The sequence below is a fragment of the Lissotriton helveticus genome, chromosome 1_1 (assembly GCF_964261635.1).
Source record: "Lissotriton helveticus chromosome 1_1, aLisHel1.1, whole genome shotgun sequence".
In the NCBI taxonomy this organism is placed as follows: domain Eukaryota; kingdom Metazoa; phylum Chordata; class Amphibia; order Caudata; family Salamandridae; genus Lissotriton; species Lissotriton helveticus.
In genome coordinates, this window is record NC_136057.1 from 993530093 (window position 1) to 993602181 (window position 72089).

The following is a 72089-nucleotide window of genomic DNA, read 5'->3' on the forward strand; positions in this document are numbered from 1 at the left end:
CAGTTCGCAATTTTGGAAGTAATTGAGAAAACTGAAGGACGGGATAATAACAGATTCCTTTTGCAACGCGAGAACAGCTGGATGTACCTGTTGAACTCGCATAAGCCTTTTGGACTGAACGATCGTGTGGAATTCACATGCTATTTGTGAACTTGGGGTAATAACACTGATATACGCATTCTGCATTCCCTGCAGGATGGGATGCATGAGTCATCCAGGATTCATTACATAGAGAAAGAGCAGGGTCACTGCTCAGTTACATTTTATTTGTATGTTTTCTTATATTTATCATACTTTATCATGTGTTACAATTTGCATAATATGGGTACCGTTTTGTTCATTCTTTTATTTTATTTTCATTGTTTCACACATTTTTTTCTTAAAAGCCAGTCCAAAGACTTTATTATCCGTATTGCCGCATACACGAACACATAGCAATAGCGAGGATTCGGCCGTGCCCATTGGCTGTGGCCCCGACCATGTGATCGGGAGCGCAACCAATGAGAGCGGAGGACACACAAACGCTCACAAGAAAGATTGTTCAATAAGCAGTAAGAGGACGGGTATCGCGCTTATGCCGGCACCATCCACTACAGAAGAGTGAGTAGTCAGAAGAAGACACGAGTAACGAGTACAAAGTGAGTAATTAGGCATATAAAAACAGTTAGTAGGAAGCAGAGCTTTAAAGGTTTTTAAGCTTAAGCGTCTGTTTGACATTGAGGGATGCTCTTCGCTTTTTTGAATAGCGGTATGTTGGCTTTAATGAATAGCATGAGGACAACGTTAAACGTGCAGTTGCACTGGCGTTTTTGATTTTATTTTAGCACACAGCACGCCATGTTACCCGGGGGGATATCAAACGTTTGAGCTTGTTTGTTTTTGCATGTCACCGTGTAAACATTGAAATTGATGTTTGTTTGCATTTGTTATATCAATTACGACATTTATTGACACAGAACATTATTATGCCTTGTTTTCAGCTCATATGGTCCCAGATGAAGGTCTTAACGACCGAAATGCATTGGATTGACCAAATGTAATGATATGTACTACAGAACGTTTCAAATTGAAGGAAAAGGAAATAACATGAAATAAACCATGAATATGAACTTTTAAGCTTACAAGTGAATTTTGTGAGGAACACTGGGCAATCCCCAGTAGGATTATATAGCAGTGCAACAAAGGATGCCTCCACCTCTTCTGAGGAAGGCACTACTTTATGTTCACTTACACATAACACACACAGGTTTTTCTTTTTCTGCACTGTTTATATCCCCGTTATGTTATAGGTTGGCAGATACTGATGATGAGAACGTGAGGATACAGACGAGTACCCGCCTGTAAAATCCTCCCCGGGTGTTGCTCCCGTGAGGCTCTGCCAACTTCCCTCCCCCTTTTTTTGAAGGTTTCACCCTCCTAGAAAGGTATAGTGAGGTGTGGGATTGAGTACACGGGGATCTCGCACACATACTATTTGTTTTATCTTTTTACCTTCATTGTTGTGACTTTATTTAGCACATGCAGACAGAAGGTTGTAGAATACCCTCAGTTGAACAGATACAGGCATAGCAAGTAGAGGTCTACGATTACATACTGTATTAGGGCAGGCCATTGTTTGTTTAATATGTATTGAGTGGGGGGCGGCCTGTATAAACCCTTCTTTCCTTTCCCCCTAAGGCTCCTAGTAGTTGAGTCTAATCAGCTCCTTGCTTTGGTTTAGAATGAAGGAGGTCTGGTATCTCTCTCTCCGTACTCGATTTTCCAACAACCCGCAAGGGTAGCTTGGAAACACTGGAGCTGGATTTCTCGGCAAAAGAAAAGACAGCGTCTCTCTCAGTGCGTCTGCTGGAGGGTCGGCTTCCTTCGGCACTTGCTGTGGCAGGGCACAGGGCAAGTAGATAGTCGAACAGCTCCAAACCACTGTGTGTTTGCTTGGGCAAGTGTGGGCATATTTATACCTTGAAGGTGCCTGGCTTGACGTAAGGTTGGACATAATAATGTCATCAAAGACTTAGTTCTTTGAAAACTCCATGAGTTCTTGGATAAATCAATATTCAAGCAAGGGGAAGTCCCTGACTGCTGAAGGCGGGTTTTTCCGAGAAATCGTTGTGGATTTTCGGAACTAGTGGAAATAGCCATGCCGTATTTGGACTGCATAGGCTAAGTCTAAATATGGTTATGATTTCTATGCCTATATAAGGATAGGGTGATTTATACCTATATATGGGCATGAATTGGGAAAATTACACTAGGGTCCAAAATTCATATACAACAGTGTAGTGCATATAGCGTCTCACTACGATGTCGGTCGGAAAACATTCTGACCGATTCATTGTTGGAAGCGTTTCCGACTGACTCGGGTTCGGGGAGTCCCACCGACCGATTATGTTTCTGAATACCGTTCGGTCAGACTCCCATTGACTTCAATGAGAACCTGTGTTCCGACCGACAAGACAGACGCCCATTGAAAAAAGGAGTGGATGCGGAAAACTATTGCACCCTGTGGCAGTTTAACCCATGGTGCCTGCCACACTGTGCAAGGTTGTAAAGAGGGGTCCAATGGGTACCCCCACTGACCCCAACCGGAGGCCTCCCGGTGAAGGGGGGCCTGCTACGAGCCCCCAAAGTCAGTTTCATTTCAGACAGACCAATTCGGAAAGGCTGTCGGAATGCGGCATCATAATACGCCTGTCGGAAATGCAGTCCATAGACCTGTACGCTTTGGCTCCGACCGACTTGGATCATAATAGGTCGGTCAGAAATATCTCCCAGTCGGTCAGAAACATAGGTTACGACACGGGTTATGAAAATCCGAATCCCCTTTGGAGCCTTTCCAACAGACATAGTAATCAGCCCCATAGTGTGTAGGATGTTGTAGTGTGGTGTATAATTTAAGTGGGTGGCTGTAATGTGTACTGTATTTACAGTATGTGTACTGGACAAAGTGATTACCTTGTGCAGTGGGTAGTTATAATTGTGTAGAGTAAAGTGCAGTGGTGTATAGTGGTGCAGTGTATAGTGAAGCGGTGGATAATGCTGTGTTGTAGATTAGTGTTGTATAGTAGAATGCAGTGGGATAGAGTGGTGCATAATAATACAGTAGTGCAGAGTAGAATATAGTGTCATAGAGTACGGTGACAGAGTGGAATGCTGAAGAGTAGAATGCAGTGGTATAGAATGTTGTATTGCAGAGTAGTGTGGCACAGAATACAGTGGTGCATAGTGCAGTGTTACAGAGCAGAGTGGAGTGGCATAGTGTATATAGTGGAGTGGCGTTGAATACAGTGGTGCATTGGCATAGACTGTTGTAAAGTATAGTGATGCATAGTGCAGAGCTATTGAATTGTGCGGAGTTGAATGTGGCATCGCACAATGTCGTGGTATATATTAGAGTGGTGTGCAGTGGTATAGAGGGTAGTGGAGGAGAGCAGTATAGAGTGCAGTTGTGTATAGTAGGGTGGTGTAGAATGGCAGAGTGCAGTGATGTAGAGTTGTTTTGAGTTCAGTTGCGTAGAGTGGAATGATATAGAGTAGACTGGTAAGGAGTGCATTTGCATAGAGTGCAGTATTGCAGAGTATAGTGGTGTATAGTGCAGTGGCATAAAGTGGAGTGTCATAGAGTATATTGTTTTAGAGTACAGTTAAGTGGCGTGAAGTGGTGCCGGGTAGAGTACAGCGGAATAGAGTAAAGTGGTATAGGCTGCCACAGAAAGGCTGCCACAGAAAGGCTGGTGCTATCAGATAAGATTTCATTAGTGTATACCCTAAGCAAGGTTAGCACCAGTGATCACTTTAGTAAATGAAGCTGGACGTGTCTGTTTATAAGGCATTTACATGAGTAATACCAAACAGAAGATGCAATGCCTTTGTCACTATGGCAATATTATTAGTCATAAGGCTGCCCAATACCTATACACATATTTTCTTCTGAAATACACACATTTTATTTTTGATATAAATATATTAATTCAGAGAAGCAAAGGCTTACGATTTAGGAGAGAGGGGTGCACACTCTCACTGGTAGCTGGAATGCTACCTGTAGCTGACCAACTACTAAATGGAGAAGCATGACCTCTATGGTTCATAATAATTACGGCCACTGGAATTATGCAATAGAGCAGATGCTGCCTGTTTTGCATAATTAGGAATTTGCTGCACTTGCCACATAATCCATTGTCTGTTGTCTATTGTGCAATTTTAACAAAAAGAATAGTTTCTAGCTTAAATGGGTTAACAGTTATTAAAATGGTTGCAACATGTTCGCTGATTGAGATTGATCCTTCACAATAACACTGGTTATCTTTCTGTTGTTTTTTTTATTTGGTTGTTAAACTAGTACAAATGAGGTGAAATGTTTGCTTAGGCAGTATTACTATGTGTTAAAATGATTAAGAAATACTATATTAAAATGCACAGCATTATTTGATTTCTTTTGCCGCATACTTTTGTCAATATTGCTGCTTAAAGTGCTGCTTCCTTTCTGCCTAATTCCAGTGGCTATGAAAATAATCCTTACACAGAAATTGATATTTTACATAGCTTTGCAGAACTGTTGAGGAGGGCTCACTTTCTAAAGTTGACTTTTGAAACACTCCCTCGACTATGATAGGCAGCAATGTTTTGTGAATAGTGTGTACAGAGGTTTAATGAATACAGCGGGCATAGGGTGTTGAGTGTAGTATTTAAAGTTGTCCTAACAAAGTGTGCATAGTGTCTGCAGAGTGAACTGCATTAAAAGTGCAAAAGAGGAGCTTACAAGTATATTGTGAACAGTGTGCAAATGAGTGCAAGATGTCAACAGCTTCCGTGACTGTTAACTGTTTTGAGTGTATGGATTTGTAGAGGGTCTGATAGTAAGGTCAAAAGTACAGTATGTGTAATGGATACAGCATGTGTAGTGGGTGCACTGCATATAGTGCTTAGCATGCTTCTGGTGTGTTGTATATTTAAGTGGGTGGCTGTAGAGTGTACTGTATTTACAGTGTGGGTACTGGACAGAGTGATCATCTTGTGCAGTGGGCAGTTATAAAGTATTAAGTATATAGTGGTTGCATGTGCTCGTGTAGGCAAAAGCTATTGGCAGTATGTTTTAGTTATATTGTACACCAGCATGGCTGCTGTTGAGGATGGTTAAAAGTCAATGGCGTAGCAGAGAGTGGAGTGGAGTTTCATAGTGGAAGGGCAAAGAGTGGAGTATAGTGTTGTGAAGTAGCACACTGTGGAGTTGCATAGAGTGAAGGGGTGTATAGTGAAGTGGTGTAGAGTGCATTGGGGTAGAGTGTTGCAGAGTATAGTGGTGAATAGTGCAGCGGCATATAATGCAGTGCTGTAGATTATATAAATTATATAGTAGAATGTAGTGTTGTAGATGGTAAACATCGTTTACAACGCATGCCATTACCCCGTATTTTTAACTCCGCAAAATCTTTTTACAACGCGGGGCTTTACACCGCAAACCATTACAGCGCCTTCCCCAAAGTAAAACCCCATGTAGTGAGAATAGTAAATTGCGTTGTAATGGATTGCGTTGTAAAATATATTGCGAGTGAAAAAAGCGGGGTAATGGCATGCATTGTAAACGTGTGCGGGGTAAAGTGTCCTATTCCTTGTGGATTATATATGTTGTATAGTAGAATGTAGTGGCATATAATGGTGCACAGTAGAATGGCACAGAGTAGAATATAGTGCCATAGGGTACAGTGCTATAGAGTGGAGTGCCATAGAGTACAATGCAGTTTCATAGAATGCAGAAGTGCAGAGTAAAGTGCCATAGAGTACAGTGGTGTATAGTGCAGTGTTGCAGAGTAAAGTGAAGTGAGGTGGCATAGGGTATAGTAGCATATAATGCATTGGCATTGAGTATAGTGGTATATTGTAGAGTGCATTGGCGTAGAGTGTTGTAAAGTATAGAGACAGAGTGGAGCGCTATAGAATTGTGCAGTGTAGAATGTAACGTCATAGAATGCAGTGGTAAAGATTAGAGTGGTGTATAGCAGTATGCAGTGCTGTAGTGTAGCGGTGTAAAGTACAGCAATATAGAGTGCAGTGGTGTATATTAGAGTAGCGTGGCATAGAGTAGCAGCGTGCAGTGATGTAGATTGGTGCTGCTGAGTGCAGTGCCATAGGGTGGAGTGATGTAGTGTAGTGCAGTATTGCAGTGTTTAGTATAGTGCAGTGGCATGGAGTGCAGTTGTTTAAAGTAGAATGGCGTAGAGTGGAGTGGCCTAGAGTATATTGTTTTAGAGTAGAGTTAAGTTGCATAGTGGTGCAGAGTAGAGTAGAGGGGTGTAGAGTAAAGTGGTATATAGTACAGTGGATGCTGAGTAGATTAGAGTGTCATACAGTGAACTGGTGTAAGGTTTAGCTTTAAAGTAAAGTGCATTGGCATAGAGTGTATTGGAATAAAGTGTAGTACATATAGTGCAGTGTTGTAGAGTGGCATTGAGTGGAGTTGAACAGAGGTCGGAGTGCCTTCAGGGTCGTTGGTCCCTCCTGGAGGGACGTCAGTCTTCGAACTGGCGGGAGTTGTCTGCTGTGTGTCGGGCTGTCCGGGGGTTTCGGCTCCTTCTGATGGGCCAGCATGGATTGGTTCGGTCGGACAACTCGGTGACGGTGGCCTACTTAAATCACCAGGGCGGTATCCATTCTCAGTCCCTGAACGCGGTGGTGTCCCCCTTGTTTTGCTGGGCGGAGTGCCATCTTTTGTCCCTGGTGGCTGTACAAGTCCAGGGGTGGACAATGGGGTGGCGGATGCCCTCAGTCGTTTTTTTCCTGCCTCCCTGTTGGCCTTGACCCCGGTGGCCTTTCGTCAGGTGTGCGTGAGGTTTGGTCTTCCCTTTCTGGACCTCTTTGCTTCCCGGCTCAATGCGCAACTTCCCCGGTTCTTCTCCCGGATTCCTCAGGAGGGGTCTTGGGGGGTGGATGCCCTGTCCCTTCCTTGGCCTTCCCACCTGCTTTACGCCTTTCCTCCTCTGGTTCTGATATCTCGCTTTCTGTCTCGGCTGCTGATGGAGGATCGGGAGGTGGTGGTGGTGGTGCCTTTCTGGCCCCGCAGGTCTTGCTTTCCCACTCTGATGCTGTTGGCTGTTCAGGGTCCGTGGTTCTTCCCCTTCCCTCCGTCTCCGTTGCGGTCCTCTCCGATGTTGCCCCTGCGGCGGCTTCGGCTGTCAGTTTGGCGGTTGAGAGGTAGGGGTGGCAGAATAGTGGTCTCCCGGAGCATTTAGCCATGGCTATTCAACGGTCTCGAAAGCCTTCTACCCTTCAGTCCTATGGTAGGCATTGGGGTAACTTTGAACATTGGTGTCTTGGCCTGGCGTTGTCACCCTTGGTTTGTCCTTTACCGGATGTTATTCAATTCCTTTGGGATGGGTTCGAGAAGCGTTTGTCTGTCTCTACTCTCCGGGCTCAGTGGGCTGCTATCAGGGCTTTTCGGGCCCCTTGGGGGAATCTGCCTGATGTGGATGGTTTGGTTTCTCGTTTGTTGTGCAGTTTTGCGCATTCCCGCCCTATTGTGCGTCCTTCTTTTCCTCTCTGGGATCTTCCCTTAGTTTTGAGGGTTTTGTTTGCTGCTCCCTTTGAGCCTTTGGAGGAGGTTGACATGAAGTTTGTCACCTTCAAGGTTGTTTTTTTGGTGGCTATCACTTCTGCTCGTCACCTGGGGGAGCTGGGTGCTTTGATGGCTCGGGAGGCTTTTCTGTCCTTTTCTGCTGAGGGTGTGGTCCTTCATTTGGATTCCTCCTTCGTTCCTAAGGTTTCCTCCCAATTCCATCGCTCTCAGGAGCTGGTCCTGCCGGCTTTGAATTCGGCTCAGGTGGACGAGGACGACCTTCCTTGGTCCTTGCTGGATGTTTGCCGGGCTTTGCGGGTCTATGTTGATCGGACCGTGCCTTTCGGCTTTCTGATTCCCTGTTTGTTTCTTTTGGTGCTGTCTCCAGGGGTTGCCGTGCTTCTTCTTCTTCCATTGGGTGTTGGTTGAAGCAGGTTATTGTTCTGGCCTATTCTCTTTCTGGTTCTCCTCCCCCGGCTGGGGTTCAGGGGCGTTCTACTCGGGGGGTGGCTGCTTCCTGGGCGGAGGTTCGTGGGGTGTCCCTTTCTGAGATTTGTAGGGCCGCCACTTGGGCTTCTGCTAATACCTTTGTTAGACATTACCGTATCCAGAATGTTCTGGGGGATGACACTAACTTTGGTTTGGGGGTTCTTCGGGTTGAGTGTTCCAGATTCCCCTTGTTTTCCTTCTACTGTGCTGTTGTTTTCAATAAATTGCTGGGTTTTGCTGTACTGCTGTGTCCTGGTGGTTTGTTGTTTGATGATGGCCGGTTGCTGCTTGGGTATTCTCATTAGTAAGTATGAAGGGGACGAGGACAGGAGGGACCTGGGGGTAATGTCCTATTACTTACCGGTAATCTTCATTACTCCGGGTCCCGTTGTCCTCGTCCTCTTCATACCATCCCTCCCTCCCTCCCTGGCTTTCCGGCCCTCATCTTGGGCTTGGTGGTTCAGGAGGCATGCTGGGTACTGTACCCTTATATACTCCCAGTAGGGAGGGGGCGGGGTGTACCAGCATTCCTGCTTTTCTTTTTTCTGTCTGGGAGATAGGTTATCTCAATAGTAAGTATGAAGGGGACGAGGAAAACGGGATCCGGAGTAATGAAGATTACCAGTAAGTAATAGGAATAGGACATTGACCAGATATGCAGATTAATAGGAAATCCAAATCGCTAGCTCAGCCGTCAGTTTCCCTGGAATGTACACAAAGTGATGGATGTATTGTTACTGCTGATATGATGTTGAAATGGAATATTTGCTCATGTATGCTGTGAATATGTACGACATCGTGTGAGTGCCATGCATGTTGTAAATATGTGCAATATTGTGTGCGCACAACACACTAAACTAAAGTTTACAAAATGCGAATAGGGGGAGAGCATTTGCTTAATAAAAGCTCCCATAAAAAATCCAAGAAATGTGTGTTTTATTCCAATATGCTTTCCAAAATTATGTGTGAGCACAACATACTAAATTAAAGTGTATAAACAAATCGAGCATAGGGGCAGCGGCACTGTCCACGTTTGTATATGTTTTTGGGTTAAATGTAATACTTGCCTGTGTTCAGACATTCATCAGCCTGAACGTGTAATCATTTTAGCACATGACCAATTCAATCTTGCTTAAGGCCCAGTTTCAGAGCAAAACACAGCACGTCTAGTATTAAAACGCAATCACAAGTTTATTGTATGTTTTCGTATGATTATGCAACAAATTCATAAGCAATTATTAGAATAATAGTCTATAATATCTGCAGCTTATACGCCACATCATTTTAATGTTGCTCATCTCCGACCTATTTAAATAGGTGCTTGCTATAATTTAAAAAATAATAATCCAAGTTCTTTCCCAAATGTGGAAATATTTGCCTTTTTACAATTAAAGTTTATGCCTTACCTTTGTTTAGAAGGGGTAATAAATGTGACACTGAGGAAATTGCACCATAGAGAGGATTTGAGCAACTGTGTGGTAAATATCTAAAGGATAAAGGGAGTAAAAAAGTTGTAAAGGTGAGTCAAAAGGTAATAAAAGATGAAACATTTAGCCAACTTTTAATATATTAATTAGATTGTATTCTTTTCCTGGGCGAATTTAAGCAACCTCACCAAAGCAAAAGTAATATTTCAAATGCTATAAACAAAGCTGTTTAAGTGAATGCAACAAACAGTTCTGTTCATGTTTCTTATGAGGAGATGTCTACTATGTTACAAAAAAGGTTATTTTTATTTATAAGTTTTTATATAGCGCAAACGTGACCCACGAGGGTATCAGAGCGCTTTACAGTATACAGTTATTAAACAAAAGAGATGAGGTAGTATGCAAGCATATGATAAATTATATAAGTAGCATAATTTTTTTTGTAATTCGAAAGAGCAAGTATATTTGAAATAACTATATATGCACGTTTTCTAAATCAGCTGTTTAATTGTGTTTCCAACACACCCCTACTTATAATATGAGTGTGTTTATAACTGAACTGTAAACACGCAGCCTTGCTGCTGCTATGAAAGCATTTAAAGTAAGCCGTTCTTATTTTTACAAGTTTTGTATAACGCAAACTCTACATGAAGGCATTGGAGGGCTTAACACCAGCATTAGTTATGCTACACAAGGATGTATTCTTTTTTCGGTAGGCACAGAGAAATTAAGCAATTTGCCCAGAATTACAGAACGTTGAGTGGATGCCAAGATGTGAACATGGTTCCCCACCTCTAAAGTCGGCATATGTGGCTATTACAGTACCTCCTCTCCACTTATTATGAATGGTCGAAAAGAAAACAAATATAGGTACTCACTCAAGTTTCGAAGTAAATAGGAATATTCTATGCCAGCGATTCAGTTTCACACTAGTTTTCAAGGAGACAGTGTTTTTGGGTCTGTATGGGTTAGGATTAAATAAGGACAAAATAAGTAATAAAACTTAACTGCAGTAAGGTAGCGAATAAGCAGCAACTTTTTTTTGAAAGCTGTATTGTAATTGGCTTAAAGGGTAATGTGTCTTTTGGCTAATTTATCAGTTCAATGTGTTTGAAATGCATTCGCACCTTGTGTTCCGAAGAAGAGAGAAGGATGCTAGAAGAAGTCTAGACAGGTGAGAAATGTTTGAATCATTTGTAAATGTGTTTCAACTGGAGACTGTGACAGCATAATAAAGAGACCTGTAGCCTCGTAGTTAATCCTCATTATTAGGTGCCTTTTAACAAAAAGAAGAGACTGGTATATGTTCCGTAAACAACAGGAAGGGAGGTTTTTAACAAAGACTAGAATGTTAATTTTGGAGCTCCCATTCCGTTTGTTGCCACTGTAATAGCTGCAGTTGCTGCGTTGAATTTTTTAAAAAGCAAGTTAAATATAACGGCGTATACAATAGTTAATTATAAAGAAAGGTTTATTTGCTCAAATGCAACTACAAAAAATGTAAAATCTGATGAGGTCAATTAATTTGTAAACAGTGGTAATGAGAAAAATAAATTTGGGGTGCATTATAATTTAAAAGCGCTTAATGTGTGTGTTAATTTGGCTTTATTGCTATAAATTAGTATTACACACAAAATAGCTGTGATCAATAATAGTATGTTATGTAATTTTTATTATTTTAAGATGTGTATCAGTCATTTTGTTAATAGAATGTGGGTGTAAACTCATCCAGCCTTATGAAGTGTTTTAGAAAAAAAATGGCAACAGCTTGCTCAATGTTGCTGCTCCCGAATATGGGATTAATCTGCAATTTGCTTGGAAGACTTAAATTTCAGAAATTTGTATTGCTGACCCCTTTTTACAATTATGTGAATAATGTGAAATATTGAGACAAGCAAAGCCAATCCCAAAGCAGTGTTGCACTGCCTGGCGAGACACAGGGTAGTACTAGGAGGGGTGGTTGTACCGCCCCATAATTGATAGTTGTGGCAATGAATAGTGTGCAAAATATTACATATATCCATTGCATTGTGCTTTTTGCCTTCGCTGTATTCTTTATGTTTATTATTGGTAACATAGTGAAGCGCATGGCGCCTAGGAAGTTTGACACAGAAATCACACATACTGTGTTTAACACATATCTTATAAATAGTACATATGTTTAGGACATCAAAGGTAAAACATAGCTTTCTTTTTCTAAAGTACTGTTACAATCTGTCTCTTCCATGTGAAAAGATCTTAACTTGTGCTTTAAAGATTGATAAATTGGCGACACGCAGTTAACAGTGTAAATTGACCAAGATCACCATATGTTAGGGTGACCTCAAGGCTGAAAAGCATTTTTTTTAAATGTAATTGCCAGACTACTCTTCACTGAAAAAGCAGTGAGGACGCCTTTCCTGTTCCTCACTCGACGCCACCAACCATCGATGGCATCTTTGTTAGCATTGATCTTTTGCTTAAAAACACAAGGAGACACCAAAAAGTTTCTCATCCTTCCATTGTCAATAGAATGAGCTCAATGATTCAGCACTAATCAATGTAGTGATGTGACTCTCTCTCCCTCTCTCCTGTTCTCTCTCCTTCCCTGCGCTCTCTCCTTCCCTGCGCTCTCTCCTTCCTTCCCTATCTCCTTCCTTCCCTCTCTCCTTCCTTCCCTCTCTCCTTCCTTCCCTCTCTCCTTCCTTCCCTCTCCACTTCCTTCCCTCTCTCCCTTCCCTCTCTCCTTCCCTTCCCTCTCTCCTTCCCTTCCCTCTCACCTTCCCTTCCCACTCCTCTCTCTCTCTCCCCTTTGCTCTCTCTCTCTCTCTCCCCTTCGCTCTCTTTCTCTCCCCTTCGCTCTCTTTCTCTCCCCTACGCTCTCTCTCTCTCTCTCTCCCCTACGCTCTCGCTCTCTCTCCCCTTCGCTCTCTCGCTCTCACTCTCCCCTTCACACTCTCTCTCTCTCCCCTTCGTGCTCTCTCTCTCTCTCTCTCCCTCCCCTTTGCGCTCTCTCTCTCTCTCCCCTTCGCTCTCTCTCTCCTTTGCTCCTTCTCTCTCTCTCTCTCCTTCGCGCGCGCGCTCTCTCTCTCTCCTTTGTGCTCTCTCTCTCTCTGTCTCTTTCGTGCGCTCTCTCTCTCTCTTTCGCGCTCTCTCTCGCTACTTCGTGCTCTCTCTCTCTCTCTTTCACTCTCTCTCCCTCTCTCGTTCGCGCTCTCTCTCTCTCCTTTGCTCTCTCTCCCTCTCCCTCTCTCCTTTACTCTCTCTCTCTCCTTTGCTCTCTCTCTTCTTCGCTCTCTCTCTCTCTTTCTTTCCTTCGCGCGCTCTCTCTCTCTCTCTCTCTCCTACTCTCTCTCTCTCTCTCTCTCTCTCTCTCTCCTTCGCTCGCTCTCTCTCTTTCTCCCCTACTCTTTCTCTCTCTCTCTCTCTCTCTCTCTCCCCTTCGCTCTCTCTCTCTCCTTCACGCTCTCTCTCTCTCTCTTCTTCGCTCTCTTTCTCTTCTTCGCTCTCTCGCTCTCCTTCGCTCTCTCTCTCTCCTTCGCTCCGTCTCTCTCCCTCTCTCCTTCCCTTCCCTCTCTCTCTTTTGCGCTCTCTCTCTCTCTCCTTGGCACTCTCTCTCCTTCGCGCTCTCTCTCTCTCTCCTCTTTGCTCTCTCTCTCCTTTGCGCTCTCTCTCTCTCTCTCTCTCTCTCTCTCCTTCGAGCTCTCTCTCTCTCTCTCTCCTTCGCGCTCTCTCTCTCTCTCTCCTTCGCTCTCATTCCCTCTCCTTCGCTCTCCTTCGCTCTCCTTCCCTCTCCTTCCCTCTACTTCGCTCTCTCTCTCGCTCTCCTTCGCTCTCTCTCTTGCTCTCCTTCGCTCTCTCTCGCTCTCCTTCGCTCTCTCTCGCTCTCCTTCGCTCTCTCTCGCTCTCTCCCTTGCTCTCCTTCCCTCTCTCCTTCCCTTCCCCCCTCTCTCTCTCCTTCACACTCTCTCTCTCATTCTCTCTCCTTCCCTCTCTCTCTCTCTCCTTGCCTCTCTCTCTCTCTCCTTCTCTCTCTCTCTCTCTCCTTCTCTCTCTCTCTCTCTCCCTCCTTCACCCTCTCTCCTTCTCTCTCTCTCTCTCTCCCCTTCTCTCTCTCTCTCTCTCTCTCTCTTCTCTCTCTCTCTCTCTCTCTTCTCTCTCTCTCTCTCTCTCTCTTCTCTCTCCTTCCCTCTCTCTCTCCTTCCCTCTCTCTCTCTCTCTCTCTTCCCTCTCCCTCTCCCTCTCTCTCTCTCTCTCTCTCTCTCGCTCTCTCTCTCTCTCTCCCCCCCCCCATCTCTTACCAAACTTCCAAACACCTATGGCAAAACACTTATAAGGTCCCAGAGGGGAGACCTATTGGCTATGCCAATGCTTTTGCTTTATGTATTTGCCATTGTAATGCATTTTGTTTTATTTAGAAAAGCCATTACATATTGCACAATTAACATACAATACTACTAGCAAAGCTAATATCTTTAGCTTAATAAAAGGTGAAACCTATTGCATTTTTAATGCTTGCCCTTTCATGTTGGGGTGCCGGTGGGCAGAGGGTAGCAGGCATCTGGGGGGATAGGTAACTTGATTTCCGTCACAAACCCCAGTGTGAAAGTTCACTTATTGATAGTTCTTCTATTTCTCTCATAATGCCTCTACTTTGCTATTACTATTTGTCCTGAGCAGCAAGACCTAAGCATACACTCTGGCTCTCCAAAAATAAAGTTGATTATTAGGTAATTTCCTCAATGGCCTTCAGTGCATGCCCAAACACTTCTTTGTAGTCCAAAATCTAGGCATATTAGATAGAAATTGCACCAGGTCAGTGTACTTTTTGGGGTGCTTTTCTCCAATTAAATCTGTTAATCAGTTTGATATGCTTTGTATTTTACCTCTGAAACTTAAACCACACACAAACTAATTCCTGATTTTTATATCTAGCAGGACATAATCATGGTTTCATTCAACATCCTGTTTTTCACTTGCGATCATTCTGTGCGTGTTCGAAAAGATGGTGACTTCCTGCTTTTGGACATTCCCGGGGAAGTTCTTTGTAAATGGCTGGTCGAAAATCTAGATGAAGCTGGACGGCCAATCACCGAAGAGAGAGATCTTAAAGCTATGATTCTGTTCCAATCAGCTGGTAAGCACAATAAGTAAACCTTTATAATAAGTTTGTAACTGCAGGATAATGGTACGAATTGCCAACCTGTTTCAGTAAAAACCTAGATTTGTGATTAATTAATCCAATAATGGACAGTAAAAATGAACATGCATGTCCTCACATATGCCTTGGATTGCTCTCCACAGACAAATGTAACACTTATGAAAAAGGCTGAAACGTTTAGCTTGTGGCACTACTATAAGGCAGCCATTTTTGGATAAACTATTTTATTTAGGCAACTTTTTTCAGGAGGTTCAAGTTCAGGCTTACAATGTGTACTGTCTATTAAGGAAAACTTACTTACTTGGTTATGGATAGATTGTGCATTTGTCCTTTATTATCAATACCTCTTTATTTATATATTATGGCTAGAGCGTGAAGGTATATTGCAAGTGGTCAATGTGTTCTTATCTGTTTTGAAGTATATATGTAAATTTATGTTTTTTATCTTGCTTTTTTTAGTGAAGAAACAGTGTCTAATGATTCAGGATATTTTTCAAGAGATAATTGCAAGCTATTCTGGCACAACAGAGGGTCTAAAACAGGTGTTACTTCAAAGGGCACTGGAGGAAAAGCAGATGTTAATGGACTGTGGCAATCGGGGAAGCACTGGTAGACTTAAGAGGGTGTTACGCAAACTACAAGAGGAAGAAATTGCAGAGAAAAGATGCAAGGACAAAAAAGCCAAGCAGAGTGGACTAGGTTATATAAGAGTTGGTAAAGCTCATGCTGAAAGCACAAGTTCTCAGCCTGGTGATGCAAGTTCACGGATGAATTTGCAGAAACTTGAAAACCTGGCCCTTTTAGCAGGGATGGCTAGTGTCCTTCATCAAAAATCCACAACTAAAAATTACGCATCAGACCGTGAAAATGAAATTAACTTGGAGTCCCTGCTTAAATCCAAATATCAAGGACAAAAACATGCCTCCCTTTCACCACGGCACCAGTTGATACCCAAAAACCTATTCCCTACACGAGAGCAGGCTGTTGTGAGCATAGAAGTAACACCTACTAGACCCTGCAAACAAGATCCCAAAATGATGGTACACTTGGCACCACATATTTTGACGTCACAAGATTTTGGGGCTTACGGCTCACAGTCAACAGCCTGGCCTACTGTGACTTTCCATCTGCAGCAACAGCTGTGGATGTGAACCATACCCCTTGCCATGATGACCCGTTTCCAAGCAACAAAAACTTTGACCTGAATGTAAGCAGAGATAAAGGAGTGCTGCCATTATACACATTTGCATATTGCTAAGTCTGTATGCCAGCCTTTTTTCCTTGGTTAACAGAATATGCCTTTTGGTGCCAAAACCACAACTTCTACCTGTTATCTCTGCGAAAAGCCTAGATACTTATTAATACATAGAATTAATATGGTGCATTCATTTCCTCAACAATAAGGCACATATACCTACCTGTTGAAATATTAATAAACAAATGGAAAACTGTTTGAGATGGTCAGTGTAAATGAGGGTCTAGTGATTTCTTTTCTTCCCCCCCTCAGGACAGTGAAGAATCCTTTCATTTGATGATGGAGGAAAGTCCATCACTCAACACTGGGGTAATGTTTTTTTTTTGTTTTTTTGTTGTTTTTTTAGGTACATAGGAAATTGCATTTTAACCTGTATGGTCTAATTATGATTTGCTTTCTCTCTAAGGAAATGGTATATAACTCCTTAGCCATAATTAATCGCAATGAAAGCTATTCTGTTGGCCCCGGTTCCTGTCTGAATGAGGAGTGTGTACAGTTACGAGCTGAAATCGAACACTTAAAAGGTGCATGCTTGATATTCTACCTTCCCATGTAAACTGCAACAAATTCACATTAATCATTTTTGCCACCGAAACACATGCATTGCCAAACAGTATGCTTGTTATATGAATATTGTATTATCTGCTGCCTTTAACAACTGTTTTTGATTATACCACAGTTGCAAGGCACTTGCAATAGGGAGTTGGCTTTAGAGTATTTGCAAGCTGCGATGTCTGCTTTGACCAATTCAAGCAACTTAACAGATAAAGCAGCATCAAAGATATGCAGTCGATCATTCACTGTACAAAAGGTACTTATTTGCTTTGCCACTCTTTTAGCACAGTTAAAGTGTATATAGGGCAAACGTTGTAGATTTCCTGAATGAGGACTTTGAAATCTCTCTGCATGCAATGTTTTTAAATATGGCTGCTTTATACTGTTGGAGGGAACCTAGCAAATATTACATTGTTAGCCATGCATAGATGCCAAATCAAAAAACCACTCTTCCTATATATATTTTTTAATATGTAACCTAACATGATGGCAAATAGTTAATAGTTGTGTTATTTTGCAGACTGATATGCAGCAGTTGGTGAAGGACTCAAATGATCCTTCACGGTTCAAAGATGTTCTCGTTCCATAGCGGAAATTGCACAAGCTCTTGGAGGAAGCCAAGGCAGCTCGGGACAGTGCAGGATTTCTTCTCAATGGTATCAGAACTTGCATCTGCAAAAGGTGTAACGAAGGCTCGTGCTGGAACAGCTGTCCTTGATGAGGAGAAGGTCGATGCATTATTTGGTAACATATTTTAAATGTTCAAAGTAACATTCATACGATCTTGGATTGCGAAAATTCATTATTATACATGGTGTTAAAGGTTTGCATGTGTGGTCTGGTAACATATAATGGTAAGATGACTCAATCATTACTCAACAGATGTCTGCAAAAGAGCAAGAAGAGCAATGGGGGTCTTGTAATTTATTAACAATTTGTGCTGAGTTTGTGCTTCAAATCTGGCACAAAGCCGCGAGTTGTGATTTTATTTCTAAATCTGTGGTCCAGGTGAGGGGCTCAAACTGGATGAATGGGTGATAGCAAACTGAACTTATAAAATACTGTGCTTGCAGCTTTTATTTAGCCACATGTGCCTCTTTGACCAACTGCCCTTAATGTTACACTTATGAACCCTTGTAACCCTAACAATATCTCATCTAGCACTCTATATGAAATAATGGTATAAACTTTTTAAAGGCTGTCAGCCCTATTAAAATCTAAAAAATGGTCGTGGTGACATGATACTGATGTATGTTATTTTATTATTCCAGAGTTTATGAAGTCTGTGTGCAGCACCAACGGCTGGCCATCACTGGACTACAGTAGTATGAGAAGGAAGCTGGCGATAAAGATTTGCAATCCTAGGAGAGGTTTAAAGAAAACTCCGAATCTAGAATCAAACGACTAAGTTGCTGGTTTTCGTTAAGCAATTTGTTCTGGTTGCAGTAGCCTGGCCTTTTTTCCCTCCTTTTTTTCCTGGACTTTTTTCTGGATTTTTCCTCTTGTTCAGTATCCTGGCCCCCATGGGGCGAAATATGTGCTTTCGATAAATAAAATTACATGTTGACACATACTTTTTGAACATTTTTCATTTAACCACTGTTTGGTTTAGTCTTTTGCCACTGGTCACCATGTCAAACAGCTTCAGATAATGCTCTGTACCTCAAAATAAGGCAAGTCCCAGTGAGTCAGGAGTATGGGAGTAGCAGCACACGTAAACAGTAGCGGCTCGTATAGGGCGTGCTGTGGGGAGGGGAAGGGTAGCAAACATGGACATACACGGAACGGAGGAATGTAATCACTTTCCTTCGTTCTGTCGTATGTCCGTGTTTGCTACCCTGCCCCTCCCCGCCCGTGCCACCGCCCTGTTGCACGCCCTATGCAAGCCGCTACTGGATGTTACGCTTATCTGAATGCAAAGTATAACATTCTTGCAGACCACTACTTTTGTATGAAGTTGCTTGTGGTATTTATGCAGCACAAACCTAGCTAAAATAGCATTTCTCAGATGTATTTTAAACAGGTATCTACCTCTCACTGTAAAATTAAAAAGTAATCTTTCCAAAGCAGGAGAAAATTAATCTGATTATTAGGACCAGGTTTAGAGAAGTTTTGTGCTTGGTTTGCTTGTTTTATAATGCAGACCTGAATCAAAATCATTTTCAGGATTTACAAATCGAAGCAAATTGGTATTTGGTACAACACTCATCCAAAATGGGAAAGGTTCCACGTTTGTCTAGACATAGTATTTTTGGGGTACCAGAACGGTAAACTTCCAGTACAAAACCCAGTCTAGACTCTCAGACAACATTGCATTCTAGTGCAGTGGTGTTAGAGAGAGGGATAGACATGCCTCTTCCCTGCTCTCTCCCTGTTATGCAACACAGCCAATTGGGGTGTTGTACTGCGTTCAGTGAAAGTTTTATAAATCTGTGCCTTACTTTATAACTCGTGGCATTTCAAACTATTCTTGGTATTGTGTAAAAAAGGCATATTACATCAAAGTGGCCTGTTTTTGACCGGAAAGTACAGGTGGTCTGCCAAATGTTTTCCTACCAGCAAATCCATAGTCCTAAACTAGTAGGGAATACTGGCAGTCGGCTAACATGCTCATAACATGGAATTGTCAAGGTGTAATCCAACTGTAATGACTTATTAATGATTCCAAATTATTAATTGGATCATCTGGGAGTAATCCACTCTTAGCCTTTAGTTGGTTTAAAATCATCCAAGAGTATTTAAAGTAATCCATGCTCATTTTTGAGATGGCATTAAAACATCCTAGAGTAATCAACACTCATACTGAAAATATAATGGGGCCATTCTGATGCAATCAATAGCCATCCTGAAGCTGTCATAGGATCATCCAGGAATAATCCACACTCATCCAGAAAATGTCATGGGATCATTCCAGAGTAATCCACTTCCATCCTGGAGCGGTTATAGGATCATCCTGGAATAATTGACAGTCATCCTTAAATTAGCTAGAACCCATCCTGGAGTAATTCTCACTCATCCTGAAGTTGTCAATTAGTATTCGTGGAGTTGTAAAAGGTAATCACTCCCTGCCACTAGAAGTCATCAGAACACCATCCTACTGTAGTTTTTGTGATGAGTCTAGATTCGTCATCACATTTAAATATTTTGTCCTACAGGCATACTTCAGGATGGTTTGGGATGACTTCCCCAGATAATTGCAGGAATAGCCTGACTGTAAACATCAGATGACTCCAGAATGACTCCAGGATGATCTTCCTTTTTGACCAGGGAGAGATCACAAGAGGTAGCATATTTGTGATGCCATACACAATAGACAGTTTTTTATAGCATATAGTGTTAGACAAGATGTAACAGTAATAAGTGGGTGGCTGGAACCTCAGAGGCACTCAACTCCCACTTATGCTGGGGGAATGCATCACTGAACATATTAAAGATTGTGAACGAAGAAAAGGTACACTTCCCTGGTCACATAGTGTCTTACCCATGTTCAAGTCCTACACAATCTAATGTAAATGCTGGTTTTGAGTACTAGGTTTAAAACATTTGTTTCACAGCTGCCCAACACTGCAATATTGCATCAATGGCTCAAATAAATTGAGTCGATGGAACATGCTGGAACAAAGGCAACTGTAAGACTGAAAATATAAGAAGAAATTGTAGACTTATACAATACATTGCTTTGACATCAATGAAAAAGTCATCTATGCTTCGCTTAACACAATTATGCAGGATCTGGTCTGACAGCTTCCTTGGAAGAATATCTTCATTGACTTCTTTCAGTGACTGAAAAATAGAAGGGGATTGTCACTAATACACATTTGCAAGGTTGCCACAATAGGGAGATTTAGTCTTGAATTTCAAGACACATTCTATTTATTTTGTAGTGAACTACTCTTCAAATGCAGAAGTGGGCGTTGGGGCATCCTACAAGTTCATAGAAGTGCAGGTCACACCAGAAGTAAAATTGAAGTAGTGCAACACTTGCAGTTATATTTCCCCTGCTGGATGCATCACTAAAAAGAACGGGACAGAGGTGTAACTCGGTGCATCCACGGAGCCTGAAGAAGCTGTAATCTGGTGGATTGCGGGCAAAAACGAGGACCGAGAGGAGTGTCCTGTGGCCTGGGCTCGGCGCCCCTGTGCTGTCTGATGGCTCCTGCGGGCGGTAACCGTGTTCGGAGCTGGGGCAGGACGCCTTCCCTGATCGAGGTGAGAGGGGGTGCTGGGGGGTAGCTGGTGGTCGCACATCCTCGCCCCTCCGGGCCTTTACCAGCGGCGGTACTGGTCGCTGGGTGGGGTCTGGGCCGCAGGGAGGCCTCGTGGGCCCAGTCAGCTTGCCGCTATGGTCGGGAGCTTGTCCCGGCCCGGGCACCGGCCGGAATGGGAAACGACTGCTGTTGGTCTTGGGGTGGGATGTGCTGGCACTGGGAGACTCGTCTGTTGGGCTCCGCCGGCACCGCTGGTTGCAATCTCCCTGGGGGGGGACTGCCGGGGCACGGTTTTGATCTGCAGTGTGGTTGCACATGGGGCATCTGTGCATCGGAGCACGATGAGGTGTCCGCCCTCTATCCTTGATGCAGCGGGTGCTCTGGGGTGCGGACCTGGGCCTGGGACTGCATCTATGCAATAGTCGCCATTTTGGTTCCTTCGGAGGCCTTGAGAACCGGCCGTGTGCCTTTGGCCCAGGCATTTACCCGGCATCGCCGATTTGAGCCATGTGATGGTGCTTAGATGGGGGGGCCCTTGCGTGGTGATACTTGGACCTGGTGATACTCCATTGTTGTTGGGGCATTGTGATGCTTCGCATGCTGGTGGTCTGACGAGCCCGGTTCCTCTAGAGGGGCCCGCTTGGCTGTTAGCCATTGGCTGCAGAAGCGGCTGGATTAGTTCCAGTGCGGCTTACGGCCTAGGGGTTGACAGAATCCGTGAGGACCAGCCGCAGTGCTCCCTCCAGAGAGTCCCTGAAGCAGTGGATTGGTGTTCCTACATATCTTGTTCGAGTGGGAGCGACCAGAAATAGCTGGCACAGTCCACTGAAGGCCCACCGATGGGAAAGGATAAACCTGGCGCTACGGGCCTGAAACAGAGCACCCTTGACCAGTTTGCAACTCTGCAAGTGGGGGGGGTCTCCTCCTGTCCCGGATAAAGCGGCCTCGATAGCGGCCATCACAGATGCAAGGGACATGTTGGAGGCCAAGATTGGCGCAGTGGGCACCAAGGTCTCATTTGTGAGACAGGACCTGCGCAGGGCTGTTGATCGTATTACTGAGGACGAGACGCGGGTTTCCTTAGTGGAGGATACCGTGCTGACCCTTCAAAAGGAGGTCAACAAATTGACAGTGATGTCCCAGGAACTTGTTACCTGAGCCAAAGATGCAGAGGGCTTGCTCCAGGCGCAACAATCTATGCTTTGTCGGTTTTCCGGAGGGCTGCGAAGGTGGTTCCATGAATTGTTTTCTCATGACATGGCTTAAAGATCTGCTCCCGACGGACAAGATCTCTGCATGCATTGTGGATGAGAGGGCTCATCGGGCCCTTACACGAAAACCACCTTCAAGAGAAAATCCACAGCCGCTCGTTGCCAAGCTATTAAACTATGCCGATTAAGAAGCTGTACTGCAATATGCCCGACTGAATAAGGATAAACTCGTCTTCTATTCAAGGCCCATTATGATCTTTCCAGATTATACCCGCCTGGTGCAGCAATAACGACAGTCTTTCATCGCAACAAAATGAAGGTTATGCATACTCAACATCTCTTACATGCTTCTGTATCCCGCCAGGCTCCGAGTGATTTATATAACTCTAAAACATTATGTTTCGATTGTCCTGAAGCGATCTTCGCCTGGTCTGATGAAAGGGCCCACCTGAAGCCACATTCTCCGCTGCCGCTGGAATCAGATTCCTCGGTGGGCTCGCAGCGGAATCGATCACGAAGGACGAAGTCCAAGCGGCGGCATTACTCTGGCTCTGACCGGCGAACCTCCAGTCCAGTGAAAGCTTCTTGACCGACCCACGGCTTGTGATATCCCTAGTCATATATAATTGACTGTCCGTGGGTTGGGCTTGCCCTGATCAGTATGCACCGAGCAGAGTCGGCTGTTACACATGGTGGTTGACCTGCACGGCCAGTAGCTCCCCATGGTTCATGTTCTGTGGGTGGGGGGGGGGGGGGGCGGGGGGGTGTGATCCATTGGGGGAGGTTCCTTGGGGTCCGTGTTTTGGGTCTTGAGTTTCACCTTGCCAAGACAGATGCTCCTTGTTCTTGGCAGTATCGGATGGGGGAGGGGGGGTTGCTGACGCGTGGGGGTTTCACGATTGTAAGGTTGTTTTTGTTGTTGTTTGTACACATGGACGCACATCCCACTCCTCAATAGGCAAACTACTGCTACTGGACACAGACTAGATATATGACTCATTCAGCAGCGACAACTTCCAATATGGTGTCATAATAAATTTAGTCGGCACCAATTCACTTACACTACGTACAGTTTTTTACCACGTCTTTGCTGATAGCATCATTGCCTCTCACTTTTGCTATTGCCGTACCATTATGTTCCCTCTCTCCTTCCCTTCCCCCCTGTCTCTCTCTCTCCTTCGCTCTCTCTCTCTCCTTCACGCTCTCTCTCTCTCTCTCTCTCTCTCTCTCTCTCTCTCTCTCCTTCGCGCTCTCTCTCTCTCTCTCTCTCCTTCGCGCTCTCTCTCTCTCTCTCTCTCTCTCTCCTTTGCGCTCTCCCTCTCTCTCTCTCCTTCGCGCGCTCTCTCTCTCCTTCCCTCTCCTTCCCTCTCCCTCTCCTTCCCTCTCCCTCTCCCTCTCCCTCTCCTTCCCTCTCCCTCTCCCTCTCCTTCCCTCTCACTCTCCTTCCCTCTCCCTCTCCCTCTCCTTCCCTCTCCCTCTCCTTCCCTCTCCCTCTCCCTCTCCTTCCCTCTCCCTCTCCCTCTCCCTCCTCCCCTCTCCCCCTCTCCTTCACGCTCTCTCTCTCTCTCCCCATCTCTTACCAAACTTCCAAACACCTCTGGCAAAACACTTATAAGGTCCCAAAGGGGAGACCTATTGGCTATGCCAATGCGTTTGCTTTATGTATTTGCCATTGTAATGCCTTTTGTTATATTTATAAAGACATTACATATTGCACAATAAACATACAATACTACTAGTAAAGCTAATATCTTTAGCTTAATAAAAGGTGAAACCTATTGCATTTTTAATGCTTGCCCTTTCATGTTGGGGGTGCCGGTGGGCAGAGGGTAGCAGGCATCTGAGTCTCTATGCATCTGGGGGGATAGGTAACTTGATTTCCCGTCACAAACCCCAGTGTGAAAGTTCACTTATTGATAGTTCTTCTATTTCTCTCATAATGCCTCTACTTTGCTATTACTATTTGTCCTGAGCAGCAAGACCTAAGCATACACTCTGGCTCTCCAAAAATAAAGTTGATTATTAGGTAATTTCCTCAATGGCCTTCAGTGCATGCCCAAACACTTCTTTGTAGTCCAAAATCTAGGCATATTAGATAGAAATTACACCAGGTCAGTGTACTTTTTGGGGTGCTTTTCTCCAATTAAATCTGTTAATCAGTTTGATATGCTTTGTATTTTACCTCTGAAACTTAAACAACACACAAACTAATTCCTAATTTTTATATCTAGCAGGACATAATCATGGTTTCATTCAACGTCCTGTTTTTCACTTGCAATCATTCTGTGCATGTTCGAAAAGATGGTGACTTCCTGCTTTTGTTTTAATCCAAAGAGAGGGGCTCGGTATTACCCAAGGGGAAATAGAGCACCAGTATACTGTCAAGTAAAGCAACGTTTTTTCCCGATGGGAGATCAAATGATCCAAGATTAAATTTTTTTTTATCTTACTCAGTCTGCATCACTCACTCAAGTATCCACACATTGCTCGGGGAACACTTACCAAAGAAAAAACATTATTTATGTAAAAAATATACATTTTCTTTCAATAAAAAACACATGAATCCATGTACAGTTATAATTAAAAACACACAATATACAGTAAACCCACCTAATGTGGAAATGGAGAAATATGGGAAAAGACAGTAGTATTTGTCTTAATCTTGTTCATTCGGACCCTTTGTTTGACAACACTGGGAAGGATTTCCCTTCCTTATACCCAATTGTTTGCTGACAACTCCGAATTTAACCCTTTGTAAGTGCGTCGACGCGTTTCGGAAGCCTTGAGTGATTATAGCCTCCTTCTTCAGGACAGTGTCTATGGTTTTCTCCACAATCAATGTATCACCTAATACACAAATAAAACACTTCTTTTAGCCCACAATCCATTGATTAAACCCTTACATGCTATTAAAACAACAGACCATTTTTTTCTGTATATCATATTATTCATAGTGTTCACATAAACATTGTTTTTCCCTAATACACATAATTGCACTTTACTGACCGTTAATCTTTATGGGTATTTATCTATATAAATCCCGTTATTTTTTACATACAGATGTTCTTCCATTGTGTTGCAAGTATTGCCCCGGCTTAAAATTCAACTCGCATTATGTCTAGCACTCAGTCTTTTTCACACCATTCAAACTATATCGAATCAAACTCACCTATGCGAATGCATCTTGGTGAATTAAGTTATATCATTAATTTATCATTATCGGGGTCGTTGTAGGAATTTCTCGATCTCCCAAACTGCTGCTAAATATAAAGAGGTACAACTTATTAATCTGCCCCAATCCATGTTTAGATTGGACTCTCACTTTTATATTTTAACATTGGCTGTTACCTTTAAAAAAATTATGGAAAGCCTCAAACGCGGTGTCTTTCAATTTATTTGCACCCGTTTTCCGATTTTCATATTATACTCCTAGTCAAAAGAAATATTTTTCTTTTTTCAGTGCCAGTTATTTACGATCGTGCCAAGCTACATCACACACACAGCCAAACAGCCAAATATTAAAATATAAAAGTGAGAGTCCAATCTAAACATAGGTGAGTTTGATTCGATATAGTTTGAATGGTGTGAAAAAGACTGAGTGCTAGACATAATGCGAGTTGAATTTTAAGACGGGGCAATACTTGCAACACAATGGAAGAACATCTATATGTAAAAAATAACGGGATTTATATAGATAAATACCCATAAAGATTAATGGTCAGTAAAGTGCAATTATGTGTATTAGGGAAAAACGATGTTTATGTGAACACTATGAATAATATTGTATAGAGAAAAATATGGTCTGTTGTTTTAATAGCATGTAAGGGTTTAATCAATGGATTGTGGGCTAAAAGAAGTGTTTTATTTGTGTATTAGGTGATACATTGATTGTGGAGAAAACCATAGACACTGTCCTGAAGAAGGAGGCTATAATCACTCAAGGCTTCCGAAACGCGTCGACGCACTTACAAAGGGTTAAATTCGGAGTTGTCAGCAAACAATTGGGTATAAGGAAGGGAAATCCTTCCCAGTGTTGTCAAACAAAGGGTCCGAATTAACAAGATTAAGACAAATACTACTGTCTTTTCCCATATTTCTCCATTTCCACATAAGGTGGTTTTACTGTATATCGTGTGTTTTTAATTATAACTGTACATGGATTCATGTGTTTTTTATTGAAATAAAATGTATATTTTTTACATAAATAATGTTTTTTCTTTGGTAAGTGTTCCTCGGGCAATGTGTGGATACTTGAGTGAGTGATGCAGACTGAGTAAGATAAAAAATAAAATTTGAATCTTGGATCATTTGATCTCCCATCGGGAAAAAACTTTGCTTTACTTGACTTCCTGCTTTTGGACAATCCCGGGGAAGTTCTTTGTAAATGGCTGGTAGAAAATCTAGATGAAGCTGGACGGCCAATCACCGAAGAGAGAGATTTTAAAGCTATGATTCTGTTCCAATCACCTGGTAAGCACAATAAGTAAACCTTTATTATAAGTTTGCAACTGCAGGATAATGGTACAAATTACCAACCTGTTTCAGTAAAAACCTAGATATGTGATTAATTAATCCAATAATGGACAGTAAAAATGAACATGCATGTCCTCACATATGCCTTGGATTGCTCTCCACAGACAAATGTAACACTTATGAAAAGGGCTGAAACGTTTAGCTTGTGGCACTACTATAAGGCAGCCATTTTTGGATAAACTATTTTATTTAGGCAACTTTTTTCAGGAGGTTCAAGTTCAGGCTTACAATGTGTACTGTCTATTAAGGAAAACTTGGTTATGGATAGATTGTACATTTGTCCTTTATTATCAATACCTCTTTATTTATATATTATGGCTAGAGCGTGAAGATATAATGCAAGTGGTCAATTTGTTCTTATCTATTTTGAAGTTTATATGTAAATATAGTTTTTTCTCTCTTGCTTTTTTTTTAGTGAAGAAACAGTGTCTAATGATTCAGGATATTTTTCAAGAGATAATTGCAAGCTATTCTGGCACAACAGAGGGTCTAAAACAGGTGTTACTTCAAAGGGCACTGGAGGAAAAGCAGATGTTAATGGACTGTGGCAATCGGGGAAGCGCTGGTAGACTTAAGAGGGTGTTACGCGAACTACAAGATGAAGAAATTGCAGAGAAAAGATACAAGGACAAAAAAGCCAAGCAGAGTGGACTGGGTTATATAAGAGTTGGTAACAAAGCTCATTCTGAAAGCACAACTTCTCAGCCTGGTGATGCAAGTTCGCGGATGAATTTGCAGAAACTTGAAAACCTGGCCCTTTTAGCAGGGATGGCTAGTGTCCTTCATCAAAAATCCACAACTAAAAATTACGCATCAGACCGTGAAAATGAAATTAACTTGGAGTCCCTGCTTAAATCCAAATATCAAGGACAAAAACATGCCTCCCTTTCACCACGGCACCAGTTGATACCCAAAAAACTATTCCCTACACGAGAGCAGGCTGTTGTGAGCATAGAAGTAACACCTACTAGACCCTGCAAACAAGATCCCAAAATGATGGTACACTTGGCACCACATATTTTGACGTCACAAGATTTTGTGGCTCACGGCTCACAGTCACACAGCCTGGCCTATTGTGACTCCATTTGCAGCAACAGCTATGGATGTGAACCATACCCCTTGCCATGATGACCCGTTTCCAAGCAACAAAAACTTTGACCAGAATGTAAGCAGAGATAAAAGAGTGCTGCCATTATACACATTTGCATATTACTAAGTCTGTATGCCAGCCTTTTTTCCTTGGTTAACAGAATATGCCTTTTGGTGCCAAAACCACACCTTCTACCTGTTATCTCTGTGAAAAGCCTAGATACTTATTAATACATAGAATGAATATGGTGCATTCATTTCCTCAACAATAAGGCACATATACCTACCTGTTCAAATATTAATAAACAAATGGAAAACTGTTTGACATGGTCAGAGTAAATGGGGGTCTAATGATTTTTTTTCTTCCCCCTGAGGTTCCGTGAATTCTGAACCCGTTCCATAAAGGTCATGGTTTCATTACGAATTTGATATTAGCAAACCGTAACTAGTTAGTGTGGCAAGTATGAGTGTTTTCATCATGTTAGACCGATGGATTCACTACGTATTTAGGGATTTCGTTCTGAACCCTTGGATTCCATTTTGTGTATGGCAGCCATTTTGTGGTTGCCCTCACATAGGCCGATGACTGTGGCTGAACTAGTCTTTTTAAGGACATGTACACCTTAGCTCGAGTTTGTGCTGACTCCTGATTGACCTGAGTGAACTGACCCTGTTGCCTGAAGCTGACCTTGTTAAACCAGTTCCTGCCCTTTAGCTGATCAAGATTAAGGATCAGAGCACAGGACATCATAAAGTTTTACTGCACACAAATATGCCTTATCCTACTCTCACCTGTTTCTGCTCCTTTCTTTATGGTCTATTTACGATTGGGTTGTGCCCTTTTTTATTATGGGTTCGTTCGACCTGTCTAAAGAAGAATGTTGGGTTTGACCAATGATTGATCATGGGCTGGGCAACTGAAAAGTGGGTTTTACTGTCATGCGATACCTCTGGTGTGGATACATGTGATTGGACAGCTTGTAAATGTTAGGTATTTGTCTGGAATGTGATTTTTGGCATAAAAAGGGATGACTTGCTTTGTAAAATTGAGCAGTCTCCTGAGAACTTATACCGTGATGATTTCTAGGAATTCTGTTACTGGCTGCAGCCAATAAATTTGATCTTTGACGCCACTCAGAAGTATCCCGTGTCTCTGTATTCTAAGACAGGTGAACCCGAAGACTTTGGGCGTGCCCCTGGCGCCGCTGGGTCTGAAATAACCTGGTTCTTCAGTTGGCGCTTCCAACGTGGGGCGACTTCAGCGGTACCGGTCCAAGCCTGAAGATCGTGAGGAGCTTCGTGAGGCAATTGTGGAGGACGGCCACCACTTCATCGACCCCGGCATGTCGAATGTGGACTGAAGGTCTTTTCTGCGAGGCTTCTTGCTTTCTTGACGGCTACTAAGGACTGCTGCCCTGACTGTCGCCCTGTCTTGGACCCATTTGTGATGCTTTGTAAGGCGAGACGATAGACGGGTCTTCTGGTGGCGTGACTGATACCTCAGTTAAGTATAAGTGGGTCGTTCCCAGTCCCTAGTTTTTGGTTCTTTGATTCTTAGTTTGTTTGGTCCTTAGTTTTGATTTGAAAATTGCAATTTCCAAAGCCGAGGGACTCGTATATTTGCGAGACTATCGTTGCAGATAATCCCTTGAAGTTTGAAGCTAGATTAGTGAGCGAAGATGCCTGGTTTTAGCAAAATTGGGAGAATATTCTGTTGTGGTTGTAACAGGGATTCCCAATTGGAGGATTCATGTCCGATACCTCCAGTTGGAACTCCGACTTATGAGCTCTATTCTAAACACGGCGTGGGCCCCATTTCGTTTAATGAAGTATGGGTCCATTACACTAGGAAAGATGGGGTTTTACGATGGCCCCAACATGATAGTTTTGATACCGGGATTTTAGATAATTTAGAAACGAAAATATTTAGGAAGAAAGCCCGGCCTGCAAAGTTTGACTCCTTTCGCCTTTGGCGTAAAGAAGCCAAACAGAGAGAAATCAAACAAGCTAAACGAGATAGGAAAGATAGGAATATGTCGGTACTACAAGCTGCTAGGCAGTATATGGATGATGGAGAGGAGCGAGCGAGTGAAGTTTCAGATAGGCAGCGTTGTATGGCCATAGATAAATGTTATCCGGCCTTGCCGTCTCCTCCTCCAAAAGCGACTGAAGATCTTGAAAAAGATCCCTTGATGTCTCATTTACTGAGATTACCACCTCCTTATGTGCAGGGTGCTACTGCACCTCTATTACCTCCGGTTGTTCCATCCTTTGTGGTTCAACCTCCTGCTGTTGTTCAGCCACCTGGTACTCCACAGATGGCTTTACCTCCTCCTGCGCAACCCGCTCTAGGGTCGCAAGCTTCGCTACCAGCTTTGCCTCAAACTCCTTTGCCTTCCGCTTCTGCATCTGAGACTCCTACTGTTCTTATTCCTACACCTTCTTTGCCTCAAAATACTTATTCTTCTGTTCTTATGTCTGCTTCTTCTCCTTCTGTTCGAAAACTAATGACAGAGACTGTTACTAGTTTATTGTCTCCATTGTTTGGGTCATTGAATATGACCCCTGTTTCGGAACATAGGCAGAGTCGTAGTCAGCTTCCTGGTTCCGAGGAACGGGCTGTGTTGGATTTGTTAGCTCGTAAATGGATTATGAATGCCTCAAGGTATAGTTTGCCAGCGGTTATGGATGTTTTCTTTCAGTGGGAACCGCCCAAGCAAAGGTATGTTTTTAATGTAATGTGTATGTTTCTGCGTAATGAATGGGAAGATAATGATTTGGGTTTGATCCCGCAGGAACTACTTGATGTTCAGTTGGATTTTGCTAAAGGGGTGATAGTGGAATCTGATATTACAGATGCCGTAGAGACGATACTGGCTTTTAGATCTAGCCTTCCGCCTCAGACATTGTACGAACCTGATTCCTCTGTTAGAAGCAAAGCGAGACAGTGTCCCATGAGAGAAGTTCCTCCTGTATGGAAGGAAGCAGTTCAGGCTAATGTAAATCAGGGTATTGTTGCCGCACCTGCTCATTTTCATCGAGTATGGGTACATGTCACTTGGAAGAGAGCAGAGATCTTGGCTCTTAAGCAGACCTTACCTGATCCTCGTAAGAATCCTGCTGGTTATTACAAAGAATTGTCTCAGACAGTAGATGCGTGTATTATGAATTTAGCCGACATCGACATGTTGATGGGTAATGTAGTTCTGCAACCTTTGTGGGAGAAGATTCGTCATGAGAATCATGCGGCAGAATTAGGAGATACTTGGGCGAAAATTATTGCTGCAGATGGTAGACAACAGGGAGGTGCTAAACCTGAACCTTTGGTTACGGAATTGCCAGGTAGAATTATTAATTTAATGAAGACGATGATGCCTGCTTTACGAGTGAATTGGGATAAGTTAACAGCATGTAAGCAGAAGAAAGATGAAAGTGTATCTGATTTCTTCACTAGGTTTGAAGAAATATTTAAAGATCATAGTGGTCAGGACATGAGTACGGAAGGTGGGCAAAGATTATTTGTGGACAAATTTGTCTTTAATTTGCTCCCTGAACTTTCTAATAAGTTGAAAGATTCTGAAAGTTCTTGTGCTGTTTCATCGTCGGCCCAGATATTGGCGACTGCACAGTACTATGAGAATAGGGATAAGGACGAGAAAGAAAAAGACAAAAGACTTAAAGACAAAGGTTCTTTTACAGCAGGCGTAGCCGCCTCGCTCGAATCAGCAAGAGTCACAGCAACGCCCACAGTTTCAGGACCTCCACAGTTTCAGAGACCGCAACAGAACGCTGGGTATTTTCCTCCAAGACCCCCCTTGGGTTTGAATCAGTGTGCGTACTGTAGGGAGGAAGGTCATTATAAAAATGAGTGCCCTGTTTTACGACAACGCGCGAGTGGTATGCCAGTCCCAAGAGGCCGTGGTGGTTTTCAGCAAGTGTCAAGAGGTAGAGGACGTGGTGCGTTTCCTCAGAACAAACGTTCCTTTCCCCCACAAAATTCTATGAATTACTTTGATCAACAGAAAATTGCATCTGGTCAGTCGACTCAGTACTATGCTGATGACTATTATGTTGAGAGTGAGAATGCTGACTATAATGATTGCTAGGACAGCCATGGACAAAGAGAGGGAGTAGTGTCGGTTCCAGTAGATCAGAGTGGGCCTTATGTTGCAGTAGCCACATCGGGTGTGGTAGAGCCTTTTCTTTTGGATACTGGTGCAGCGAAGAGTTCTATCATGCACTCTAAACTCCCTGGTGCATCTTTGTCTGGCTTAACGAATGTCTCAGTAGGATTCTCTGGCGCCACAGTTTGTAACCCAGTTTCTAGCCCCTTGTCTCTTTCTATAGGGCCTTGTGAGTTGGAAGCACCTCTCATCTTAACAACAGGTTGTGGTGAGAATTTGTTGGGTTTGGATTTGTTGAAAAGGTTGCATGCAACATTACGTTGTTCTCCTGCGGGAGTACAGCTTACATTGGGTAAGAAAGTGATCTCTCCGATGTATTTGTCTAAAGATCGGCTTCCACCGGAATTGCGTTCTCTCCCTGATAATCTTTGGGCTACTGGTCCTAATGATGTGGGTCTTTTGGAGATTCCATCCTGTGTTGTTACACTCAAATCGAATGTTAAATTACCACGTATTTCCCAATATCGGATTTCGAGTGATGGTGAAAGAGCGCTTTTAGCAATTATCTATGATTTGATTGTGAAAGATGTGATTGAAGAAACGAGAGGTAATGTGTGTAACAGTCCCGTTTTGCCTGTCCTGAAGCGCACTGACTCTACTCAGCCACCTGTTTATAGGTTTGTGATCGATCTTAGAGAGGTTGCCAAGATTGTCGTGCCACAGTTTCCAGTTGTTCCGGATATTATTGCTTTGTTGACTTTGATTCCTGCTTCAGCTGCCTGGTTTTCGGTTATAGATCTGAAGAATGCTTTCTTCAGCATTCCAATTGCCGAGGAAAGTAGAGATATTTTTGTCTTCTCTTTAGAAGGCCGAAGCTTCCGGTTTATGAGAGCTCCCCAAGGCTATTGCGAAAGTCCTTCTATTTATAGCCAGGCTTTGAAGACTCAGCTTGATACTCTTGTGTTGCCTGCTGGTGCTGCTCTTATTCAGTATGTGGATGATCTGTTAGTGGCCGCTGATGATGAGAAAACTTGTAAAGAAGCTACTCTTTCTTTGTTGCGACATTTGTCGGACTTGCATCATAAAGTGTCACCTTCTAAGTTGCAGTATTGTTGCCAAGAAGTGACCTACTTAGGTCATCTCTTGTCAAAGGAGGGAAGAAGGTTGACCCCAGAACGAATTCAAGCGGTTGCTCGAATGACTGTGCCAAGTACACAGAGAGAAGTGCGTGCTTTCTTGGGTATCACGTCGTATTGTAGACAGTGGATTCCAAACTTTTCTTTATTGGCAAAACCTCTATTGGCATTGACTTGTAAGGATACACCGAATCCTCTTCCTTGGTCTGACGATTGTCAGAAAAGTTTTTCTGAGTTGCGTGATGCATTGTGTTCTGCTCCTGTGTTGGGTACTCCCGACTACAGTAAGCCTTTTACACTGTACGTCCATGAGAGAGAGGGTTGTGCATTGTCAGTTTTGACTCAACAATTCGGTTATAAGCAACGTCCATGTGCGTATTTCTCGTCGACTTTAGATCCGGTAGCTAGAGCGTTGCCAAGTTGCTTAAGAGCTACAGCGGCAACGGCTGCTTCTATCTGACAGTCTGCTGGGCTGGTGATGGATAATACGTTGGTCGTGATGGTTCCACATGCAGTGGATACTCTGTTAAATAGAACAAAGACTCAGCACCTTACTAGTGCGAGGTTGTCGGGTTATGAGTTGACGCTTTTGGCTAGTCATGTGCACATCAAGCGGTGTAATGTATTGAATACAGCAACATTGTTGCCTATTTCTGTGGATACAGATGGTCAGGAACAGCATGATTGTTTTTTGAGGACGGAGGAGGAAACGAAGGGGAGAATCGATTTAAAAGATACTCCTCTTTCGGATCCTGCTGGTACGCTATGGGTTGATGGTTCATGCTACGAGCTCCCGAATGGTGATATGACTGCAGCATATGCCGTGACGACATTGTGTACGATTGTTGAAGCTGCACGTGTCCCACAAAATTCAGCCCAAGCAGCAGAGTTGATTGCACTGACGAGAGCGTGGGTGTTGTCGAAAGGAAAGAGAGTGACTGTGTATACCGATTGCCAGTATGCGTTTGGTGTTGCTCATAGTTTTGGCCGTTTGTGGAAAGAACGTGGATTTCTTACTTCGCACGGTACGAAGATTCAGCATGGTCAGTTGGTGAATGAGCTTCTCGAGTCACTTACGTTGCCGGTGCAAGTTGCGATCGTGAAATGCAGTGCACATAAGAAGGTTACCGATGATGTTTCTCGTGGTAATGCGTTTGCGGATGAAGTTGCGAAAGAAGCAGCGAAAGATGTGACGAGTCGAATGTATGTTGCGGGCCCAGCAAGACGGGTTCTGGATAGAGGAATGTGTGAAGATACGATAGAGAGTGTGAAGTCAATTCAGGCTGAAGCTACAGAGAAAGAATTGAGTGTGTGGAAAAAGAATTGAGTGTGTGGAGAGAGAGTAAGGGAAAATTGGATTCAACTGGTTGTTGGACTGAGTTGTCAGAACATCAGCGATGGTTGTTACCTGATGCGTATGTGCTTGCAGCGGTTACGATGGCGCATGGAATGGCTCACATTAGTGCGAAAGGGATTTGTAAGTTGTTGGCTCCAGTATGGCAGAATGCTGGAATTCCTAAGTGTGCGGAGAATCTGGTCAAGAACTGTATGGTTTGTCTGATGTATAATCCTGGCAAGGGAACTCCAACTCCAGCTGGTCACTTTGCGCCTCCGACGTATCCGTTCGAGGTGCTACAATTGGATTTCATACACATGGAAAGGTGTAATAATCTAAAGTACGTCCTTGTAGTTGTTTGTGCCTTTTCGAGATGGATAGAGGCATACCCCCTAAAAGATAACACTGCCTTGTCCACAGCTAAAGTCTTGCTCAAAGAATATTTCCCTAGGTTTGGATTGCCAAGGATGGTGTGGAGTGATAATGGAAGTGAGTTTGTGGGCCAGATCATGAAGAAAGTGTGTGAGGGTTTGGGCATCCGTCAGAAATTTCATGCTGCAAATCACCCCCAATCAGCTGGCCTAGTCGAGTGCTATAATGGCACTCTGAAGCTGAAACTAGCCAAGATTCAGGCGAGCTCTGGTCTTCAATGGCCCGATGTGATGCCATTGGCACTTTTGTCAACAAGGACTACAGTGCATTCCCGAATTGGTCTTAGTCCCTATGAGATCGTGTTTGGCCGCCCGGCAAATGTATGGGGAGTGCCGAGGCCAACAAAGTTTAGCGAGATTGAACATCCCGTGCTGGTTGACTACTTGTATGATTTGACGGCTAAATTGCGTGTCTTACACCAACAGGTTTACGATACACTTCCTCAAGCATCTGAAGATTCAGGACACGCCATTGACCCTGGTTCCTGGGTGTTGGTGCTCAACTTTCAGCGGACAAAGAATGATCACCCCGGCTGGATTGGACCATTTCAAGTCCTTTTATCGACGCGTATCGCAGTGAGAGTTCAGGGCAAGAAGAACTGGATCCATGGCGTACATTGTAAGAGGGTATCATTGCCTCTGCCGTACGACCAGTGGGTCCAGGAGGGTGTTGGTGATTCAGAGACTGATACAGTGCCACGTTACGTTCCATTCAGTGCCGCACGTTTGGTTGGGACAAGTTCTGAGCGCGAGGATAACGATATTTTGCAAGAGCTGTGTCTCCACCTGCACGATTGGACACTTCTGAGCCTGAGTTGTTGTTCCGAGATCAGACAGTGCCTGGTAAAGGCCACTATAATCTACGACCGAGAGCCGATGGACTAATAAACAATTAATTCCTTTTTGCTTTTTAAAAAAAAAAACGCTCTCATCCGAAAAGCTGTTTTGATCTATTTTTCTTTTTTTCGAACCGCCATCCGGGTTCAGCTGTAGGGTCGCGGTATGAAGCCTTGGAGTGTACAGCCGTGTAGACATAAGGTCGACGGTTCTGGTTTGTTCTAGGGCGTTCCCTGGACTTACAGACGTACCTCTGAGCCAAAGAGAACCACCTGCCTCGAACTGCACGGTTAGAGGATGGAGTTTTTTGAGATCGAATGTTTTTTGATAACATGTCTTTTAATACTACTTAGAATAACGATGTTTTTAGTGGGATATCTTGTTTTTTCTTTCCAAGTGACTTTTGCACCCACCATACAACCTATGTCTTTTCCTACTACTACTTCTTCGCATTCTTTTCATCCCTTGCCTGAACATGAATCTATCAGAAGATTGGAATTCGTTAATAATTCCTTTGTGCAGCTTCTGCATCAGCATCAGTTAGTTGTGAACACCACTAATTGCTGGGTGTGTGGTCTTATGCCTCATACCACGGATAAGGGTATTCCTTACCTGGTTCTGCCATTCAGCTATAATGGATCTGTATGGGCATATAGGACGATGTTTATTTATGCCCATGAAGTTTACCCCCTGCGTTCTATGAAAGATAATCCAAGTAATAGTGCTCTAGTGAAAGGAATAGTAGATATGATTAGAGGAATCGATTCCTATGAGACTATCCCTAAAGATGAGACACTAGCTTATATTGGTTGGAACGTGACTGGATATGGTGTTAGTCTGAGTGAAAAGCAGCGAAGGGAAAAACCATCCCCGATTTGGATTGTGCCCCATTGTGGTCATTTTTGTCTGCAAGGTAATGGCAAGAATCCGAGAGCTCAATTAGGGAAGAGTGTTTATACTGAGACGTATGTTTTTGCGTCCCAGACTTCCCCACCGTTTTTAGCAGCTAAGGGTACGTATTTTGTGTGCTATGATAGAGCATATACATGGTTGCCCCCTGATTTTTCGGGAACATGTTATGTTTCGTATCTGTTGCCCCCTACGTATACTGCAGCGGCAGATTACCACAGAACTAGAGTAGTTAGAGGTGTCTTCAGTAAGGAAGATACTTCAGCACAAGAATTGGGAGATTTTCTTAAGGGTTTCCTGCCATTTTGGGGACCTATGGTTAATAGTAGGAACATACGGCAATTGACGAGAGTGGTTGAGTCCACCATAGTTGAGACTGCCGGTGCCCTTAGTAATTTGACTGCTGAGCTCCAATCGGATCGTCTTATGACGTTGCAGAATCGAGTTGCGTTAGACGTCATACTTGCAGACAGAGGAGGGGTATGTAAATTGATTCAATCGAGCTGCTGCATTTTCATTCCAGACAATGCTCCTACAGTGTACCAGGCCATTTCCAAGCTACATAAGATCCCCGAGTCTGTACACATGGACGAAGGAGATTGGTTGTTGATGGGATGGTTCTGGGGATTGTTATCCACTTGGGGATGGAAGATTCTGATGATCATTGGGATGGCTTTAGCGATTCTTTTTCTGTTCTGTCTTTGTGTGCAGTGTGCTCCTGCTATATGTGGCCTCTGTGCTACTACGTGTGCAAGGAGGCCTGCCCCAAGAGAGGTACTAATTAATAGGATTATGCTCCAGCAACATCTTGATGATCTGATGAATATAGACCTGGACTCAGATTGACGTGAGTTTAGGTTATTGCCTATGTAAGGGCAAAAGGAGGGTCTGAGGTTCCGTGAATTCTGATTCTTAACCAGTTCCATAAAGGTCATGGTTTCGTTACGAATTTGATATTAGCGAACCGTAACTAGTTAGTGCGGCAAGTATGAGTGTTTTCATCATGTTAGACCGATGGATTCACTACGTATTTAGGGATTTCGTTCTGAACCCTTGGGTTCCATTTTGTGTATGGCAGCCATTTTGTGGTTGCCCTCACATAGGCCGATGACTGTGGCTGAACTAGTCTTTTTAAGGACATGTACACCTTAGCTCGAGTTTGTGCTGACTCCTGATTGACCTGAGTGAACTGACCCTGTTGCCTGAAGCTGACCTTGTTAAACCAGTTCCTGCCCTTTAGCTGATCAAGATTAAGGATCAGAGCACAGGACATCATAAAGTTTTACAGCACACAAATATGCCTTATCCTACTCTCACCTGTTTCTGCTCCTTTCTTTATGGTCTATTTACGATTGGGTTGTGCCCTTTTTTATTATGGGTTCGTTCGACCTGTCTAAAGAAGAATGTTGGGTTTGACCAATGATTGATCATGGGCTGAGCAACTGAAAAGTGGGTTTTACTGTCATGCGATACCTCTGGTGTGGATACATGTGATTGGACAGTTTATAAATGTTAGGTATTTGTCTGGAATGTGAGTTTTGGCATAAAAAGGGATGACTTGCTTTGTAAAATTGAGCAGTCTCCTGAGAACTCATACTGTGATGATTTCTAGGACTTCTGTTACTGGCTGCAGCCAATAAATTTGATCTTTGACGCCACTCTGAAGTATCCTGTGTCTCTGTATTCTAAGACAGGTGAACCCGAAGACTTTGGGCGTGCCCCTGGCGCCGCTGGGTCTTAAATAACCCGGTTCTTCACCCCCCCTCAGGACAGTGAAGAATCCTTTCATTTGATGATGGAGGAAAGTCCATCACTCAACACTGGGGTAATGTTTTTTTGTTTTTTTAGGTACATAGGAAATTGCATTTTAACCTGTATGGTCTAATTATTATTTGCTTTCTCTCTAAGGAAATGGTATACAACTCCTTAGCCATAATTAATCACAATGAAAGCTATTCTGTTGGCGTGTGTGGAGTGTGTACAGTTACGAGCTGAAATCGAACACTTAAAAGGTGCGTGCTTGATATTCTACCTTCCCATGTAAACTGCAACAAATTCAGATTAATCATTTTTTCCACCGAAACACATGCATTGCCAAAAAGTATGCTCGTTATGTGAATATTGTATTATCTGCTGCCTTTAACAACTGTTTTTGATTATAGCACAGTTGCAAGGCACTTGCAATAGGGAGTTGGCTTTAGAGTATTTGCAAGCTGCGATGTCTGCTTTGACCAATTCAAGCAACTTAACAGATACAGCAGCATCATTCACTGTACAAAAGGTACTTATTTTCTTTGCCACTCTTTTAGCACAGTTAAAGTGTATATAGGGCAAACCTTGTAGATTTCCCGAATGAGGACTTTGAAATCTTTCTGCATGCAATGTTTTTAAATATGGCTGCTTTATACTGTTGGAGGGAACCTAGCAAATATTACATTGTTAGCCATGCATAGATGCCAAATCAAAAAACCACTCTTCCTATATATATTTTTTAATATGTAACCTAACATGATGGCAAATAGTTAATAATTGTGTTATTTTGCAGACTAATATGCAGCAGTTGGTGGAGGACTCAAATGATCCTTTACGGTTCAAAGATGTTCTCGTTCCATAGCGGAAATTGCACAAGCTCTTGGAGGAAGCCAAGGCAGCTCGGGACAGTGCAGGTTTTCTTCTCAATCGTATCAGCGAAATACTTATTTCTCCAAAAGAACTTGCATCTGCAAAAGGTGTAACGAAGGCTCGTGCTGGAACAGCTGTCCTTGATGAGGAGAAGGTCGATGCATTATTTGGTAAGATATTACAAATGTTCAAAGTAACATTCATTCGATCTTGGATTGCGAAAATTCATTATTATACATGGTGTTAAAGGTTTGCATGTGTGGTCTGGTAACATATAATGGTAAGATGACTCAATCATTACTCAACAGATGTCTGCAAAGAGCAAGAAGAGCAATGGGGGTCTTGTAATTTATTAACAATTTGTGCTGAGTTTGTGCTTCAAATCTGGCACAAAGTCGCGAGTTGTGATTTTATTTCTAAATCTGTGGTACAGATGAGGGGCTCAAACTGGATAAATGGGTGATAGCAAACTGAACTTATAAAATACTGTGCTTGCAGCTTGTATTTAGCCACATGTGCCTCTTTGACCAACTGCCCTTAATGTTACACTTATGAACCCTTGTAACCCTAACAATATCTCATCTGGCACTCTATATGAAATAATGGAATAAACTTTTTAAAGGCTGCTCATCCCTATTAAAATCTAAAAAATAGTCGTGGTGACATGATACTGATGTATGTTATTTTATTTTTCCAGCCAGAGTTTATGAAGTCTGTGTGCAGTACCAACGGCTGGCCATCACTGGACTACAGAAGTATGAGAAGGAAGCTGGCGATAAAGATTTGCAATGCTAGGAGAAGATTAAAGAAAACTCTGAATCTAGAATCAAACGACTAAGTTGCTGGTTTTCGTTAAGCAATTTGTTCTGGTTGCAGTAGCCTGGCCTTTTTTCCCCTCCTTTTTGTCCTGGACTTTTTTTCTGGATTTTTCCTCTTGTTCGGTATCCTGGCCCCCATGGGGCGAAATATGTGCTTTCGATAAATAAAATTACATGTTGACACATACTTTTTGAACATTTTTCATTTAACCACTGTTTGGTTTAGTCCTTTGCCACTGGTCACCATGTCAAACAGCTTCAGATAATACTCTGTACCTCAAAACAAGGCAAGTCCCAGCGAGTCAGGAGTATGGGAGTAGCAGCACACGTAAACAGTAGCGGCTCGTATAGGGCGGCTGTGGGGAGGGGAAGGGTAGCAAACATAGACATACGCGGAACGGAGGAATGTAATTACTTTCCTTCATTCTGTCGTATGTCCGTGTTTGCTACCCTGCCCCTCCCCGCCCGTGCCACCACCCTGTTGCACGCCCTATGCAAGCCGCTACTGGATGTTACGCTTATCTGAATGCAAAGTATAACATTCTTGCAGACCACTACTTTTGTATGAAGGTGCTTGTGGTATTTCTGCAGCACAAACATAGGTAAAATAGCATTTCTCAGATTTAATTTAAACAGGTATCTACCTCTCACTGTAGAATCGAAAAGTAATCTTTCCAAAGCAGGAGAAAATTAATCTGATTATTAGGACCAGGTTAAGAGAAGTTTTGTGCTTGGTTTGCTTGTTTTATAATGCAGACCTGAATCAAAATCATTTTCAGGATTTACAAATCGAAGCAAATTGGTATTTGGTACAACACTCATCAAAAATGGGAAAGGTTCCACGTTTGTCTAGACATAGTATTTTTGGGGTACCAGAACGGTACCCTTTCAGTACAAAAACCAGGCTAGACTCTCAGACAACATTGCATTCTAGTACAGTGTTGTTAAAGAGAGGGATAGACATGCCACTTCCCTGCTCTCTCCCTGTTATGCAACACAGCCAATTGGGGTGCTTCACTGCGTTCAGTGACAGTTTTATACATCTGTGCCTTACTTTATAACTCGTGGCATTTCAAACTATTCCTGGTATTGTGTAAAAAAGGCATATTACATCAAAGTGGCCTGTTTTTGACAGGAAAGTACAGGTGGTCTGCCAAATGTTTGTCTACCAGCAAATCCATAGTCCTAAACTAATAGGGAATACTGGCAGTCGGCTAACATGCTCATAACATGGAATTGTCAAGGTGTAATCCAACTGTAATGACTTATTAATGATTCCAAATTATTAATTGGATCATCTGGGAGTAATCCACTCTTAGCCTTCAGTTGGTGTAAAATCATCCAAGAGTATTTAAAGTAATCCATGCTCATTTTTGAGATGGCATTAAATCATCCTAGAGTAATCAACACTCATACTGAAAATATAATGGGGCCATTCTGATGTAATCAATAGCCATACTGAAGCGGTCATAGGATCATCCAGGAATAATCCACACTCATCCAGAAATTGTCATGGGATCATTCCAGAGTAATCCACTTCCATCCTGGAGCGGTTATAGGATCATCCTGGAATAATTGACAGTCATCCTTAAATTAGCTAGAACCCATCCTGGAGTAATTCTCACTCATCCTGAAATTGTCAATTAGTATTCGTGGAGTTGTAAAAGGTAATCACTCCCTGCCAGTAGAAGTCATCAGAACACCATCCTACAGTAGTTTTTGTGATGAGTCTAGATTCGTCATCACATTTAAATATTTCGTCCTACAGGCATACTTCAGGATGGTTTGGGATGACTTCCCCACATAATTGCAGGAATAGCCTGACTGTAAACATCAGATGAGTCCATAATGACTCCAGGATGATCTTACTTTTTGACCTGGGAGAGATCACAAGAGGTAGCATATTTGTGATGCCATACACAATAGACAGTTTTTTATAGCATATAATGTTAGCCAAGATGTAACAGTAATAAGTGGGTGGCTGGAACTCAGAGGCACTCAACTCCCACTTATGCTGGGGGAATGCATCACTGAACATATTAAAGATTGTGAACGAAGAAAAGGTACACTTCCCTGGTCACATAGTGTCTTACCCATGTTCAAGTCCTACACAATCTAATGTAAATGCTGCTTTTGAATACTAGGTTTAAAACATTTGTTTCACAGCTGCCCAACACTGCAATATTGCATCAATGGCTCAAATAAATTGAGTCGATGGAACATGCTGGAACAAAGGCAACTGTAAGACTGAAAATATAAGAAGAGATTGTAGACTTATACAATACATTGCTTTGAAATAAATGCAAAAGTCATCTATGCTTTGCTTAACACAATTATGCAGGATCTGGTCAGACAGCTTCCTTGGAAGAATATCTTCATTGACTTCTTTCAGTGACTGAAAAATAAAAGGGGATTGTCAATAATACACATTTGCAAGGTTGCCACAATAGGGAGATTTAGTCTTGAATTTCAAGACACATTCTATTTATTTTGTAGTGAACTACTCTTCGAATGCAGAAGTGGGCTTTGGGGCATCCTACAAGTTCATAGAAGTGCAGGTCACACCAGAAGTAAAATTGAAGTAGTGCAACACTTGCAGTTATATTTCCCCTGCTGGATGCATCACTAAAAAGAACGGTACAGAGGTGTAACTCGGTGCATCCACGGAGCCTGAAGAAGCTGTAAGCCGGTGGATTGCAGGCAAAAACGAGGACCGAGAGGAGCGTGCTGTGGCCTGGGCTCGGCGCCCCCGTGCTGGCTGATGGCTCCTGCGGGCGGTGACCGTGTTCGGGGCTGGGGCAGGACGCCTTCCCTGATCGAGGTGAGAAGGGGTGCTGGGGGGGTTCAGCGGGGGTAGCTGGTGGTCGCACATCCTCGCCCCTGCGGGCCTTTACCAGCGGCGGTACTGGTCGCTGGGCGGGGCCTGGGCCGCAGGGAGGCCTCATGGGCCCAGTCAGCTTGCCGCTGTGGTCGGGGGCTTGTCCCGGCCCGGGCACCGGCCGGAATGGGAAACGACTGCTGTTGGGCTTGGGGTGGGGGGTGCTGGCACTGGGAGACGCGTCTGTTGGGCTCCGCTGGCACCGCTTGTTGCAATCTCCCTGGGAGGGACTGCTCGGGCATGGTTTTGGTCTGCAGTGTGGTTGCACATGGGGCATCTGTGCATCGGAGCACGATGAGGTGTCCGCCCGCTATCCTTGATGCAGCAGGTGCCCTGGGGTCCGGACCTGGGCCCGGGACTGCATCTACGCAATAGTCACCATTTTGGTTCCTTCGGAGGCCTTGAGAACCGGCCGTGTGCCTTCGGCCCAGGCATTTACCCGGCATCGCCGATTTGTGCCTTGTGATGGTGCTTGGATGGGGGGGGGGGGAGGCCCTTGCGTGGTGATACTTGGACCTGGTGATACTCCATTGTTGTTGGGGCATTGTGGTGCTTCGCATGCTGGTGGTCCGACGAGCCCGGTTCATCTAGAGGGGCCCGCTTGGCTGTTAGCCATTGGCTGCAGAAGCGGCTGGATTAGTTCCAGTGCGGCTTGTGGCCTAGGGGTTGACAGAATCCGTGAGGACCAGCCGCAGGGCTCCCTCCAGAGAGTCCCTGAAGCAGTGGATTGGTGTTCCTACATATCTCGTTCGAGTGGGAGCGACCAGAAATAGCTGGCACAGTCCACTGAAGGCCCACCGATGGGAAAGGATAAACCTGGCACTACGGGCCTGAAACAGAGCACCCTTGACCAGTTTGCAATTCTGCAAGTGAGGGGTCTCCTCCTGTCCCGCGGCCTTGATAGCGGCCATCACAGATGAAAGGGACATGTTGGAGGCCAATATTGGCGCAGTGGGCACCGAGGTCTCATTTGTGAGACCGGACCTGCGCAAGGCTGTTGATCTTATTACTGAGGACGAGACGCGGGTTTCCTTAGTGGAGGATACCGTGCTAACCCTTCAAAAGGAGGTCAATAAATTGACAGTGATGTCCCAGGAACTTGTTACCTGAGCGAAAGATGCAGAGGGCTTGATCCAGGCGCAACAATCTCTGCTTTGTCGGTTTTCCGGGGGGCTGCGAAGGTGGTTCCATGAATTGTTTTCTCATGACCTGGCTTCAAGATCTGCTCCCGACGGACAAGATCTCAGCGTGCATTGTGGATGAGAGGGCTCATCGGGCCCTTACACGAAAGCCACCTCCAAGAGAAAATCCACAGCCGCTCGTTGCCAAGCTATTAAATTATGCCGATTAAGAAGCTGTACTGCAATATGCCCGACTGAATAAGGATAAACTCGTCTTCTATTCAAGGCCCATTATGATCTTTCCAGATTACACCCGCCTGGTGCAGCAATAACGACAGTCTTTCATCGCAACAAAATGAAGGTTATGCATACTCAACATCTCTTACATGCTTCTGTATCCCGCCAGGCTCCGAGTGATTTATATAACTCTAAAACATTATGTTTCGATTGTCCTGAAGCGATCTTCGCCTGGTCTGATGAAAGGGCCCACCTGAAGCTACATTCTCCGCTGCCGCTGGAATCAGAATCCTCGGTGGGCTCGCAGCGGAATCGATCACGAAGGACGAAGTCCTAGCGGCGGCATTACTCTGGCTCTGACCGTCGAACCTCCAGTCCAGTGAAAGCTTCTTGACCGACCCACGGCTTGTGATATCCCTAGTCATATATAATTGACTGTCCGTGGGTTCGGCTTGCCCTGGTTCATGTTCTGTGGGTGGGGGGCTTATAAATTGGGGGAAGTTCCTTGGGGTCCGTGTTTTGGTTCTTGAAGTTCACCTTGCCAAGACAGATGCTCCTTGTTCTTGTCAGTATCGGATGGGGGAGGGGGGTTGTTGACGTGTGGGGGTTTCGCAATTGTAAGGTTGTTTTTTTTGTTGTTTGTACACGTGGACGCACATCCCACTCCTCAATAGGCAAACTACTGATCCTGGACACAGACTAGATATACGAGTCATTCAGCAGCGACAACTTCCAATATGGTGTCATAATAAATGTAGTCGGCACCAATTCACTTACAGTTGTACAGTTTTTTACCACGTCTTTGCTGATAGCATCATTGCCTCTCACTTTTGAAATTGCCGTACGATTACGTTTTTTAACTTTCTAGTGCTGTAACCATCCAACATGGCCATTCAAACACCCACACCATGATTAATTTTCCAACCATCTTATGCTGTAATTTTCTTACATGGTTGGTTCAACATTCACACCATGAATTCCTAAGCAACAATATCACCTATTAGATGGAAGAAGTCTGCTTGTACTTCTTCATTTTATATTTTTCAACTTTAAATATTAACACATTGAGTTTTTTGTGGCCATTCTTCCTTGATATATTGGTCTCAAGGTTTCTTTGTACCCTGTTTAAAAAGATAGTGGTAACCCTTCTTGAACTATGCATTCTATGTGGGACTACGAGTTGTTAGTCTCTTCTTTGAAAAGAGTTTTCCAGTGTTGGATACCAGTAGTGCCCATTGTCCTTTGATTATTAATATGAGCACCTTTCTGAGTGCTCTGCTTATAAATTAGGGACGGTTCGCCCGCATTTTGGGATACCACATATGACAGAATTTTTATTTTTTTATTAAGGAGTTTTAAATAGCGCTAGCCTGACTTGAGGTTATTTGGCACTTCACAGCAGTTTTTGAGCAAGATTCATACAACCAAGCAGTATTCTACATATAGGTACGGAAAGTCCAAGTGTGCTGAGCAGTATTGAGGTAGTGTGTGAGTCCTGGGATAAACTCTTAGAGTGCAAGTTTTCTAGAGGCTGATCCAATAAAGCAGTATTCTACATAGGTTCGGGAGGCCAAGTGTGCTGAGCAGCATTGAGGTAGTCCTTGAGTCCTGAGATAACCACATAGAGAGCACTTTGTCTTGTGGTAGAACCACTAGGGTTGTGGAGGAGCAGATAGAAGTCAAAATAGCAGGGAGGAGGAAAGTGTTGAAGCTACAATGACTGGGAGAGACGACGAGCAGGTAGTTGCGTTTAGATGGCGGCTATCCCTTCGGGAGGGAGCGGTTGAGGAAAAGAACTTTTAGCTTTTTTTAAATTTTGTGAAGGACGAGATAGTCCTGATGTTGACTGGGATGGCTTTCCAGATTTTGGGCGTGTTTCCGGCGAAGGACCGTGCAGAAGTTTTTTGTTTGCGTGTTTTCGTAGGGATTAGAAGTAGGGTGCTAGAGCTCCTGAGGTTCGTTGTCTGACCAGCCCTCTTGAGTATAGCAGCCAAATACTCAGGCTTTCCAGTGTGCAGGGCTTTGTATGTGAGGCAGGCAATATTGAAATTGGCACGCAGTTCAATTGGGAGCCATTTTAGTTCTCTGACTGGCACATGCATCAAGCATAATTGCTGTTGCAAATTTTGCGAATCGGCAAAATATCCAGTTAGCGACCTCAAAACAACAATTTCCAATGCATCAACCGAAATACCAAAAATACAAGAGAATCGCAAAAAAACTCTCGCAAATTTAGCGATTAGCAAAATAGTGAAACCATTTTAGCAAAACATACAACAGCATCCGCAAATAGCGATTAGCAATTAAAGATTCGCAATCCAATGCATCAATAATCGCAAATAGCAAATTCCATAATAATCACTATTTAGCAAGAGCAGAATAAGGGGAATCTCAACCAGGAGGTAAAGTTATAAAAAATAATAATAAATAAAAACAGGTGCAAACAATCGGAAACCCTTTAAAAATGTCTCAGGAGATCCTGTAGGCCTTTCCAAGTTGATGGCACTCAAAGTCCCGGACTGGATGTGTTCCACAGCAGTGGTCACATGTCCGAAGGATCTGGCAACATCCCCATAGAAATGGTCAAGATCAATCTGCATTGACACGTAGTACCGTGCCAATAGCGCGGTGGTGTTGCAGAGTTTGTTGATGGCTCTTGTATTTGCTGACATGCGGATCAGGCTCTGGCGACTGGCACCGCCTTCTCCGCACCGGTGAGCTCCTGTAGGCTCAAGTTTGTCTGCTGATTCCCCTCAGCAACCACTGTTGTTCGCTCGCGCACACTGTCCGACATTGTGCTTATGTTCTTAGCCAGCTTTGTGATCTGCATATAGATTGTGCCCATGTGTCTCCCCTGAAGGTGCTGCAGCGTAGCCTCTGAGACTCCACACCACCATACACATTGGGAGCCTGCTCATCACGTGCCGCAATACGGGCCCTGGACCTGCGCCGTTGTCCTGGTTGGACCGGTGCCTGTGTTTGAGTTGGTGAAGGGACAAGTGGCTGCTGGAGGCTGTAGTGGGTGCTTGGGTCTGCTCAGATTCCATTTCTTGCAGTGTGGGTACATGTGCCCTACGTTTTGGCGGTGGGGTGGTGTGCTTTCTGGGACCACAGGAGTCTCTACATCCGTCTCTGCAGGTGTCTCTGAGATGACGAGCTAGTCACTATCCTCGGAGTCTGCCTCAGTTGCATCTGTGATGTGAAACAGTGCACTGTTAGTCTTGTATGATCCTTATTCTGTTTATCATTTGTCATACTTAGTTCAAAATAAATCACTGATTTAAACACACTGGCTGGCATGCGGTGTTGGTATGTTTAATTAACCATTGTTGCATTTAAATGCCCACTTGTCTGACATGACTACAACTCCCATGATGCATTTTGTGTATGAGGGGAAACGTGGCATGGGGTTTTACCTGTACACTGAGATTTTCCTGGGGGAATGTGCACGGATATACAGTACGCAGAGGATTAGCGCTTGCATGCATCTTACCTTGTGGTGTTCTTGCTGCGCTGGATGTGTCCAATTGTGTCACGACTGGCTCAGGCTCGATTGTCCCCTCAACAAGGTCCTCCAGGGCTGTGTTTGTGGGTGCATTTGATGGACCCCCTCCTGTGCCAGCTGCTTCCTTCACCCTTTCGGCTATGCCCTCCTTGGCACGTTTCCTCAGGTCGTACCACCTTTTCTTCAATTCCTCAATGTTGCAGCGTGTGACTCCCACAGCATTTACTTTTTCCTTTATGCGCAGCCATATTTTTTGCTTTACCGCCTCTGGCACCTTCAGGGACAATTTGCCAAATGGTTTATCATGGCTACTGCTCACCCCTCAATCAGGTGTTCAAGTTCCCTCTCAGAGAACTTCAGCTTCCTCTTCCTGGGCGTGGCACTCTTCCCTGCATCGGTTTTGTCGATCCTGGGTCTGGGAACAGTAACTGGATACCGAGTGTGAGGTTTCTCAGACCAGCTTCAGTACTCTGCCTCCTCCTCTGAGCTCCGCAAGGCACTGAATAAAGCATGGACTGGATGACTTCCTGGTTGTGATGTCATCAGCCTGCTTCGAGTGCGACCCGCTAATAGCGATTTCGCTAATACCGAAATCGCTATTAGCGAGGTTGCATTTATCAGTTTCCTGGGTTAGCGAGTCGCAATTGTGTCCTCAGTCCCATTTTAGCGAATTTTCACGAATCGCGTTTTTTTAGCGATTTTTTCATGCATTCCGGTTAGTTATTTTTTATTTGCGATTCCTTATTTTTCGCAAATAAGGAATCGCTTTTTCTAATTTTGATGCACGTGCCCATGATTGTTGGTGAGATATGGTCGTATTTCCTGATTCCAGTGACCATTCTAGCTGCTGCGTTGAGAGTAGTTTTGAGGGGAGCAAGGTGAGATTTTGTTGTACCAGTGAGGGTGGCATTCCCATAGTCAAGTCTGGATAGCACCAGTGATTGGGTGACTTGTTTGAGGTCATTGATTGGGATGAATGGTTTTATATTGTTAAGTAGCTTCAGGTTGAGAAAAGCACTCTTTGCGAAGTTCTTGATGTGTTTGGCCATGTCAAGTTTTGAGTCTAGGGTGATTCCTAATGATTTAACAGAGTGGAACAGAGTGTCATTGTCATTAAGAGAGTCCAAAGCTTTTAGCCATTCTGCAATATGAGGGTCCTCGTCTTTGTCTTGGTTGAGTTTTAAGTGGTTAAGCGACAGCCAATGTTGGATTTCTTTAAGAGTGACATTCAGTCTGTGAATGTCATCAATGGAGGAGGTTTCTAGATAGATCTGGGTGTCATATGCATAGAAGTGGAAAGGTATGTTGGCATTTTTAAGTAGGGTGGTGAGGGGCTCCATGTATATGTTGAAGAGTTGAGGTGAGAGCACTGAACCTTGGGGGACACCCCTGTTGATGGGGTGTAGGTCGGAGGTAAAGTTTTTTATTTTTATCCTTTATGAACAGCTGTGTAAGAAGGAGGAAAACCATTGAAGGACCACCTCATCATCTCCTACCCTCTCTTGTAAAGCTTTGATGAGAAGTTGGTGATCAACCGTGTCAAAGGCTGCAGATAGGTCTAGGAGAATGAGGAGGCAACATTGGTCAGTATCGAGGGACTTGCGGATGTCGTCTGTGATGTTAAGGATCGCGGTCTCAGTGCTACATCCTTTTCTGAAACCCGATTGGTGGGGGTCAAGAAGGTTGATGCTATCCATGTGTTGAGTCAGTTGTTGGGGGAAGCATTTTTCAAGGATTTTGGATAGGAGGGGGTGATTGGAAATGGGTCTGAACTTATTCAGTTCCTTGGAGTCAAGGCCTGGCTTTTTTAGTAGTGGCGTGACTTGGCCAAACTTTGAGGCATTCAGGTACAATGTCGGATCTCAGGGAGCTGTTTACGATCTTGCACCAGAATGGGGCCAAGGAGTTTCAGTTATTTGGTTAGTTCGGTGGGTATTGGGTCAAGAACGTGAGAGGCTGGTTTGGAGGTGGAGATCAGTTTGAGGATCTTAGTTTCCGGGATGCGGTTGAAGGACTTCCAGGTTTTTGTGGGGAGCGTGGGCGTGCTATCTACTGTCACTTGGGGCAAGCTTTTGCAGACAGGGGTGATGCTGATGTCCAGTGAGAGCTCAATCTTGGTGATTTTTCTTCGAAGAAGTTGGCGAGGTTTTCACCCAAGTCCTTGGAGACCTGTAGGGATGATTCCGGGGGTTTGGAGGTTTGTTGCCTGATGATTTTGAACAGTTTGTTGGGCCTGTTATTTGCGTTGTCCAGGGCGGTGCAGAAGGAGGAGGATTTTTCGCTGCTGATGTGTTTTTTGTAATTCCTTCGGACTGCTTTGAGTTGTTCGAGTAGGCTTGATGAGGGGTTGCTCCTCCATAGTCTGTCTGTAGCTCTTAGTTGTCTTCTTTCGTTGTTTATGTTCGTGTTGGAACCAAGATCTCGAGGGATGTTCCTGTTTATTTTTTGTTTCAAGGGGGCTACTTGATCTAGAATGGATGACTTGTTTGAGTTGTAGTGGGAGGTGAGTTCTGTTGTGGAAAGATCATTCATGGAGGCCGTGAGGAGAGATTTAATCCTTCCCTCTAGGTCAGTCATGTTAATTTGAGTGAAGTTTCTAGTCCATTTCGGGGGGGCTTGGGTGGGGGCTTTAAGTGTGATTGGTAGAGTGAGGTGGAAAAGGATTAAGTGGTGGTCAGACCAGTCTACGGGCAGGGTGCAGTCTATCGTGACAGTGTCATGCTGGTCGATGATGGCGTCTAGGATCGCACCTTTGTTGTGGGTTTCCTCTAAGCAGTGTTGGGTAAGGTTCTTGCTGTGAAGCAGCTCCTTCAGGTTCTGGAGTAGCAGGTCGTTTGCTTCATTCCAGTGTAGATTGAGGTCGCCCAGAATAAGGTTGTTCGTGTCCCAGAGAGAGCAGTGGGCAATTAGGTCGGACAGGTATTCAGTGAAGGTGGTAGGGTTGCCTGCGGGTGGTAAATAAGGTGGCAGATAAGTGTTTTTTTGTTGCTGGTGTTGATGTTGGCAGTTAGGCAATCAAATGTGTTGTAGTTGAAGGAGTCTATTTCTGTCACAGAGATATTGTTTTTGTGGATGATAGCGATGCCTCCCCCTCTTTTATTTTTTCTATCTTTGTTGGTGATTACAAAGCCCAGGGGGACAAGAGTATCCATGAGTGAGAATGAGGAGTCATTAAGCCATGTCTCAGTAATGAATGCTATGTCTATGTTGTGGGTGAGGATGGATTTCACTAGCTCTGTGGCATGTTTGGTGTCTGATCTGCAGTTCATGAGCACACAGTTTGTGGGTGACGTCTCTGTTGTGGGATTTTTGTTCGGGGGACCGTGGGGATGATGGTGCTTGTCGCTGGGGGTCTAGGGGATTTTGGAGGGGCCTGTTCTTGTCCCAGTCTGGTGATCACCTGTGTTTTGGATTAGAGGGTGGCAGTAATAGGATTGTCATATGAGGAAGCGAGGACTGTCGCTTCGCTCGCAGACGTTTCATTTCTAGCTCTTTTAGGTCTCTGCGTCTGATTTACGAAGGGGGGTGGTATACCCATTCTGGAGAGGAACATTCGAAGGCCTTTGGTGAGTGAAAGAGGGTAAGGAAGGGGAACAGTGTGGCTTTAGGGGTGCAGCGAGGTTGGTGAGGACTTCACTAAGGTTTTGGATTATGCTTGTTATCTGGCTTTCAAGCAGGGTGAGTCGCTGTTCAGTCTCTATGTCGGTGTGGGTGTTCTGGGTGGGAAAGTTGAACCTGTGGGGGTGAGCCTCACATTGTTGAGATGCCCTTTTGTGGGTGAGCTGTCAGTGTGGGACCTTGGGGGTGCGGGGAGGCGCGGTCCAAGTTGGGGCGTCAATGTTAAATTACATGAGCGACTGGGGCGGGTCTTGGGAGTCGCATACTGTGTGTTGAGGTCGTTCGAAATGGGTTGGGAGGGATGGAGGGTGGGGGTCGGTTGCGGAGGTTACCGGAGGGGGGTAAAGGGGTCTTGTTCTCTCTGGTGGAGTTGGGGGAGGTGTCTCGTGGCGGGGCAGTTGTTATTACTAGGGTGCACCGGAAAGATGGGTGAGTTCTGGTGGTGGGTCAGGTTCTTCAGGGAGAGGAGGATGGGTGGGCAGGGAAGGAGTGCATGGGCGGGCGAAGCCTGGAAGCATGGGAAGAGAGCATCAAAGGTTTCTAGATTGTTGTTGTTGGCTTGTACCAGGACTGTGCCATTGGAGTAGATCGTTGCAGTGGTGTTCCCATTACGCCTTGTGTGGTTGGGGGCTGAGAAAGTCAGTTTGCAGCTATGGGAAGTGTTGGTCATTTTGGAGATACTGAGTTGTGATCTGAGGATGGAGTTTCACATTTCGGGTCTTTCAGTGTGGAAGATGAGATCCATTTTTACTTGTCCTTTGGAGGCGCAGTGATAGATGCCAGCGAATAGGGATTCAGGATGTTGTCTGATCAGTTTTTGTCTAAAGTTTTTTTTTTGCTTTGTGTGAGAAGTTAGGTGGGAAACTGATTGAGAAGGAGTTTGGGCTGTGCGGTTTTAAGTGGTATGCAGAGGCAGGGTTGGAGTGGGCTGACATGGCTGATGGCATAGTGACTAGGTGAGGCGGGTCAGGCACCCTGTAATGAGCAGGGGCAGGTACCCTATAAATAAGGGAGGGCTAGAGTTTCTAGAGCTGTCCTAAGAGGGGAAAGTGCAAGTAGTAGAGAGATTTCGTGCTGTCGCTCTGGGGCTGGTGGTTGACTCTCCAGAGCGTAGGGCTGAGTGTGACTCCTAGGAGGCCGTTGAAAAGCGAGGTATCAGGGGTCAAGCACTGGGCAGATACAGACTTTGCGAGGCAGTCATGGCGGTGAAGGTCTGTGCGTTGCTATTGGGGTAATGCGCAAAGCCCCAAGATCTCTGATTTCCGATTGTAGAGGCAGCTAGGGTATGAATCCGTTTCGCTTACAGGGGGCTGTTGCATTGTCCTGAGGGATCGGGGAACTAATGGTTGGTTCAATTTACCAGGGGGCTGTAGGGCTATATTAGGGACGCATGCAGCAAACCCCACCCCATGTCAGTATGATTATTAATTAGTAGCTATGACATATAATTGCACAGTGGTCAGAATTTGTAGCCTACTCACTGTTGGCCCTAGCATACATGAGATCCTGATGACGTAGCAGGCTTCACCAGATGATACTATACCAACATAGGCCTGCTTGGTTAACCATTGTTTAATAGCTGAGGCAGATCAGAGGGCTCCCGACCCAAATCTCCATATGGCCATGACTTGGCGCTGTGAAATGGGCACGTCCAGATCCTGATAAGAGGGATCTGAGGTCTGCCGTTTTAAGGTCAGGCAGGCCTTGCAGGAGGAATTACTACATGCATGCAACGGGCGTAGATGCTTCAACATGTGTTCTTGGCAGTTGGACATCACCACAGTAGTCAAGCAAATTAGAAAGAGGTGCCTGGTGTATAACTGCTATATGTTGCAATTTAAGGGTTGAAAACTGGAAAAATATGTTAAAAAAAAAATTTTGTAAGATGTGCTAGTGAATTTCGTCGAGATTTTTGATTTAAAAACGAGTTAAAGGCGAGGTGTTGCACAGTGGGCAAAACCTCCACTATTTTAGAATCAGGCAGGATGTGGCTATGAATTAGTTCTGGTAGAAACGTACCGAGTTGGATAAATAATTGAATATTTTTTTTTAATTAGGGAAATAGTGATATCTAAATGTTCCAAGTGCTGTCCTTGTTGCAAAGATGTGTAGCAAAGAGGCGGATGGCAGGGGAAAAACAGGGATTTTTCAGATACAGGATCCCAATGCCCGGGAGCTTCTTTACCCGCGTTCTTTCATGGCGGCCATCTTCTGATCAATTCTGATGGTTATTTAATGAAATCTTGAACTACATTTCTTTAATTTCCTTTCAGCTTGGATTCATACCAAGCACAGCGAACAAGAGTCAGCGTGGGTATTTGTTAAACCTGTATTACTTTTTAAATTACGAATATTCTAGTTCACGACTATCACATGACCATATCCATGTAAGTTTCTCTTTTTTTAGATTTTTTTCTCCATTATCACCTTGGTTTTTGGGTGAGATAATCTCTCTTCTTCCACGAAAGTTAGTTTCACAACGATATTTCTTCTCTTTTTTGCCTTTTATGTTCTACATCCATTGTCAGACGCATAACAACTCATTATTCCAACATAGGGGTCAAATGTAAATCCTTCTCTAACCTTCCTGAAGATGGTCTAATGGACTCATGCCATCAAGACTGAAACGTCGACAAGCTCATCTATTTCCTATATGATTTAATCTGACTGGACTTGTGTTCTATTTTTTGTTCCAATTTCCATCTGCTTTTTGTGAAATAGCTGATATCACAGATGATTTGAAGGTTATATTTTGTACAAGGCTATTCCACCTCTATCATTGTGTTTCAGTTATTACTTTTTTGTACCCCCCATTTGTTGTTTACCTTTATTAAATTTGCAATATAAGTTTGAAATCTACACCGTCCTTCTTTTCTTTAATTTACTTTTTCTGCAATTAGTTTTCTCCCCAATTGGTTTATGACGCATTAAGTTGTATTTCAATGAGCTAATTGATAGTTTGGATTTGGTCAAGGGTAGTTACCTTTTGGGACATAACCATATAAGTCATTTGTCTTAATAGATTAACTGATTTTTTTCTAATGAATCCCTTATAGGCACACTTACTTTTCAATCAATATTCCCAAGTATCAAAGGGTCTATTGGGTTTCCCACTATTTTTTTTCATTTACTGCGCAGACAAGTGTCTGTTGTGGGTCACTTCTTTGAAGTGGGTTTTCATTTTCTGTTTTTGCATTGTCAACTGTTGCAATACCTCATTACATTCATGTCTGAGGCTGAAACTTTGCCCTATACGGTTGAATATATTCTTCCGATTTCAGCAGGCCCATCCCTATTAGGGAATAGAGGCCCAACAACTCAACTCCCCTATGAATCCGATCTAAATCAGTTACAGAGGCTTAAAATGAAACTAGTCAGAACAGAGCTTCATGCGAAGTTTCTGACTAACTGCCTCAATGCAAATATAATCCTGACGGGATTAATGATCAGAAATATTCCAATCATTTTTACTGACGATTATGACTTTAAAATAGGATTTAGCTATTCGGCCAACAAGTGTTCACGCACTTGGATGGTGCTCAGCATTGAAACAGCTCTTAAACACATCAAGCTACTCACCAAAGATATCAAAAATTTAGAGTGGAAAATCAATACTGACACAAGCATTACTAATGCTAAACTGCTTCTTGATAAGATTGCATTAACATTAAAAATTTTGAGGAGTTCAACTCACACAAAAAAACCTATAAATTGCAAATAGACATTAGAGTATAGAACAAGAGAAAACCTATCCATACTTGAACAAAGATCTTTATCTTGCTCAAAGACCCAACCAAACCCAACGCAAGAGAACGACTTTTAGGGACACAAATTCTGATATGGGTAGCGACAACACTTCTGACAATTCTTACAGATCATATGAACAGCAACCTTCTACATCTAGGCAAACATTTTTAGGACAGGAACGGAGAGGGTCAGGACCCCCCGCATGCAATGAGTAGCGAAACGAGGATGGTTCCGGAACCAATATACACCAGGGTTCAGACAAACGAGGAATCAGTGCTACAAATGGTAAACCATCAACAGACCATTCCAAATTTTAATCTTTCCCAAAACACATTATCAGAATCTGAATTTGCAGTTCTCTCAGCAGGTCTGTCCTTTGTTCCCACTAATAGAAATGATCTCTTCCAAACCAAACTTGAACTTTTCAAGTTCTTTTGCTCAGTAAGATTAAAACACTTTTTTGCCAACAACATCATGGACCTTGCTTCTGACACAACAGGTGTTCGTAATCCATCATCTTTCTTTCCAACTAATGGAATGGTTGCAAAAGAAATTGTCACTTTTGAAGATGCCATCATAACTGAGATTGACAACTTATTTAAGTACAAAAGTACTTTTGTTAAATATAATCTTACGAAAGAACAACACAAATCTCTTCAGCATCTTCAGTCTCTACTAAAAACAATCATCAAGCCCGCCAACAAAGGCAGGGGCATAGTTTTATGGGATGCTGATGCCTACAGAGCTGAACTTCTCATCCAACTGTCTGTAGAGGAACACTATAAGAAATTGAAAGGCAATCCTACCAAGAGACTTACCAACATTATATCAACACTTAGTCAACAGGGACAGGAGGGGGGCTGGCTCAGTGAAAAGGAGGCTCCCTTTCTGATCAACAAATCGCCCACGGTTCCGGTCATCTATGTATCGCCAAAGTTCCATAAGAATGCAACCATGCCAACCGGAGAACCGACCGGTTCGGGATGCAATTCCATCCTTAAAACCCTGGCTGAATATGCAGACCTTTTTATCCGCCCATAGCGATCGAAAATCCCACATTTGTTAGGGATACCACAGCAGTTATCAATATCGTGGAGAACCATCCATTGGACCCCACACATGAATTGATGGTATCAATGGACGCAGAGAGCCTATATACCAACATACCTCAGGCGAAAGCTCTCAACATAATAGAGACTCTTTTAGATAGCAGACCTCGACCACATAATGTCCCCACTTCTTGTATTACTGAATGTGTGCGTATCTCAATGTGTGAGCATTTTTTCTCTTTGAAACAACTTTCTACCAACAACTTAAGGGTGTAGCTATGGGGGCGGTTTACACCCCCGATATAGCTAATATCTGTGTCTCCTCTTTCGAAGACAAGTTCATCTATGACACTCAAGGATGGCCTGCCCTTTGGACAGGTCCTGCATTTACGCAGTAACTGTTCACGTAGGGAAGACTATTTTCATGATGCTAAGAAGCTTAAAGAAAACCTGCAAGCACGTGACTATCCAGATAAATTGTTAAAAATGTTGATGAAACGCGCATGGTACAATGACCGTGAAGCTCTTTTGACAACTAAAACTAAACAGGCTCAACCACAACTTGTCTGTGTCACGACTTTCGGCAATCTGTCCAATGACATCAAAAAAGTCATCAACAAACAGTGGACACTTCTGAAGGGACTTCCAGGACTCACAAGTAAACCTTTGTTCTCCTTCAAGACAGGTCCCAATGTCAGAGATAGACTTGTACATGCATCTCCTACATGCATCTCCTGACAAGAATAGCCACATTGTTGTCAACATGAAATGAGACAATTGGTCCCAATTATAGGACATCATAAGTGCAATATGTGAGCTGCATGCAATAGCACCAAAACCACCAAATCTTGTGAAATCAATGAGGTTAAGTTGATTAACACACACTTCTCAAATTGTAACATTAATAATATTGTTTATTGTATCAAATGCCCGTGTGGTCTACACTACATTGGTAAAACCACCCAAATGGTAAAAAAACGCATACTCCAGGACCAATCAAGAATTAGACGCAGGGTCAAAAATGCACCATTGGTCGACTATTATATACAGATGAAACATTCTGAGAAAGATATGATGTTGTGGCTCATTTAAGTTATAAAACCAACCAACCGATAGACTAATGTAGACGGTATTCTTACCCTTAGGGAAAATCGTCTGCTATGCAGAACTGACAATATTGCCAAAGGGCTCAATGTGACTACTGAATGCCATACCCTTGCATGCTTGACATAAATATTGTATTATATCTACTGTAATTACTACCTGTTTGCCACCCATGCTTTGACTTCCACTAAACTGTCAGATGTCCAAAATTGTTTCATGAATTTGGCTACTGGTTACTATTAACTATGTCCGTTTACCACTTGGACATTCTGTTTATAATGTAACTATTCTTTATGACCTGATTAACACATTTCTTTTCAGATTCCATGTCTCTAGTTTGCATTTTTTATAGGTTGGCTCTGAAAATGTAATTTGTACATCCTAACATGCAATGTCTTTTTTGCCGCAATAAGTTTGTATAAAGCAGTCATATCCATTTGTGTTTTACCATCGTGACATTCTGTTTGCTATTGCCTTTTTTACTCTAGGACATTTTCGGCATGTGTCGTCTAATGTTCCATGCCTCAGAGACAGGCAGTGAAAGTTATATTTGTGTATTATGAAATCTTCTACCTGTTCTGCTAAAACAAGTTATTATTTTTAAGTTATTTCTTTTAATTAACGAAATGATTATGTTGTATCTCATGTTTAATAACTATAAATAGAGCCTTGTATTGTTCATACATTCATTCGACATGTATAGCTGTTGTCCATTAACTTTCCATTGTTCTTAACTATTATGAACGATGTTATTAATCATACGTGGAATATCTATCTTCTTAATTCTCTTTTCTTGTTTTCTTCTGGTGATTGAATTCTTCTAAAATAGTGTCAAGCTTTTACGCCTTATCGACTCTAACAGATAAACATGATTCAAATATATACACATTTCTACTGTTTTGGCCCGTCAAGATGGCGGCCAACAATCCTTTCTGTGTCTATTTTCAGACTAATTGCGTTAGTCTTCTTTCTATGGCCTTTACATGGAGTGATGATATAGTCAGATGACCGTCCGTTTTGTTATCGGACATGCCGCTGTTTCGTGACAGTGGTGTGACATGTGAGCGCTGCCTCTCCCGAGCCATACGGTAAGCTTCCTAGTGTGTTTTTTCTGTCGGCGCTACCCTTCCTTTAACATAGGACCATACCCCCAGTTTTATCCTCGCTTTCAGATTGAATCAGTCTCCGACACAAGTGCTGTGTGTGTGTTTGCTGTTCATGGCCAGGTAAGCGTTAACTTCCGCCATGACCTCGTTAAGCGTTAGACCTAGTTTCTGATTGGTGTGCACGAGTTGCCTTTTTACTTTTCAGGCAATTGTGTCTCCTGGTAATATGGCCTCTCAACCACAGGAACATGCAAATACCAGCATTTTTTAAACGCACACGTTTGCAGAATTTTGTTTCCGAAGTTATTTTTTCAATATTGTGTCATCATAAATTTAGGGGCCGATTTGGATGGCGGTTTATCCGCATCCCCCGGGCCGGCCGAAGCCACCGCCGGCCTGGAGGATTGCGGATTAACCGCCGCAGCCACAGACAACACCCACCGCCTGATTAGGATGGCGGTGGGATTGCGGTTGGACCAGCGGCGGGCGGCTGGTCCATCCGCCGCTGATCCGTGTGGTGGGGAGGGCTATTTGGTGACGGTGTCTGCAAGACACCGTCAGCCAAATTAGGATGTGCACGGACACATGCTTTTCCGCGGCGGCTTTTCCGCCGTGGAAAAGCATGTGGACTTTGGTGTTTGGGGGCCCGTTGCGGGCCCCCATGGTGTCGGGGGTGCACATGGGGGGTACCTATGGTACCCCCCAACATTTACATGCACAAAGCAGCAGGCACCGCGCGGTGCCTGCCGCCTTGTGCATGTAAATGTAAAACATGCAGTTTTAACATTGCGGCGGGTGCTGCTTCAAGCAGCACCCACCGCAATGTTAAACATACAGGATGTGACCGCCAGAATGGCGGTCACATCCTAATTTGCACGGAGGGACCGCCGCTGCCCCTGCGGACGATCCCTGCAGGTCCGTCCGCCATCCTAATCGGCCCCTTAGTCGGCACCAATTCACTTACAGTTCGTACATTTTTTTACCACATCTTTGCTGATAGCATCATAGCCTCTCACGTTGGAATTGCCGTACCATAACTTTTTTTAACTTTCTAGTGCTGTAACCATCCAACATGGCTATGGAGAGGACTCCCCTTCTGCAGCTCCTATACAGTGCACACCGCCTTGATCAATCAAACAACGATCAGGCTGTGGCGGTATACAGTCCGGCCGATGGGTTGGCAAATGCAGCTGATGCCCCTATGGCATGGCAATTATTTGCATCCGGTGGCTGCACTGAAGGGGTTCTGTCAGTGGGACCTGATTGGCATTTCTACCTTGGGAGATGTTATGCGGGGCACCGTGCTTAAATCATTCCAGCGATTACAGGAAAAGTTCCATCGTCACAAAACTCAGTTCTATAGGCACCTCCAGCTGCGTCCTGCCTTGACTCCCTCACTCACCAATATATCCAACATCCCTGAATTCCACCCACTGGTCAGCCGACTTCTTATGAGGGATCTAGGAGCCCACAAAATAAGACAGATATATCAAACGCTGATGACGCACTCCAACACGACCTCACACTAAACAAGAAGAGCATGGCGGGATGACATTCCAGACTTGACGGATGATGAATGGGCAGAGGGGATAGCTAGTCCCTGTAGTGCCATTCCATTTAAATATGTGCACCGCGTGTATTATTCCTGTCTCCGTCTATGGACAATAGGGGTAGTGGCATCCCCACATTGCTTACGATGTGGCAGTGAGGAAGGGACATTTCTCCATACGGTTTGGAACTGTGTGACCCTACAGCCTTTTTAGCATAAGGTATCGACTTGCCTTAAGGAGGTGCTGTTGTGGGACCTTCCGCACGATCACCGTCTGTTTTTACTTCACAGTACGGAAGATATTGGTGGTAACCGATATAAGCTGCATCTTCTCTTTCTCGCCCTCACAATTGCCAAACGTGATATTGCCCAACTATGAAAAGTCACCTCTCCGCCGACAATAGGAACGTGGCGTAGAGGACTGGATACATGCATGGGTGCAGAAAGGGCGATCTTTCAGTCAAGGGGTTGTCCCCAAAAACATAGGAAAATTTGGTCTTGTTGGGCCACAGAACGGGGCATAGATCTACTTCCTCTGCCATCACAATCCCCATAATAGGAGGTTCATGGGATGTTTATAGACTATAATGTATATTGTATTGCCTTGTTTATTTGGGTGTGCGTGGTAATTGTCATTTGTTTGCCAATATGGGTGGGGTGGGACAGTCTGTGCGCAGTTTTCAGTGTACTGTTATTGTTACTTTTTGTTATATATTCAAATTGTACCCCGGGATATTTTTGTTTACTTTGTTGGGCTCTTGCCCCTGTGGTACTTACAAAATCTAATACAATATGTTTTTTTTAAAAAGAAAAGAAACTCAAGCAACTTGTTGGGCTGCAGTCCAGATGTTTTGCTAGTCAGGTACAGAATATATATGATCTACTGATGGAATTGGTTTAAAACATACTTATAATGTCTACTTTTGCTTATAATGAAGAATTACAATTTGGAGAAGACCAGACACATTAAACAGCATACAGGGTACCATTATGCCCCCTGAATGGTAGAATGGTGTGCTTCACTGCTCTAAGTTACCCAACTATGAGTGAATCTGGTTCCTGACTTCTTTTTTGCATCAACACCAACGAAAACCTGTGTGCAGCCTGAGGTCTGGACTTGAAATTGATCTTAGGGCCCAAAACCTGGCTCTGATGTTAAGTGGGGAGTGACAAAAGTATACCCCTTTGGAAACACAGGACTACTGCCTCTGACCCTTAGATATGCAAAATAAGCAGCCGTGGAAGAATACCATTTCTAAATCATTAGCCCAAGGAAGGATTTTATTCCTGCTCTCAAAGTTGAGTTTGTAGCCTACTGGCCATTTAGGTGAGGACCAGTCTGGTTTCAGTCAAGGCTTCAGCACAGAAACAGCACTGCTCCAGTCTGTGGACAATGCGTTCTGCATCATGGATTCAAGCACCTCTTGCCTCCTTGTACTGATAGACTTATATGTGACTTTGAAGCAGAAAATCACTGTAGAGTCACAAATACTCTCAAGAAACAGATGGGCATGGATATAACAGTCTTCAAGTGGATCACATCGGATGTAATGAACTAACTGCAGAGTTTAAACATGTATTCTAGTTTTTCATAACCAGCTGCCTTATCTCTATAGAGCTCTATTCAAGCTCCTATCTTTAATGTGAACATGAAATCACTGGCTAGCCATACTAATATCATCAATATGTGTAAGATAGACAGATATATCTAAATACCTACTCTCCCAATGATAGCTCCCACGTAGCCCAGAATCTTAAATCTGTTCATGACTGGCTGTCCACCCACCATTTAAAATTCAATTCATTTAAAACACAATTTCTCCATTTTTCTTTGTAACAGTCACCACTGCTAGGTCAGTCTTGGTATGACTCACATAACCTCTTTAACTGAAACTATACCACTATTGGCTGTGCCACATTCGTAGAGGTCATTCTTGAAAAAATACTCAGGCCAGATGTACGACCACCAAAAATAGCGAGTCGCTAATAGCGAGTTGCTATTAACGAGTCGCTATTCGCTACCTACCAACACCTCTACCAACTAAATTGCGAGTTGCTAGTGACTCACAATGCTATTTGGGACAATCGCTAGTAGCGATTCGTAATCTGCTCGCAAATAGCAATACCCATATAAACACCGTTTTTGCATGCGCAATTTGCCTGTGCGTGAAACTCGCAAAGAGCTAAAATTGGATTTAAAAAAAGTTAAACTTCCTGGTTGGGTTGAAGGACCCCCCCAAACAGGAAGTGGTGCCAAAATCAACTCCTGATCACAAACGAGCACATGTACTGGTGCAGCAGCATAGTCAGACACTGCTGAGAGAGCAAAGATGACCAGCAAGGATACCAGCAAGGGAACCAAGTGGAGGCTGCGTAAACTTAATTTTGCAGGAAAGGAACTCAATATAATTACAGAAGAATGCGGTAATCATCACGAGGAATTATTTGGTCGAACATCCCACAGTCTGGCTGAAAATGAAAAGAAGAAGATCTGGCGCAGCATGCAGAGGAGGATCAACGCCCTGGGAGTAGCACTCCGCACCATCGATGACATCAAGAAAAGATGGTATGACCTACGGTCCAGGGTAAAAGAAAGGGTGGCAGAGCGCCTTGCAGCTTCTAAACAGACATCCACATCAGCAGACCCGACACCAGCAGAGGTAATGGTGGAAGCCACCTTGGAGGGGGCAGCTGTAGCAGGCTTTGGTACCCTGGATACATCCCAGACATCCATAACTCCTGGTAAATGAAAACTGAGCATGTGACGTGTGCATACCCACTAACGCCTGTACTGTACTGTGCATGCAAACTAATCAAACACAAGCATACATCCATGCACTAACAACAACCAACCAACCAAAGTGTTGCATCATGGGAGATGTAGTCTGTGTCAAAAGAAGTGTAGTGAGGGAATTACTTGAGCTAATTAACAGACATAAAACTGATACAGTGAAACATATTTTATTATCATCTGTCATCTCTTTTGTCACAAAGACACACCACTTGAAGCAGAGGACACCGATGGGGACACATTGAGTAGCCACAAGCCAGAGTAAGTTGAGGAAGGGCAGGATGCTGGGGATACAAGTCGGGATAGGCCCACTGGCAACACTTCCACTCCGGCTGCAACCACTCCCTTGCAAATAACAACTGCCACCTCAGCAGTTGCTGGTTTGGCGTCAGTGCATCCCGAACTTGAAGGACTTTTGAACGCCTGTTCAAGTACTCTGAGTAGATTGAATTGCATAAGAGAAGGAATACTGCTCAAAAATCAAAGAAGCTGTATGCGAAAGTTCCTTATATTTGAAACCTGAAGACGTGATATCAGAGAATTCAGAAAATTGTGACGGCCTAATCTCACTCAATCCGATCTTGTGGGATTTCTGTAAATATCAACTTTCAGAAAAAATCGCTACGGCCTAAGTCTCATTTCACACCACTCTTGAAGGATTCCTGTAAATATCAGTCCTCAAAAGGGGTCACTGTTACAAATATATGTTGTCCTGAAGAAGGGCTTGAAAGTAAACAACATAAGACCGAAACGTCGACTGCTAAGTCCATCTCTCCGTTGATTATTAACTACGCAATTGGCTTTCATTATAAGAACAATAGGAGTCATTTGTTATTGATTTATTTTTTGATTGGACTTTTTGTTCAAATGTCGAATTGGACAATTGGTTTATTCCTTTTGCATTTGAATCATTGATTGAATCCATGAGATGATTTGTACCCTTTTGAATTTTTAATATTTGCATATATAAAATAATCTTCTGATATAAAAGATTTCCCGTGTTGCTATTTCTTCATTTGATTGTTCTTTTATGTTCTTTCATGATTGAGATATACTATGTACAGATCCCAATGAGGTTGAGTCAGATAAATTGATATAAGTAACATTTCAATCTGACCTCTGTTAATGATTTATTTGTTTAAATAAATTCCCTTGCCGGTACCTTCTAATTTACCTCAGCAGTGCAGCACGACATCACACCACCAGGCCCTCAGTCCACCTGTGTGCATTGTGAACAGAGAACCCAATAGCCCCAGCGGCGGTCCAAAGGCATGTCCTCAGATGGTTCATTCATTCAGGCAATATCAGCTCCCATTGACATAGAAATGCTGCAGATACAGCGCCTGCGTAACCAGATTAAAAAAACGTAGAAATCTGAGAATGACCCGGGGCTTCCGTATGGTGGCAACAAAACTGGCCCAAAACCAGTCCAGAATAGAGGCAAAAGTGGATGCCCTCAACAGTACCATGACAGATCTGTCTAAGGAGTTTGCAGCGGACAGGGAGAACCAGAGGCTCATTGAGCGCAGCAGGGGCCAAAAAATGGATAGTCTCACCAGGGCTATCAACAGGTGGGCTCACGCCACCAATAGACAGAGTCAGCGCACACTTGGCCTACAAGTGGAAATGGGCCACTACAGTGGCGATGAGGTGTGTGGTTTGGAGAAAACCACTGCTGCAGTTGAGACACTGCAGACAAATCAGTTACTCTGGGATGTTGAACTTGGTGCATTGATAGCAAGTTATGAAGCAGGAGCAGTATTGTTAGAAAGGCGATCCCAGGGGAGGCAGAAGATGTCTGACTGACCACCCCGAGACCCACCTCTCCTTCTGGAGTTGGCCGAGTGCCGCCGAGAGGCCTCCTGGGTGAGGTTCCTCTCCTAGAATCGTACAGCCGAGCAATCCCACCACTACAAATGGACACCACACCAGAGGATGGATACTTAAGGACTTTATCAGCCGTCAAGGCAGGTTCTCTCAGCAATATATATACACAAACGGATCGAGGGATCCTTAATGTCTCGGTAGTTGGGGGAATAGGGTAGCGGGACAGTCTTCGTACCAGCCTGGCACAGGGATACCCTACGCACAGCTCTCAATACTCGAGCTGGGGGGTTCCGCAAGGTCGAGCCACGACATCGTCAGCAGGGCTTCGAAGATGGTTTCAGCGAGGTCGGGCCGCGGCAGTGCCAGCAGGGCTCCGAAGATGGTTTCAGCGAGGTCGGGCCGCGGCAGCGCCAGCAGGGCTCCGAAGATGGTTTCAGCGAGGTCGGGCCGCAGCAGCACCAGCAAGGCTCCGAAGATGGTTTCAGCGAGGTCGGGCCGCGGCAGCGCCAGCAGGGCTCCGAAGATGGTTTCAGCGAGGTCGGGCCGCGACTGTGTTCCTGGGGGGAGAGCCGTGGGTCGCCAGGAGTGGCGGCTCTCGTTGAAGGCTGGAGAGGGTAGCTTCCGGGGGGAGGACAGGGGTCGATGTCGTCCAGGGCCCGCCATGCGGGAGGAGGGGGACCACGCCACGAGGCCGGGTCCAACAAGTATGTAAGCCACAGATGTACCTATGTTGCGCAGAAGCAGCAGCCGCAACCTTGGGATGGCTAGTGGCACCTATGGTCAGGCCACGTGCAAGGGCAGGAAATGACATTTCACTGTTTCCCAAAAAACTTACATTTACATTTTCTTTTTTCCAATTGGTGACTGAACCCATTTATTTTCCCATTGCTGTCATTATACGAAGGTTACTGATGGACATGTTGTCCTACTAAACAAATGGATGTGTGAGAACTAAACACCCACTGGCATTCAAAATTACTCATGTCTTTTGTACAGCTGAGTGACTAGCTGGTGTGTGTACGTACCTTTCAGAAATAGTTGTTCGCAATCTGGTCCCTGCGCCTTCTCCCCTCTGCTGCGGCGCTGCCATCGCTTAGTTGTTGGGCAGGTGGTCCCGGGCCAGCATTCTCAGAGTATGTGTCGGACACATCCATGAGCAGTCCAGCCCAGCAGGCCATATTGTGCAGCACAGACATATTGCCACAATTTAACAGACTGTATCTGGCGCATACTGCACGGCTCCACCACTCTTATGTAGGCATCTAAAGCATGAATTCAGTTTACCGAAAGTACGCTCAATCACTGTCCTTGTGCGCCTGTGTGCAGTGTTGCACCGCCTTTTATGGATGTTGGTGGGCGACAGGTACAGTGTGAGGAATCACGGGCGCAGAGCATTCACACTGTCACCTGTTGTGAGACATATGATGTTGATGTTGAATGTGATCCAGCGCGAACCCAATAAATTGATCAGGGATAAATATTCAATATAATCATACTACTTTGGCCCAAATCCCTGATGAGCTTGGGTGAAGTTTATTTCTTCTTCGTCAACCTACTTGGTTTCTCAACCTAATATTTGAAGATCCTGTATTTCATTATATTTAACATGTTAATCGACTTTTCATCTACTTGGTCGAGGAACCAACTAGCTGAAAAGTTGACGGTAATGGAAATTCTTAAGAACATTAATAATTAAAACTGACCAAAAGAACATAGACTCTCTGTGATTTTTTGTAATTTTATCTAGTAATAATAAATGCTTATGGCAATCAATTTTATAAACTCAAATACTGGAAACCTCAGGGGAGAGAGTGCAACAAACTAAGCATAGCAACAACGGAAATAACATCTCAAATATATGTTGCAAAAGAGTGGAAAGATGAAGAGACATTAGATGCAAATGAAACATATCGATTTTAACCATCAATTTCGGAGGGATAGAGGAAGAGACAAAACTACAGAGAAAAATATGACTGCAAATATATTTCTGCAATGTTAAAAGATACAAACCCAATGGATCTGTAGAGGGGAAAAACCACCACCCAGGCCTAGGCAGTATTGAGGGGTCCCCGAACTAAGAGTCAGTGATCCGAGACTAGAGAACCAGGACAGGGACAGGACAGGAACAGCTAGGCCTCTCAGCAAACCGACGAACAGCGTCGTACCCCTCTCTCGGACACCTCAGTCTAAGCGATCTCTGACCACACCCCCAAAGCCCCTATTCTTATACCCTAAAACCTAGATGTCCTTCCACAACAGTTGCGATCTTCACATTTTCTAAGTAAGGGATTGGTTGGTTTTTGGGGTGGGATGTCACCCCTTTATGAAATCACTCTTCTTTTGACTGTACCATTGTTCAAAATATGTTTCCCATAGTCATCAATATGGCATCTCTCTAATGAGTTCACTTTACAATTTGTAATACAATTTATTAAATTCAGCGACTGAAGAATCGGTTCACACAACAACACTGGCTTTGGCTGGCAGTCAAAATCTTCGTACTTCACTTCAGTTACGTGGTCACATGATCCTTGCTAGCAAACAAATGCACCCTCCCTTTAGTTTGGTCAAGCTTAGAACATGGAAGACTCGTTCATTACTAAAAGAACAGGAAATAGACATTTATTACCGAAACAATAATACATTTTTCACTGTTTACCACCCAATTTAACACTATTTCATTATTAAAACTGCATTATTGGTGAGTTTAAAGCACCACACACCATGCAGCCTTGTCATGCAAATCATGCATTTTGCAAAGTAAGCTTTCCACGTGTAGCATAAATGTGCATATTAGTCATTTAAACACTACTTACTGTTGGTAAATATTATAGGGGTGTTTGGTCGAGCAGGTTTCTTTTCTTTTCGCGAAATCCTGCTCCATCAAATGCTTACAGGCTTTCAATGACATTAACAAAAGTTTGGGAACAGGTGATAACATTACCTAGGAGGTATCCATCATCAAAGTCACCTCATGGGTGCTTATTGGGTATTTGGCTACAATATCTGTGATGATGTTCATTGTGTTACACTCTACTTGTATGTTGAGGGAATGTGTACTTTTTCTATAATGAAAAATATTTTCAATGCGGGATGGTGGACATATGGGCACATGTGTCGCATCAATGCACCCTATTGCCTGTGGGAACCTTGCTAACCTGTAGAAATCCATGTTTGTCTGGTCTAATTCCTGATTGTCATGGCCATGTATATGTGTAGATGTATGTGGTGTAGCATTGCGTCTAAGAAGTATTGGAAGAACCGCGAAAGCGCACTTTGAGATACACCACCAGCCACTGCAATGACATCCTGGTAACTGCCAGTGACCAAGAGGTGAAGGGAGCCCACAATCTGCACATGTGAGGGAATAGCAAAATGGTCGTACATCTGGTCCTCCATCTATTAAGGGAAAGCAAGGTCCAAAACGCATGCTTTCAACCGTGTTTGGGAGAATTCACTATTTCACTCCTGAACAAGATTTTAAGACTGGTATACTCATTGGTGCCGACTATTTCATCTCCCTCCTGGACAGGTCTTCCCAAAGTGCATCTTGCTCCTGTGACTGCAGTATCCATGCTAGGGCATAATTCCTCTATGGCACCTAAAGACATCACATCTGATTGAAACATCTAACCCTCCAAAGGCTTTCCACTGAAACCACAGCTATTTAGAAACGCCCTGCATCACTCACACTGCCCTACACTCCATGCGTGAGGGAAGCCTGCAATCTCCTGTGTCTATGGGGTCTCTGGGTGCACGTAAGTGAACACAAGCATGAACAGAGAAATGCAGCACAGGTGCCTCTTTTCAGTGCGAGGCTAGTCCATTCAAAGATAGTACTACTGAGAAAAAAATAACTGATAACTGAGCTGTAATTGGATTTCATAAGCATGCACCCTCCCCAAACCATGCCGTTTTTCTCAGATTTAATCTCTTTTGGGTGCTCTCTGTTCTCTGAACTTCAGGCAGCTGTTTTCTACAACAGAGCCTTGATGACTGAAAGTAAGAAGGTAAGAAAATACAACAACTGAGCAAGGTGATGGGTAATCAGTACTTTCTTTTGTCAGGATTGAGTTGAGAAGTCCACACAGCTGGTAGCACTTTCTCGCCTTAAATCCATCCGTGGAAACAAAGAAAAATCTGTCCAAAAGATGTCTTGTAGAAAACAGAAAGAATTTCTGAAAGACATGTGGCTGCTGGTACAAAACCACCAAGGAGGGACAGTAGCATTGCAAGATACAGTGCAACTTGAAAATCAGTAAAGGCATGGAAAATACTTGCTCATTTAGGGTATTTTTATATGATTTGTCCATGCAATGTAATGTGCGTGCAGGTGCTAGTATAAAGCCAAGCCAAACCAAAATGACCTTTTATTCTGCACAAAAGTCAAAGTGATTTATTTTTGGGACTTAGAAAATGTTTAAATTACTACCAAACTGAATGATTCAGAGGGCTGAAATTGAAGTTAGACTCAAAAAGTTTCAAATATATGTCGTTCTGATTACATGTAGGCCGGGGCAACGTTTCTATTATGCCAGTGTGATTTCGGGTATTTTGCAGGTACACAAAACTCCCAAAATTATGCCACCTCAAGTACATTTTATGTTCAAATATAGCACTGAATGCCGGATTTGTTTCACAAAATTTCCCTGAAATTCAACATAGTTCCGCAAACTATGAGAGTTTCACAGTCTCCTAGTTATATGTAGAGGTTTACAGCAGGCACAGAATAACTAAATGAATGGTGTATTGTGATCGGAATTTGTCACTTGCAAATTACAAAATAGTCTTTGCAAAAAAATTTAAACCTGCAATTTTTTTTTTTTTTTAGCATTTAGCCATGTGCCTGCATGCTCCATGCTGTTATCTACAGCAGGAATATTCGCCGTCTAAAATATTTTCTCAGGATTCAAACTTATAACCAGCTTTTTACATACAGGTCTCTGAACCAATTGCATTTGCCCCGTGAGCTACCTTGCCAGTATTATATCCTGAGATAGCACACATGCAGGTCACAGTTTCAAATCTTGTAGTGGTCTAGCCAGTCTTTCATTTTGATAAAGAAGCATAAAGGACCATTCAGAAATATAAAGAAAACAAAATTCTGTAAAAGGGCATGCTTATCCATGTGAGCTTATAATTTGGATATTCCTTTAAGCAAAAGTGGCAAACAGTGTTTAATGAAAACTTTCCCCAGTTTGCAGGAGGGGCAGTATCTAAAGGAAGCTACGATGTGACTGTGACAATAGCAGTAAAGCACAGCTTCCTGGGTGGGCAGGTAGGGCTTTGGTGGTAATACAGCCTTTGACATTCCATGAAAACTCTTCTAGAACACACAGAATGGAGCCCATCTCTACACACTTTCCCGCACTCCACAGAGACACCTAAAATTTAGGAAAGATGGAAAATATTAGCTTCATCCTCATTCGTTTGGCTGTGTTTGGATTGGTTAGTACCAAGCAGCCCTCTAGCATACCTTCTACATTACAACTTTGACATAAATGTAAATGCACTGCTGAAAGTAGTGGGTATGCATAGACCACCCACTGATTGCAGCCAAGATTAAAATTAATAAAATGCCATTTATGGGCCTTACATGGCATGGGTAGTTATTTAAGAGGTCAACAGACTGCAGACCACACAATCTATTTTCCACCAGCACTGTGAGTTTCTCCAGAGAAATTGACATTCCACCACACTCCAAGTGAGGCATCGCTAGTCGCTATGTTAAATAAAATGGACAGCATGAATACCAGTCCAGTTAACTGCCTCCTCCGTGCTTTGTATTTGTGCTTTTCCTTGTTCTTGGGGCTGATCATGCTCTTCTGGATGTAATGATAGCGTCGGTCAGAACTAACCTGCACCACCTGTTACATTACTGTAGGTGTTCTCCAGTACAATTTAATGTGGGGGCTCAGACATGGCTCAGCGATGCACCAATGCACATGTTCAAAAACTAGTTTCTAAAACGATTATGTTTTTCAGATGCAAGGTGTGGGCAGACCATTAAACAGTTTCACCTTTGGAGGATTTTGCTTGTTGTTCGTGGTGTACTGCCTACTGTTGGTGCACTTTGAGGTGCGGGAATTGAAGTTTTCATCTTCCTTGTGCCAAGACCTTGGTTGTCTAATACATTGGATGAGTTGCATTTTGCCTGTGCAAATGAACTGATAGAATACTTTGATAACTTGCTCTTCTCTCCATCTTTCCATGAAGGTTCTGGATTCTGCCATGACATCTTCTCACTGGGCTTCTTTCACAACCTGCCTGTAGGACTCCTGCGGCAGCATAATACTTAACACCTACCTTGTACCTCTCCTCCACTCTGAATAATATATGTAACAGATGAACAGTATTTTTGTGCAGTGCCAGGGAACCCTATATCCCAATATAACAATTTGGGCCAGTCCTCCTTTCAGCATCACTTGTTCAAAAACTGGGACCTCTCATAAAAACACTCTGTTGATGCACCCCAGCGTTGGTTGGAAAGGTCGAGGCTAATAGGGTTTAGCGAGACTTTGACATTGATCACTCTTGCTGTTCCAACACTGAGCCTCTAAAATTAACTTAAAACCATTTGGGTGTTTGCTTTGACCCAGTGTACCCATGAAAAAAGGAAATACCTTTCTCTATCATGCCTTACAGAAGGAAGCAGGGCAAATTGGTTGTGTAGGAAACTAAATGGTAGGATGCCTTCTTGGGATAGGAGATTCATGATCTCAGTAGATGAGATAGAAAAGCTTGCTCAAAAATGGCCAAAGCAGGTAATGGTATTATGCAAAATTAGACACCCTGTAAACAGAGACAGTCTCTTTGCAAGCATGCCCAATGTGCAAGCTGTAGCAACCAATGGTGTTCAACTCTCCTAAAACATTTTTAAAAATACAGTCAAAAAGTTGCATTTTGATTCACATATTGATACATGTGCTTGACAGTCCCGAGGGTCTGTCAACCACATGTAGCAAAAGGTGTTTTCAGCCTCTAGTTTTTTATTAGGTCAACTACAGCAGTCATGTTTTGGAGTAAAAAACTAAGAATACAGTAGTGTACTTTTTTTCACATCACTATAAATATGCGACTTAAGATCTTTACATTTCTTGCCTTTGCCATCATCACTAAGCAAATATTCTATAAACGGTCACCACATGGAAAATATAGCATTCATGGCCTCTAGGACTGAGAACTACTAGCTAAATAACACAGTTGGGATGACCAGAATGGACTACAAAGTCAATAGCATTCTTCATTAACTCTGAAGATTGTAAAGATGCTTTCAGCATACCATCTAGCAAGTGGCAATGATCTCTTACAGGGAGGCAATTCAGCTCAGGTATCGATTTTTGACAGTACATCACACAACCTTTTCATATACGTAGCTGAATCACTCCAAATACAAACAATATCCCTCCAATTTTTGTTGAACTTGGTATGAACTTTTTGCAGAAGCATTCCAAGTGATACAGTGTTCTATGTTTTCCAAAATTCTGGTGTCATGTTTTTATCAGTATCCCTGTGTTTGTTGACAGCACTCTTTTCACATATACTTGTTACTACACCTTGCATTGAATGTTTAACGCCTGGGGTGTTTGACAATTCACCAACTATCAACATTGAATTTCTATAAGAGGGAGCTGATGTATCAAAGTGTATCACTTTGATACATCAGGGCACCCTTACCTAACCTGACAGTACCCATTGCATACAAATCACACTTGAACACAAACGCTGAAATACATTTGGCTTCTACAGAAAAGATTCTGACAGCAGTACAGGCTGCTGTAATGAGAGATAGAGCACTGGCTCAGGGTAAACAAATAATTGCCGTAACTCCAGTACCGGCCTTAGAGGCTGTTACAAAGGCACGCGTTACAAATGCTAAAGCTGTACATCC

At 43.6% G+C, this 72089-nt stretch overlaps 2 pseudogenes; both read left to right on the plus strand.

The window, feature by feature from the left end:
• Positions 1-14388: 14388 nt before the first annotated feature.
• On the plus strand, positions 14389-17838 carry LOC144771632 (uncharacterized; annotated as a pseudogene).
• A 6236-nt stretch (positions 17839-24074) lies between these two features.
• LOC144771644 (uncharacterized) lies at positions 24075-39704 on the plus strand (annotated as a pseudogene).
• Positions 39705-72089: the final 32385 nt, after the last annotated feature.